We start from the raw sequence: 72089 nt of genomic DNA, 5'->3' as shown, positions 1-72089 counted from the left end.
GTGATCCCAAGCCCCGTTTTTAATGTTCTTTACGTTTTTGAGATCCCGGTAGCTTAATTTAGCTTATTCTAGCAATAATTTAACCTAGGGTTTATATTTGGAAAAATACCCATAGGTGAAAAGTGTTTATTTTGATGTTTTATGATAGAATATGAAGCTAGAAATTATGTTAAACAACTTTTGCTAACCGATTTTAAGTGAAAACGAGTAAAACGACATAATCCAGAAAATACCTAATGTTCATAAGTACATGTTAGAGTGGGAATTTGATGTTGCCATAGAAGGAAAAATGTTCATAATGTTATAAAACATAAGAATAAGAGATGAAGTTTAATTTCCGAGCCTTGGGGTAAAAATGTAATTATGTAAAGTTTAGGGCAAAATTGTAATTTTGAAAAGTTAGAGTCAAGGGCTGTTTTGTTGAATGTGAGTATTAAATAAGTTAAATTTACTATTTTAGATCAAGAAGTACGAAACTCGAGGTTAGACAAAGGGAAGAATAAAGTTGAAGACTAAGTTGGTGAATTTGGCTATAATTGGTACCGATGTAAGTTTACGGTAAATAAATGCAATATTTCCATATTTATTATCAATGCTGTTATTTTCCAGCAACTATGAATTTATTTTGTGAATTTATTTGATGATGATCTAAGCATGAAATGATAGAGAATTAAAATTTAAAAGTCCCGTTGATACATAAGGATGGTAATGGATACGAATGTCATGACATTTGGGTAAAGAGATCCCATGTAAGACCATGTCCGGGACATGGCATTGGCATCCTTAAGATCATAAGAGGTCCTCTGAAGACCATGTCCGGACATGGCATGGGCACCGAGACGAGAGGTCCCATGTAAGACCATGTCCGGGACATGGCGCTATATCAGATGAGAGGTCCCTATAAGACCATGTCCGGGACATGGCATGGGCACTAACATGAGAACATCCCATGTAAGACCATGTCTGGGACATGGCTTTGGCATGTTATTATCGAAGAGACCCGAGTATCCTTATTATTCCAATGTAGCTTAACGGGCTTGTAAATGAATCATGTTCATGAAAGTTCGCTTTAAAGCATAAATGGCAAGCTCGTAAGTTGTAAGACTTAAGAACTTATTATACTATCAATTGATGTTCAACGATGCAGCAAGGATTGAGTAAGTTATGCACACAAGTATTCTAAGTAAACAAGTACGAGAACTAGTATGAGATTAACTAAAGAGTAAACTAGAGATATAGACATTGAGTTTAATTATTTAAGTTAAATATTGTTATTTATTTGCTAGTAAACTTACTAAGCTTTATGCTTACTTCTTTTATTTCTCTTTCTCTTATAGTATTGCAAAGCTACTTCAAGGATCCTAAAGAAGTCGGAGATCATCCACACTATCAACCACAACCGCTTTCGGTATTTTATATCGAATCACGCTTGAGTTATGGCATGTATAGGGATTTAGTTTTTTGTATGTTTGTAATGATGATTTTGCTAATGAGTGATGTGTAAGTATTTGATGATGTATGGTCATTAAAATGGTTAAGGATGAAGGTGTTTGTTGTTATGAAAGATTAGGTGATAAATTATGCATGGAAATCATGAAAGGATAAAATTTTGCAAAGAAACAGAATTCAGGCAGCACAGTGACGTGAATTTGAAAAATCACCCAAGATAGTATAAAATGAATTATAGGGTGAATGATATATGGAATTGAAGCTTGTTGAGTCTATTTTCATAGAAAAATAACGGTGTAGAAAAGGAAATTTATATTTTAAGATATGTGAATTTTCGTGAGACAGGGTCAGAACAGTTTTGGAGTCCCTGTTCTGAGTTTAGAAAATAATTACAAATTTTAAAAAAATGGTTATGAGTTAAAATTTACATGCTTAGATTCCTTAATGAGTCTATTTTCTGTAGGAACAAGTGGGAATAGCATATGAAAATCCTATAACGAGAAAAGTTATTTTTAGTAACAAGAGGTCAGAATAGTCGAATGGTGAAACAGGGGAGACTTTAACTAATAAACTGTACTAATTGGCTGAACCAAAAATTCTAAAAATTTTATGGTGAGTAGATATATGAGTCTAGTTTCAGGGAAAATTTATAGAATTAAATTTCGAGTTCTGTAGCTCAAGTTATAATTAATTTAGTAACTGCTGCGCGATTGGACAGAGTTGCTGTAAATAGTGAAATAAATTTTCAAACCTAGTTTTTATGCTCCGAATTGGTAAGATAAGCTAAGTAATGCCTCGTGCTCGACTCCGGAAACGGTCTCGGGTAAGGGGTGTTACACTTTTTGGTCTCTTACACCATTCCCAGGGTGTTGTACCAAATGCTCATACACAAATGAAGAAATCTTCTCCAAGAACAACTTCTTCTTATTACTCGGTGATCATTGCCTGCTTGTTCATTGAAGCTTTGTCACCAACACGACATCTTGCCATTTTGTTCAATTAATACTTTAGACAAGAAAATTCAAAGGGATAGTCTTAATTTAGACTCTTCTTTGTCAGATTTCCAACCTGGTGCGTTCTAAATAATAGTCCTGTTTGAGGTTCCTATTCAGAAACTTCTAGAGTAATATGCAAAACTTCCCTTATGAAAGTTTTATTAGTCCATGCTTGCAAAAAGGATCATGGATAAGAATAGAGTTGGTTCTGAGCATAGCTCGAGATGAATAAATTGTCGAGGATAACAAAGATGGATAACAAAGAAATTGATTTAGGAATGCGTATCTTGGAAATGAATGAAGTGTTCCAAGAATAACAAAAATAGTATAAGGATTAGGTGCCCCAGATATCGCAGCTTGAACTTCCCTGTACAAACTTTCTGAAGACCATTCTGAGTTTAACATGTGTTTAGGAGATCTACATACTTTGTTGATGCCCCAAGATGCCGCGTACAATTTCCTATTGATTCAGGTATCGCAAGACCATTGCATGCCCCATGCTGATCAGTATTTGAGCTGCTCTGATTTCCTCATGCCCCATTCTGATCAATATTTAAGCCGCCCTTTTCGGGTTTTCAACTTAAATCCCCTTTGGTCTAAAGCGCCCTTTGCGGGTTTTCGCCTTAGCCTCTCCATTTTTACTTTTCATTTTTCATTTTTCATTTTCATCTTTTCATTTTTTCACATCACTTTTTTTTTTTGGACTCAAACTTCCCTTTGCGGGTTTTTACCTTGGTCCTCTCCTTCTTTAAGCGGAGTATTTCCTGGCTGAATCTGAGTTTACAGGACTTTGCAGGTTTATCATCCATCTCGCTCAAAATCAAAGCTCCTTTAGAAAAGACCTTCTCTGTAACATAAAGTTCTTCCCAATTTGGCATCCGTTATATTTCTTGTAGAGTGAGGATCTTCTTCAGTATTAAGTCACCATCGTAGAATTCTCTAAGACAAACCTTTTTCATAGGCTTGCATCATTCATTTCTTGGTACATCCGACCATGATGAATAGTTTCTAGCCTTTTTCTTCAATTAAGTTCAACTAATCGCATCGGGATTGAATCTTCATCCTACTTCAACTCAGCCAGAACCCGAAGAGAAAGAATTTCAAGTTTAATGAAAAAAAACGTGATAAACTGAAAAGAGTGGCATTGCCCCGGTAGAGTTTTCATTGCACCATTCATGATATTCACCTTGAACATACTGCAAATTTCTAATATCGTGCTGTTGTTCAGATTGCAATGACAACGCTTAAACCGGGCACATCCTGGTATGACCATACGAAGACATCTTTGAATACTTGAAGTAACTCAACAGCTTCTTGCTTTGTTTTTTCCGGTCATGCATGTTCCCTCAAGGTCACAGTTTCTATTGTCTCTTCATGAGGTAAAATATTCCTCCTGCTCTACCATCCTTAATAAGTCCAGAAATAGACTACAATCCATGTCATCTTCAAAGTCGTGAAATCTCTCTAACACATGTCTCGCTTAAAAGGAGATTCAGAGTCTGTAACAGTGTAAATCATGTCATTGATATCCAGGGACCTATTGTAGGTGCCAAAGAATACACAAAGAATAATATAAATGAATGAATGAATGGTTTGGCAGAAAAAATCCAAAAGAATGAAAGAAAAAGAATGAAAGAATATTTGCTCAAAGATGATTGCAATGATGCATTTTATTAAAATAATGTTCCAACATGAGCCTATTTCACAAAGAAGTTCTTATTGCTTCTAGGCTAAAAGCAACAAGTGTGTTCTGAACATTACTCTAACAAACTCTAAATACTACAGGGTTTCTTCCACAGTCCAATTATTTAGAACACTCCCAAGTTTACAAGGGCGAATATTTGACAAGGTCCCTTCTTCAGTTGTTTCTCCCAACACCTCTTCATATACTGCGTCCACCCTATTGTCAATCATGATTGGGAAACGGATTTTTTTGCACTAGATGAGTCATCAAGCTTAACAACACCCATGTTGATGAGTTTTTCAACTAGCTTTTTGAAGGTAATGCAATTCTCGATAGAGTGCCCCGTAATTCTTGCATGGTAGTCACATTGTGCGTTCGCATCATACCACTTGGGATACAGAGGTTGTGGGGGTTTTAAGTAGGAAGGGGAAACAACGTGTGCATCGAATAAGCTTTGGTACAGCTCCTTATACGACATCGAAATTGGCGTGAACTGGAGCTTCTCAATACCTGGTTTCACTCCATATTCCTGTCTCATTGAACTTTGTTGACTAGCAACCCCCTTTCCTGGATGACTTACAGCACCAAACGGATTTTTTTGCACTAGATGAGTCATCAAGCTTAACAACACCCATGTTGATGAGTTTTTCAACTAGCTTTTTGAAGGTAATGCAATTCTCGATTGAGTGCCCCGTAATTCTTGCATGGTAGTCACATTGTGCGTTCGCATCATACCACTTGGGATACGGAGGTTGTGGGGGTTTTAAGTAGGAAGGGGAAACAACGTGTGCATCGAATAAGCTTTGGTACAGCTCCTTATACGACATCGAAATTGGCGTGAACTGGAGCTTCTCAAGACTGGTTTCACCTGCATTCTGTCTCATTGAACTTTGTTGACTAGCAACCCCCTTTCCTGATGACTTACAGCAATTGATTTAGAATAACATGTGTTGTTCACCTCATTTTCTCTTCTCCTTGAGGCTGACCGCTTGTTACTCTCTTCCGCCTCAATTTTCCCGCTTCTTATAGCATTTTCAATCATTTCACCATTCATAATTATGTCAGAAAAGCTTTTTGTAGCATTTCCTAACATATGCGTAATGAATGGGGCTTTCAGTATGTTAATTAACAGCATGGTCATTTCTTTTTCTAAGAGCGATGGCTGAACTTGGACTGCGACTTCCCTCCATCTCTGTGCGTACTGCCTAAAGCTTTCGCTCGGCATCTTCTCCATGTTTTGAAGGGTGATTCTATCAAGAGCCATGTCCGTCACATGACTATACTGTTTCATGAATGCTTGGGCCAAATCCCTCCATGAACCAATCTTGGTGCGACTCAGTTGATTGTACCACTTAGATGCTGCCCCTGCAAGGCTATCCTGGAAACAATGTATCAAGAGCTGGTCATTGTTAACATATCCTGCCATTCGCCTGTAGAACATGGTGATATGAGCCTCTGGGCAACTTGTCCCATTGTACTTTTCGAACTCAGGCATCTTAAACTTATGAGGGAGTACTAAATCCGAAACTAAACTCAGCTCTTTAGCGTCCATGCCTCGATAACTCTCGGTGACCTCCAGAGCCTTGAACTTCTCCTCGAGCCACCTACACCTTTCCTCTAACTGTTTCGGTAACTCCTTCATTCTTTCCTTCTCAACCACTTCATCAAAGTCAGGAATGCAGAGTTAATAGGATTATTTTTGGGATTAAATCCCGGTCCAGCTTGAAAGCACGAAACACCAGCTCGAAATTGTTACGGTATGATGGTAACAGTAGATTTACGCGAGTATTCAGCTTGAGTTCGCATATGTGGAGGGGTGAAACTTGGAGGATAGAGAGGTTCATCACCATTTCCCTCATCGACATTTGCCATGGGGCCCTTTCCTTTATCACTTCCCTTAGTTATCAGTTGGGTTAACTTTGCCACTATATCTTCTTGGGATTCTCGCATCTTCTTAGACATCTCTTGTTTCATTTTGTCTAACCGCTCCTGCACCTGTAGATGAAGTCGGTCTTGCATCTCCTTCTGACACTGTTCGAGTTTTTCCAATCTCTGATCCATGTCCTTAATCTTTGCTCGAGTACCGTAATGGTGTTTGGTTGGTTGGTTGGTTTCCAGGTTAACTGAGCAATGATTTTAGTTAATTAGGATCTTCTAATAATCTTTTATGCATATGATGTAATGTAATGCAAATGCATGAAATGAATGCGAAAAGAGACGTTGATTCATGTTCAATTTTTTTACTAGAAAACTTTACTAGAAAACAAATCTCTTTACATAAAGCGGACATATATATACGGCTTTACCCTCATACTCCAAGTGAAGACATCGGCCCTACAGATATTAAGATACATCTCACGAATTTGATCTCCGTTTTGTTTGATCTAGGTCGTAAATCCTTGCTCATTCACGTTCATTAGCTTCTTTATGAGATTGGGACCTTTGATGACTTTTGAATAAACTTTGACAATGTGGATCCCTGTGTCATGCAAAGAAAGTCGATACTCCTCTTGTTAGGCTTTTCGTGCCATGTTTTTTCGGGCCACCGTATTATCTTCCACCTTATCAAGAAACCCGTATTCCATAATAAGCTTTCTAATCTAGTAATCGAACTCAAATCAACATCTCTTTTCTAAGATGCAAATGCAATGCAATCATGATGTCATGCAATCAAAACAAAATAAACCCAAGTCAGTATCATAGCAAGAACATTTATTCAGGAATCCACTAGGGTTTGGTATAGCTCTACCTAGGGCAAGTTCCTAAAGCGCACTATATGAGATTTAGTTTCTAGAGTAAGGGTACTCGAACCAGCAGATTCCTCGATCCTCACCCATTATAGGCTCATATGGACCGAGTTCAGTTCAGGGGAATACATTTCCCTATGGCTGTACGAAGATGAAAATCTCACGAAGACATAGGTACGGATGTATCCCGGAAGCGGTCCACTACCCTGCACGGAGGTGAAAACCTCACGAAGGACTAGTTTCTCGCTCCCACTTAAAGGGTAAAACTGACCATGTAATGTAAAATGCAAATGCAAAGTTGCCAAAATACCATGATAAAACATCAATGAGTGCGAAGGGAACTCATGAATTTTTTAAAAACTTTTGATTTTTGACACAAAGACAAATATAATCAGTTTATGGGTCGACTCTCTAAGGTCCCCAGCGGAGTCGCCAAGCTGTCGAAACCGTTTTTTGAAAACAAAAATTTAGTTGTCGACTTTAAAAACAAAACAGGAGTCGTCACCGATCCTTTATAAAGGTGTGATCGGCCCACCTTAAAAATAATTTTGGTCTGCGAAATTTGAGAAAATAGGTTCGGGAGTCAGTTACGCACGAGGAAGGATTAGCACCCTCGTAACGCCCAAAATTGGTACCAAATTGATTTTTTGAATGCCTTGGTGTCGAAAATTTGAAAAGATTTTAAAAGGAAACTTTTTATTTCATGAATGAATTAAAATGATAAGACATTCTTATTTCAAAGAAATAAAACACCACACCCAGTGAGTTAGGGCACAATATTTTTAAATCTTCAAAATATCCGAATATTGCCTTTTGCTTTTGAAAATTCTTATTTCGAGAAGAAAATGTCATGACCAGTAAGTTAGGACCCAACATTTTTGAATTCCCGAGAATAAGCTTTTATTTAAAATTTGCGAATTTATTGCAAAACAAATACTTGGCTTTCTAAATTCATCGAAAAATAACCGCAATCCTGTAAGTTAGGACACGATCTTTCTCAAGAATCATGAATGCCAAATATCTCGAAAATTTATGAAATATCATGATTTTAATACTTTGACAAAACCAAAATGCACATTTTTTTAAAAAAAGGGATATACTAAAAAGGGGTAATGCATAACATGAGATCAATATTCTAATTTCAAGCATATATGAATAAACATTTACAAATATATACAAGTAGGTATAATATACAAATAAATTTACAAATATGCGTAACCATATATTTAATGCATACATATAAGTGTACATATACATATTTACAAAAGTAAAAAAAAAGATTTTTGAAATTAAAATATAATATATATGTATATATAGAAGTTTTTTAAAAAAGAAAAGAATATATGTATAAAGTATAGGTAGACGTGTAACCTAAAACATGCATATATAAATATATATATATATATTATATAAGAAAACATTATGTGAATACTATAAATATATATATATATATTATATATTAAAACCATGCAAGTATACTAAAACGTGCATATGTATATGTATTATATAAACAATGCATGTATGTTATAAAATAATAATAATAATAATAATAAAATCATAGCACAACATAATTTGAAAAAAAATGAATAAAATAAAAAAAAGGTTAAATTGAACTAAAAAAAAGAAAAAGGGAAAAAAAACTAAATTCGAAGTAAATCTGAAAATAGGACCACATTGAATGCGCGCGCAAGAATGGAGGACCAAAAGAGAGATTATTCCCTCCCTCCAAAAACACTGCGCAGTAGTGGGCTAAATTGAAAAACAAATAAAAATTGCAGCTCAATTTAAAAAGAAACAAAGCAGGTTTAATTGCAACGCGCCACGAACAGGAGGGACTCAATGCGAAATTTACCCTTTAAAGCCCAACGCGCGGATCATCCCCTCTGGGTCGGGTCACTGCGCGGGTCACGGCCCAATACGGCGCCGTTTTGCAGCCGTTATAAAACCTAAAAATTTCTCTTCAAAATTCATTTTTCCCCTTTCAATTCTAAATAGCAGAGAAACCCTCTGTTAAGGTTTCATTATTCCATGCCGTCGCCGCCGCCAGTCCTGCGCCAAGGCTCCGATCGTGACGGAGGTGGCGCCGATTCGACGACTCGAGCGATTAGATAAGTTTCCCTTCTTCCTTTTTATATTTTAAGCGAAAAAAAATGAAAAACGAATCACCAAGAATGATGAACCAAAAAGAAATAAAAAAAGACCTTTTTATTCCAAAAATTTTCGGATCTGTTCTCTTCCCCCTATTTTCGTATGCTTTTTACACTGAAATCCCCCACCTCTTTACAGATTTAAAGCCCCCTTATATAGCCGAAAATCATAGAAAAAACAATCAACATCAAATCCCTATTTTTTCTATTATTCCCTATTATTTCTCTTGTTGCGTGGTAGTTTCCGTTGTGGTTGTTTGTTGCAGGAGCGTGCTTGGAGAAGAATGCGCGCGACACGCGTGTAGCGGTGGGCGCGACGTGCGGGAGCGAGGGGCGCGATATGCGGGGGGTGGTTGCAGCTTGCGGCGGCTGGAGAGGGAAGGCTACTTAGGGTTTCTGAATTTCTTGTTTGGGTTAATGTTTGGGCCATTTTAGGTTTAGTTGGGCCGATGTATATTTATTTGGGTTATTTTAAACCCAGGCCAAAAATTGGGCCTAACAATTAGTTTTTGCTAAATCGGTTGGGATAATTTATTCGCACAAGTTCCCTTTTAATGATAATTTTTTAAAAAGAAGTTGAAAAAAAGGAAGAAAAAGCAATAAAGTGTCATTTACTCCGTTAATTAAATCGTAGAGTTGTGATCGATTGAATAATTAGGGTCAAGTGCTTGAGTTTGTCATTTGCTTTCGTGTTAAAAGAACAAGTGGCATTCTAAAATATTTACTTACTCTGTTAATCATAATAGTTATGACTAGAATTAATAGCCATTTAAATTATGTAACACTCACTCTTCACCTGTCTCAATGAATGAGAGGTGCTATTAGAGCATTAACGTGACAGATACTTTGATTTATTCAAAAAATTAAACTTAAAAATATTTTTATAAAATTATACAAAATATTTAATTTCTTATCAAAATAAAGTTCAAAATCTTATAATGTTTATTTGTAATACCCCCTACCCGTATTCGTCGCCGAATTAGAGTATGAGGCATTACCAGATTTTACCAAATAATTTTTTAATTCAATATAACCCCTTTATAAATATCTAATCTTCCCTGCAAATTTTAAATCGAGACCAATCCGACACAACCAATCCATTTCAATATATTTTCAAGATAGATTTATCGTATTCATAAGATAATCTCATCACCTACCAAAACCAAAATTTATTAGTCATACCAATGGCTAACTATACATTCATTTCACATTAACATCTACTTTACTAGCTTATACATGCCATTGATTTCCAAAATAAAGTTTCTTTATATACCGAGATCTTGAGGTTGATAGTGTGATGCATCTCCAACCAAATCCGACCTCTGAGCTCTTAACACTACAAAACAGGGGAAAAGGAAACAGGGTAAGCACTTTGTGCTTAGGAAGCTCATGTAACAAGAATTATACTTACCTAATATTTTCAATACAATGCAATAAACATTCATACATCCGTTCAATACATTATTCCCCTATCATGCACAAACTCAACATTCAAATTAGCCCAATAATTTCCATGTATCAATAATATATATCATGATTGATGAGCTCATCAATTCCATGATTTCCATTTCCTTGTTATTTTTCCATATTTATCCCATTGAATTTCTCAGAATTTCGATGGATTTTCAGAGGTACACTTTAGTGTACAAATTCGGGTCCGTCAATTCATATTCATGTGCGCACATTTCCATTTCAGAGAGCACACTCCCACGAACCTCATCCTTATAGCGGGATTACCAGTCCAGGCTAAATCCCCTGTAATATAAACTCATAGAGTATTGTCGGGATTATCAGTCCAGGCTAAATCCCCTGCAACGACAATTACTCTAATGAGTTTGGATCTGAATTACCAGTCCAGGCTAAATTCAAACCCTAATTCGGATTACCCGTCCGGGCTAAATCCATTTTCTACATATTCTTCGGGAGGGCTATATCAGGATAGGATTACCCGTCCGGGCTAGATCCTTTTTACCGTCAATTCCTTTTCAGAGATCCATCGAATTTTCCTTCCATTCAACCGGGATTTCTTCCCCTTTTTATCAAATATATCAATGTTTCATCAATTTTCATATAATGAACATTCAAATCATATTCACATCAATAACAAACATTTCAGGCATTTAAGAATATAATTCAAGTTACACAAACTTACCTCGACACTTGTTCGTAACAAAAAATCTACTAATCCCGAACTTTTGAATTTTCGATCTAGCTTCGTATTTGAATTTTCTGGATCTAAATAAATAAATTTAATCATTAATCTAATACATTTCATGTTCATATGTAACATTCTCTATAATTCCATTATTATTTGTAGTGCATTCAAAGCTGTCTCACTGAGTCACTGTCACTAAATTATTTACATCTTGAGCTACGGAACTCAAAATTAAGATCTGCTAATTTTTCCCAAAACTATACTCACATATATTATTACCATAAAATTTTCAGAATTTTTGGTTTAGCCAATAAGTACAGTTTATTCTTTAAAGTTTTCCCTGTTTCATTGTTCGATAGTTCCGACCTCTCTTCACTAAAAATTAATTATCTCATTGTAAAGAATTTGGATGATGTTTCCATTTGTTTATTCTTAAAATAGACTCATTAAGGATTCTAACCATATAAATTATAACTCATAATCATTTTTGTACAATTTTTAATGATTTTCCAAATTCAGAACAGGGGAACCTGAATTCATTCTGACATTGTCTCACAAAATCTATTATATCTCATGATTTACAATTTCATTGCTTACACGTTTCTTTTATAAAAAACTAGACTCAATAAGATTTAATTTCATATTTTATTCATCCTATAATTAGATCTCTACAATTTTTCTGATTTTTCAAAGTTAGAGTACTGCTGCTGTCCAAAACTGTTTTAGTGTATGATGTTAATTACCATTTTTCCTAAACTTTCAATAAATGATAATTTCATCCCTGCTCAATTAGCCTCTCAATTGAGATGATTTTCTCAATTAACACTTTATCCCATCACTTTAAACTACTTTATAAGCTTTGGAAATTATAATTTTAGCACTAGACTTTAATTCCAAACTTTTTCACAATTAAGTCCTACAAATCAATTTCTATTGAAATTACCTAATAATATCATCTCATAAACAAATTAAAGCTTCAATTTCATCCTATTTCATCATTAAATTCCAGCACATATTCATAGCAACTTTCAAATTCATTCATAAAATCAAAAACTAATGAATTTAGTAATAGGACCTAGTTGTAAAAGTCTTAGAAACACAAAAATTACAAGGAAAAGGCAAGGATTAACTCACTTGGTGCAAAAATTGTGAAAAAGTAGCTTGAAGAAACCCTTAGGACGTTTTTTTAGCTGATGAGAATGCAGAAAAATAAAGAGAATTCTAGATATTCCACTTTAGTCCTAACTTTTAAAGTAAATTTTGCAATATTCCAATTTTACTCTTAATTCTTCAATTCTCCTGATTTTTCTTAGCGTATGCCGCCCAAAATATCTTATTTTGGGATTATTTTCAATTTATGTCCCTCTTCATTTAACAATTGAGCTATTTAATCCTTCTAGTAACTTTTACACATTTTTCAATTTAATCCTTTTCACTTAATTGATTACCCAAACATTAAAATTTTCTAATGAAATTTTAATACCATATTACTAACACTTAATAAATATTTATAAAATATTTTTGACTCGGTTTTACGAGATTGAGGTCTCGATACCTTATTTTTACCCAATTTCTTCAATAATTTCTTTTCTAACTAACCACTAAATCGGTAAAAATTTTCTATCGATATTTTCATATGATTTTCCTATCATATCAATATTCATGCAAAAATATTAAAATAAATTTCTCTTTAAATCAGATTTGTGGTTACGAAACCACTATTCCGATAACCTTGAATTTGGGCCATTACATTATTAACACGAAAAAAATTAAGTGATTTGTAAAGTATCAACGTTACTTCATTTATTAAAGGTTTATGAAATCATTTGAGAATTTATAAGAAATTAACTAAAATCTAAATAGAAAAGGTATGTTAGGTTGTCACCTAGGCAATACTACAATTACTATAAATTTGTACGTTAAGAAGCCGCCTAGGCAACCCAAGCTACTGCATAGGTGGTATTGTAAATATTTTTAACTTTCATACATCCATGAAAACATTGTCATATTATATCAATGGGTTCCAAAAAGTTATAAATCAATTTCTAATCTCATTTATACTCAAAAATAAAAAGCATACATGCATTTGAAATGAATAGTGGAATAAAACTACTTTCTATGAATTCAAGTTACAAATCAAATTTACAAATATTATTTCAAACTAAGTCCTTATGTACTGCCAAAGTTCTCATACTATACTAGACATTATGAATACATAGCAACCTCTAATGAAGGGTGATGTGAAGCTCCCTATTTGAAGTTGCAACTTCTTGACGAATCTAGCACCTAAACATTTTAAACTACTAATGTGTGAGTTTGATGAGCTCAATAAGTTTCAATAGATAAATCTACTTGTCCTATCTCATTATTAGTGTTGAGCCATTTTAATTTTATCTAATACAATATAGTCATATCAAATTTAAGGTTTCAAATAGACTCGTTTCGTATTACCAAATCCTTGAGGCTCAACTTACCTTTTTTTAACTTATTAGTCGATCACTTGGTAATTCATATTCAAGACTTCTATCAAGGATAACATTATTGATTAATCCAAAGTTCATTATCCTTTTTGGCCTTAGCTTACCATTATATTCACATATGAATTCAAATATTGCCTTAGGTACAATTTGCAAACCTTATTTTCCTTTGTTAAATTTTCTACCAAAGCCATGTGGAATCGTATACTTGCATCTCAATCTTATGACTTATGACTCATGGTTTAACCTTTTTGCTAGACACATATTCTTTTAATTTGTTAACCTTTTTCACTTTAGAATAAATTTTCACTTTATATTCATAATCACATATTATTATGTAATTTTTAGTTTGATTAGCCTATAGTAAACACTAAGAAATGACTCGAATACATAGGACTCCTCCACCACACCAAAGGGTACTGAAGTGCAAAATCATATAGTAGCACAACCCATCCCTCCACCACATTGACCACTGCTAGACGTGTGTACGTCTGGACTGGAAATACTACAACAAAATAGATAAATGATTAAACAGCGGTGTCTGCAAATATACGAGCCAAATTGTAATAGAGATTAGTGTTACAATAAAATACTTTGGGAAGCATTTCGAGGATCATACCTAAGGGAAGTTGAATTAAACCTAAACTATTTTTCTACACTAATAAGTCGAAATAGTACTGATTTAAAATTATATTACAAAAAACCAAATTAACATCAATTAATCAAATTAACCTAAAAATTATTTAAACTAAAAAAAGTAACCAATTAACAATCGAAATAAATACAATAAAACAAGCAGGAGATCAACTTACTTCAGTGATCCTAATTAACTTCATAAGTTGGGTTTTATCGAGTTAGCTAGTAATTAACTAGTTATTACCTCTTGACCTCTAACTAATTAACTAATTGATCAATACACGCTTATCTCTCGTCCTCACTTTCTTGACCGGGATATATTATGATTTACTCGGTAAACTTATCTCTCGATCTCATTTATCTTAAATTACTTCTTAGGGGCATCACTTCCTAGGGTTTAATCTCACATAATTTAAACCAACTAACTCGGATTTCAAACTCTAAATCATTCATTAATTATTCACACATTCGTTCGTTAATCTCCCTAAGGAAATTAACTATTCATGGATCTAAATCTTATAATCCCTAAACTCATATTTAACATGCAAAGCAGCAAATTAAATAAAAGTAAGGGGTAGAGAAATAAGTCTATTTTTTATATCAATTTGAGCTCGAAAGCGAAATCTCCTTTAATAGTCATGAAGATCACTTCGATTACAATTGGAATCAACAAAGAAATAACCAAAAACTACTATATTAAAGCCTTAGATCGAAATCTAATCCAAGTTGAAATAAGAAGGAAAGCATATAAAAGACTAAATTGAAAATAAAATAAAAACTAAGTAAAAACCCTAAAATAACTAAACGAATCACTTGTCCAAGCCTCCTCAAATGAGACTTAACATGCCTATTTATGGAGTTTATGCTCAAACTTAATTAGGGTTACTAAAAGGTCCAAAAATCTGATTAAGGTGCATTGTGTGGACTAAAATAACCTTAATTAGAATTCTAGCTTGTAACTTTGTGTCGCGACACCATAAGACCGGTGTCGCAACACTGCCTTAAAAAATCTAGGTATTTTGGCTTTGAAGTTAGGTGTTGTGACACCACTTCTTGATGTCGCGATGCTGTAATCGTCGTTCATCTTTTAAGCTCGAAAATAATGTCATATATACTAGATAGAGCCGTTAGATCATCCCTAAGCCCATAGTAGCCCACTAGGTCATGACATAACTCAAAATTGCATAAAAACGCTTATTTTCATAATTAAACACAAAGCAATAAAAACCAAAAATTAGATAAAAACATCAAAAAAAAACATGTTATAAAACAAGCTCGTTAAGTGCTGAAAATACCTTAATTTTCCACAACAAATTGTGACAGATCACACACCAATGAGCTTATAAGAGCATAAACTATACCACATCAATATGCACTAAAGTAGAGAGAGAGGGAGAGAGAGAGAAAGAGACAGAGATTGGAATCATGAATGTAAAGTTGTTTTTAAGCTTGATTTATAAAAGAATCATGCTAGGAAAATACTGGGATTAGTAGTAAGTGAGGCTTTATTTAGGGCTATTTGAGCATAAACTACACCACATCAATATGCACTAAAGTAGAGAGAGAGAGAGAGAGAGAGAGAAAGAGATTGGATTCATGAATGTAAAATTGTTTTTAAGCTTGATTTATGAAGGAATCATGTTGGGAAAATATTGGGTTTAATAGTAAGTGAGGCTTTATTTAGGGCTATTTGAGTAACCATTGGCAAGTTTAAGTAAGCTTGAGTGATATGATAAGAACTTTGGAAAATAATTGTATTTTTAGATAGCTTGACATCCCTATATCATAGTTCTATAGTTACAATTAGATTTGAATGAAAGAGTTGTGAGTAACGAGAATATTGGATATTGAAGCCCTAGTGGGTTAAATAAGAAAGAATGTATATTCATTGTTTTTATTTTAATGCCTTTTCTTGAATTCATAATTGATATTTTTTATGTATTTTAGTTTTTGTATGTAGCCAAAGACGATGACAGGACGTCGAAAGCAAAAGGAAAAGAGAGAGCGAATAAAAAGAGACACCTCCGGTTTGAACTTGCATAATTTATTTTCATGACGTAACTTAGTAAGTAACTAAGTTAATAAAGTAATAATAATAATAATGGAAGGTTTAACACCCCACATCCGACTCAATTGCCAGATTCGAATGTGTTATGTCACATTACATTGTCGAAGCAACTCAAGCTATTATAACACAAATACATTCAATTTAATCATCATATAATTCATATAAATGTATCTATAAATTCAATGACTTCATTACATCAATTTTTAGAATTATATGAGTTAGTATCAGAGTTAGAACTCGAACCCAAACTCAAATACCAATTTTTAAATTTATGTCTCGAGACAAAGATCTTTATGTTTCGAGACAGGTCATATATTATTTTGGGATTTTTAGCTCCAAAGTTAATATGTCTCAAGACACTAGTAATTGTGTCTTGAGACAAGGTCGTTTAGGTCTCCAACCTCCCCTGCTTTCTTATTTTTGCTTCGATGTTTGAATACCTCGAGACAAGGGTTTCTTATATTAAGACCTGAAGAAGGGCAAAACCTATTTAGCTTCAATGTTATTTGTCTCGAGACAAGACAAAAACCACTTGTCTCAAGATCTAAGATCAATTATCTCGAGAGTATACATTTATGTCTCAAGACACCATGCTCTTAAATGCAAATTAAATGAAATTTTTTCTAACGGTATCGATATATGTTCTTTTTCTCATGTCTCGAGACTAAATGGTCAAATGGCCTAAAATGCACATTTTCAAGCATACAAACCTTACCTAATTGTACCTAAAACATAATAAAATATTGCCCCAATATAAAATCACCAAATTAACACATGTAAACACAACCAAACGTCATTAAATCATAGCATCCAAAGCATTAAGGTTTAATATACTAATTAACACATTCAAACTTAACCTTTAAAAACTTTATAGGTCATAATACCAAAGTACCAAATATTGACTTAAAAGCATACTAATTAACTTAGGTACATGCTACAAGATTTAAAACACTCACACACATACACATGTACATACAAAAAAAAATCAAGATGTCTTCTTAGTTGAGTTTGGAGAAATTGGATGCTTGAGCTTAAGTCTACAAAAACTTTTGTTCGTGACTTACGCATAGAATGAAAAAATTGTAACACTCGAACATCCTTACTGACCTGAAAATTTAAGGATGGTTAGGATTAAATTGAAAGGGGTTAGTAAATTTTCGGGCTCCATTAGAAATTTAGAAAAACTCTGAGGCCGAATTGTGAATAGTTGGATCTCAATTTTTGGTTTAGTTAGGATGGAACTTGTTGGTTTCATAGTGAGAGACAAAATTATTAAGAACGTATGGTGGTGGCAATCGGTGGAAATCACGCCAAAAGAGTATATATATAGGTAGGTACGTGTGGAGACAGGATTTTTCAATTCTGTTTACACATTTTTCTTCATGTAGTATCATCTTCTTTAAGTTACTTTGAAGAAGAAGAGAATTTAACTACAGGAAGCTTTGTATGCCACAGTAGTTGTGCGAGTTAAAGTTTGACAGTAGAGAAATTGAGGAATTAGTAAGTTTTCTTACCCTTCTAGACTTATGGATTTAAGAAAGAGATAGGGTAAGAACTCTTAAAAGCCTTCTATAACGACAAATTCTGGGTTTCTAAAGTTTGAATACCTTCAAGATAATCGATAAGTGGTTGTTATGGTTAGCTACTAGGATAAAAGAGGCTCTGGCGTTTGGACAAAACAAAGTTGTTAAGACTAAGGAAGCAATATGAGTTTCTACACCCTATCCTTGTAATGTTAAGTAAGTTAAAGATTTCATAGGCACATGTATCCGCCATACTAGTTTAGTATACTCGATTGGATTATGAAACCATGATGTTTGATTATGAAAAGCATATGTCGCATGTTTTAATAATGGAACACGAAAGGGAATTATTAAAGGGTTTAAATGAAGTTAGGACCTAGAAAATGGGAATTTATGTTAGATACTGCCATACGGTGTTGCTATGTGTAAACTGTAATGGTGAAGCTCTGGGCATTATGGAGGGGACACTGTGATGTTTGAGGAACAAGGTTAGGACGACAAATGGAAGAATAGGGAAAAAGAAAAATTGGAATTCAATTTTAATTTTGCCATCCGGGATTGCTTGAAGCAAACCATGATGTGCGAAGCTCCGAGCCTTGCAAGGGTAGAGGGACACTTTTGTGATTGGGCATCAAGGTGGACATATGATAAGAAGATATTAACAGTTATTAGGTTCCATAGATCAACATCGCGACGACAGTTTACGGGCTCTATGGGGCGACACTACGACGGCAGTAAGGTCCTTCGTGGAAACACCTCTTAGAGGTATAAGGTGTAAAATCATAGCTCGACTATAGCAATTGGGGTAGTCTGTCGGGACAGTAAACATAGAGTAATCCGCCAAGACAATAAACATAGGGTTATACTAGAGGGTCCGCAGATCAGTATGCGAATGGAGAATCCATCCAAGGCAATGAAAAGAGTGGATCCAAGAACGTCTCAAACTAACAAGGATAAAAGGAGAAAGTAACTCCTTAGATAGAGAGGTATACGTATTATGTTTAGTTCGAGACCGCTGAGGGGGATGTGGATCCCACACTACTTAGGGGGATACAGAATTTTGGCAAAATAGTAGGTCAGCCACCAAGTAGATGTGAGTTAGGAAAAGCCTACCAGAGTCTTTAGGAAAGAAAGTGCCAACCCAAGGCTAAGGGACTAATGGAGTCCGCCAAGGCTAGTGACGGGTGAAAGTGCGTCAAAACCATGAAAAGAGATAATAATCTGAATAATCTACCCAGTCAGGAGCTGTAGAACCAATAAACCCTTCACTTTAAAAGGGAATGAAAGAGCGAGAATTGTAAAGATTACACTGTAAGCATTAGTGTTCCGAGGAGATGGGAATGTTATATAAAGATAGTGTTCTGGCAAGGACCCACATTTCAACAGTTATCGAAAAAAAATGATAAGTACCGTTAGTTCGGAGTATTAAGTATGAGCATCAAGGGTCATGTCCGTCAATGAATGGCCTAGAGTAATGGAGGCACAAGTCTTGTCAGCCAAGTTGGAAAATTCTACTATAAAAACAAGGGAGTTTGGTTTTTAGCTAGATGTTTTATTTTCACAGAACCCATGCATATATATAATCTATGGGCATATCTCACTAAGTTCGTTTGAACTCATGAAATTGTTGCTTGAATGTATGATTAGGTAAAGAAAAAGGAATCATGAGGGACCAAGTCTAATTTCGCCAAAACAGGTGGAGTTGTAGCTGTTCACATGTATAGAGGGGCACCCTATAGAAGCCTTGCCTCAAGGTTCAGGTTGAATATGTCCATATTCGAGTAAAAATCCAAATATTGTAAATAAATGTTGGGATTTGGGTCGTAAGGGCTATCCACCAGTTTTGAACAAGATTTGTATTTAGACTTCCAAAATTTTTGAGTTATGAAAGTAAGAAATTAAATTCAAAATGGAAGTATTGTTTAAGTTATTCGGTTTGGTGTAGCATCTGGTACCCGAATCTGGCAATCAGGTCAGGTATAGGTGTTACACAAATTGTGCACTTAGCAATAGGGCTCAATGGTGTTATCATGATTTAAAACAATAATCAATTATAAGAAATTTAATCAAATTCATTTAATTTAAAATTCGAGTACTATCTAAATCATGTTTGCATTTCTTGTCTCATGTATTTAATATATCATGCTTTGTGCTTATTACCATGTCATATACCAACATTTAATTCACCTATCATTATATCTCAATCATATGTAAATCACGAATCTATTTATTCATTTTATTACTATATCGGCCCTTAGGGCTTATAACAATCCGGTCGCATGGTCTTTCACATGCTATCTTTCATTGCTTTATCATTAATGTACATTTTCACAATTCACCTTTAACAATCAATATCCAATGTTAATAAGCAAAGTACATGTTTTATAGTCCTTATTAACTGGACACAAGCTCAAGACAGATACACGGATTATCCAACCATCACACCAATATATCCGAAACTCAGTGTCTCATTGTTACGTTCGAAGTAAAATCTCATACACTAGTCCCATGGCATCCCAATTGTACCCAACATTATTCGAGACCTTTAATAGGATAATCATCATCTCAACATATATATGTATTTTACATATAGCAACCATCATATAGCAAGTTCATATCAATCAAACCATTTACATATCAATACATAACATTGGTTAACACATCACATATCTGTAATTTAATCTTAATCATAACATGAATAATTATCAAATCAATAGACAAGTATCAACGTTACCTTAATTAAACCATATTTAAAACGAACCACATACATATTGAATTCAAAGTCATGAAAGCACAAATTAAAATAGGCTACTCATGTACAACCTTCGCCTTTCCTTTATCTATAGATGACTTACGTCGTCTTTAGCTACGTACGATAAATTCGATAATAGAAATAATATTAGTTTCAAACAAACACATGAAAAAAACACAATAATTTAACATAATTTGTATTTTATTCATTTTAGTCTCTATATTCGAAATAATCATATCTTTTGATATTTAGCATTGAATCAAGATCTTATATGTAATCACTATGAACCTCATACTTTTAATCTATAACATAATTTCTTAACAACGTTCAAATCATTCAATTTAATTCCTAATATTATAAATCAACCATAGCTTAAATGGATTTCTAAAAATTTCAACACTTTTCTACACCTTTTAACTTAATCCTAACATACTCAAAAATCATACTTCAAATCTCATCAAAATCAAACTTAATTTTATCAATATCCATTAATGGTAATTAGATTAAAATTCAACCATTAGAGAATCTAATACATGGGCATGAATATTATTAGTTAATATAATAAATTTAAAAGCTTTTCATAACTTTAATGAGAATTTTTGATCGCCAACAATTCTTCAAAACTTTATACGGAATTGGTTTGGGACCCAAAACTTTGATATTTTTTTTTAGGTATTTAAATAATTTAATTTTTGTTTTTTGAAGATGGGAAGAATCGGATTCAGTGTAAAGTGGGAGAATTAGATTCTTCAATCTGTACCGTCTGAAGTTAGTTTGATTGAACTGATTTTAGCTCCGATTAGTCTCTTCAATTGATGGAATCGGCCTGAAAACACCAAAAATGGGTCTGATGGAAGCAGTCAATTACTGGTAACATTTAATTTTTAGAACTGATTTGATTAATGAGCAGGGGTTGTCGAAATTGGGAAAAGAAATGAAAATCGGTTGATTGAAACAATTTTGGCTGACAAGAAGAAAGATTGTTCTATTTTGTTTATTAATATTTTTTATACTATTAAGGGAAAAAAGTTCTTGAGCTGCAAGGATTGAACCAAACATCACAATCACCTTGAATGTGAAAGAGATGATAACATCAGGGTATCAAAACAAAACAAACCAGCTGTCTTTGAATTTTCTGAAGATAGTTGTAGGAGGGACCGACTGTTTTCAACACCTTTACCGACTACATATTGAAAACGTTAAAATTCGATTTTTTTAAAGATAAATGCCTTTCGTTTTATGTCTGCAACACCCTTTTTTTTAATTTTGGATTTGGTCTTCATAATTTTTTTAATTTTATTTCAGCCTCTACTTTAGTTTGGTTCCCTGTGGGTTGCTTTCATTCCCATCTTACAGCTTGTTGATTGATTCCTGTTTTTGAGTTGCTCCAGCCCACTCAATTTTATTATTTAAAAATTAATAACAGCTAACTGCTAGCATCTTGACCGTCTGTATATTCTTTTTCTAACAAAGCATGTCTGACCCACACATTACACCTACAATATTTATTGAACAACTGCTCTAAATTTGGTTTATTTAATGAACTAGTTATATTCCTGACCGGATGAAAGAAATAAATATAGTCTAATAAAAGCTGTGAGTAAGATCAAGATTAAAAAAAATGGCGATAATGTCAATCAATATAAGAAAGGGTGAAAGCAGGGCATGGGAACAAAACTTGGTGCTGACCAATCACCATGCAAAATGAGGTAGTTGCCCTGTTTATTAAATGGGTTTTCTTAAACTGGTCTTTGTCTTGGGATTGTGTTTTTATTTATTAATAACTCATCACTCAACGAAATGAAAATCCTAAAGCATGAGTTATAAAATAGTTCCACTGGTTTGACTTGTAGGAAATATTTTGGAGCAACTACACCAAAATAAAACATGCATTCACAGCAATATGAAGCTAATTGCTCTTTCTTTCTCAAACTTTCATGTACAAAGTAATAAATAATAATACGAAAGGGTTGAAGAGTCTGATGGGAGATATGTTGTGCAAAGTTGAGTATATTGTACACATCGAGTGTGATAATGAAAATGCTCTTAAACTTCCTTCCAATTCTACCTTTTATGTTCTTAGTGTTTATTTATTTTTTAATTCAATATCTTAAATATTATATATATTAATATTTATTAAACGAAAAATTTATATGAAATCTATTAATAAAAAAAGGATTTAATGATTAAAATGCTAATTGTCCAAAAATATAGAGAAGAGTAAAAATGGTTTAATTTAATTTATTGTAAGTGGAAGATTTGATTTTCCACAGCTGCCGTGTAAAACTATGACTGTATTGTCACACGGTATTAAATATCGACTTCGGTGAATACAGAAACAAGCAAACAACGTTGATTGGTTTGTCCGAGAGACCAAACGGACCCATTGTGACGCCGTGACGTTTTCATTTTGCGGGTTGCGGTGCGGCATCCTATTTACAAGCTTTCGTTTTTCTTTTTTTTTTTTTTTCTTGTTCTGGGTATTTTACTATTATGGTCTGGAATGGTTTTGATAGACTCCCTCTTTTCTTCGGTTCTCCATCCCTTAATAAAAACAGTAGTAGCAGAAGAATAGAAAAAAACGTTTTTTTCTTTCTCTTGTTTTATTAGATCCTAGGTTCTTCTTCTGTGTTGTCTCAGGTATGGCTTAAACTTTAGTTTTCTGTTGGAATTTTAGACGGTATTGTTTCTTTTTTCTACATGGAGGGGGGGGGGGTTCCATGTCTGTGGATTCTTATTAGAGATTAGATAGAAAACGTGCTTTTGTGCTGAATTATGGTTTGTATTTAGGTTGTTAGTTTAGGCTGTAAATTATGGGTTCAGAGGTCAATTCCATAAACGGTTTCAAGTTCCACAATGGGTTTAGCATGCCTTATTCAAATGGATACCCTAAATCCGAGATTTCTAATGGGATTATATCAAATGACCCATCTTTAGATTTAAGCTCTGTAGGTGCCCCATTTTTACCTTCTCTTGGTTTGAATAATTCTAGCACTTATGCTTCATTTTTTAGCACAGACAAAGAGGGAGATTCTTCATCTCCTTCTGATGACGGTGACTTCTCCGACACTGTTCTCAAATACATAAGCCAGGTGCTTTTGGAAGAGGACATGGAAGAGAAGCCCTGTCTGTTCCATGATTCGTTGGCACTTCAAGCTGCCGAAAAATCGCTTTATGAAGTTCTTGGTGAGAGCTATCCTCCTCGCAATCGAGCCCCTCTTTGTAGTGGCCATAGTGTTGAGAGCAGCCCTGATGACTGTTCTTTCCGTACGTCCGGTGATCATAGCACTTATGCTGGTTCTAGTTCCAATACTAGCAAGTCTATTGATTCTCGGTGGAATGGTGATTTGGGGGAAAACAATGACAAGCCGTCTTTATTCGAAGCAAGTGTTCCTGATAACTTTGTTTTTCAGTCTTCTGTGAATTCCTTTTCACAGTCTTCAGCTCGTTTTCAAAAAGTTACTGCTAGTAATGGGAAAGGGTTGGTGGGATCTAATTCGAATGAGCTTGCTATTCCAAATTATTTTAGTGAGAGTGAATTGGCATTGCACTTCAAGAAGGGGGTTGAGGAAGCTAGTAAGTTCCTACCCAAAGGTAATCAGCTGACTTTCGATTTCAAGAGCAATGCATGGACTGCAGAGTTGAATCAGAAGGCTCCAGTGACGGTAGTCGAAATGGAGAGTGACTGGAAGGAGTATTCACCACATCGGTTGACAGGAAAGAAGAATCATGATCGAGAAGATGAAGATTTTGAAGAAGGGAGGAATAACAAACAGTCTGCGGTTTCTGGGGATGAAAGTGAGCTATCTGACATGTTTGATAAGGTGCTCATTTGTGCTGGAAGAAATGAAAAATCTCCTGCTTGTGGTGCTGATGAAACTCCACGCAATGGACCAAGCAAATTGCAGCCAAAGGAGCAAACAAATGGATCCGGGAAGGCTCGTGGCAAGAAACAGGGTAAGAAGAAAGAAGTAGTGGATTTGAGGACTCTCCTGATTTTATGTGCACAAGCAGTCTCAGGAGATGATGGTGCGACTGCTAAGGAACTGATAAAGCAGATTAGGCAGCATTCTTCACCCACTGGTGATGGCTCTCAGAGATTAGCTCAGTGCTTTGTCGATGCCCTTGAAGCACGCTTAGCTGGGACTGGAACTCATATTTATTCCTCTCTGGCTGTGAAAAGAACTTCAGCTGCTGATATGTTGAAAGCTTACCAAGTTTATTTATCTGCCTGCCCTTTCATGAAGATGGCAATATTTTTCGCAAACAACACTATTTTTAAGGTAGCAGAGAAAGCAACGACACTCCATGTGATAGACTTTGGTATTTTTTATGGTTTTCAGTGGCCAGCTCTAATCCACTGCCTTGCAAACAGACCTGGTGGTCCTCCAAAATTACGAATTACGGGAATAGAGTTTCCCAGGCCTGGCTTCAGGCCTGCTGAGGCTGTCCAAGAGACCGGCCATCGCTTGGCAAGGTATTGTGAGCGTTATAATGTTCCATTTGAGTTCAATGCTGTTGCACAGAAATGGGAGACAATCCAAACTGAAGACCTCAAGATTAATTCCAATGATGTTATTGCTGTGAATTGCCTGTTTCGATTTAAGAACCTACTAGATGAGACAGTAGTGTTGAACAGTCCAAGGGATATCGTTCTAAACTTGATCCGGAAGATAAATCCTGATATTTTCGTTCATAGCATTGTTAATGGGTCCTACAACGCCCCTTTTTTTGTGACACGGTTCCGGGAGGCACTCTTCCATTTCTCTGCACTATTTGACATGTCCGAGACAAATATCTCTCAAGAAGATAACTTGAGGTCCATGCTCGAGCAAAAGTTTTACGGGCAAGAAATAATGAATATTGTAGCATGCGAAGGCACAGAAAGAGTAGAAAGACCGGAGGCATACAAACAATGGCAGGTTCGTAGTGTGAGGGCTGGCTTTACACAGCTTCCATTAGACCCTGAACTCATGAAGAAAGTTAGAGGAAAGGTGAAGGAGTGCTACCACAGTGATTTTATGGTGGACGTGGATGGGCGGTGGATGTTGCAGGGATGGAAGGGTCGGATTATCTACGCGTCTTCTGCTTGGGTACCCGCATCTTATCCAGTTTAAAAGGCAAGCTATAACGAGAGCATCGTTCAAGCGAGGTATTGACATCAATCTTTAGGATGACCTATCAGAAAATTTTGTTTTTACCTCAGAATGAAGTAGCAGTGGCTTGTATTGATTACATTTAATGCTCCTTAACATGATGGTGTAACATGCTACATAGCTTTTGTAGATTGTGCCTTCGGCTCATTTGACCTACTCTTGTACTCTAATCTAGTTAGTTCAGTGCCACTTCATAGATTATGCAAGGACTACTGGTTTATCCATAATCCATGGCCTTGCTTCGTACAGCATTGAATACGTGCCAAATGGCTAACTTTTTTCTAGAACATCATAATTGAAAAGAAACGCGGTGGGGGTTCATTAATTTACATAAATATGAGGTTAAGCAAAGTCCAATACAGCTTTGACAAACCGCAGGGCAGGTGGTATCTTCTCCTTAATGTTGACAAAGGCAAAGTTAAATCAATCCATAGACTATGTTTCTTTCAATAACAAAGGCTTAGCTAATTTCTTGGGTTTTTTTATTTTATTTTTTTATTTACCAAATTTCACTATCAATACGCCACTAAGGTTAATTTATGTCACAATTTCTGCTGTAAGCAAAGACAACTAACCCAAAAACAAATACTAATTGAATAGATAATATAGCCATGTTAATACCCAATTTGTATGTAAGTTTGTATGATTTGACACCTTGAATACCAAACACTATTGCTAATCATGAATTATTTTGAAGTGCATGGAATGTTCAATGTACCAGGCGATATGGGGTGATTGGCATATAATTTAATCCAATATTTTATGTACTAATCAACCAAAGCTAGCATCTTTCCATAGTCACTATAATAATTGGTTACTAAAGCAAACAAAATGAATTTAATTTGATGAGTGAGGATTATCTTTAAAGCTTACCACCCATTTTTAAAGCTTAGCGCTCTCATTGAAATATTAAATTATATAAAAGGGTAAATTTGTCTAAAAAGTATTTAGTTAGTATTTGACTCTTTTTTTTACTTACTTGGTACTTAAATTTATATTTCGTCACATACATTGCTCCAATTTGTTAACAACATTAATTTTTTAAGGGTTAACATGTAGTTTGCCCTCTAAACTTGTCCAAAAGTATTTAGTTCGCACATGAACTTGTCTAAAAAATTATATTTTTTTTAAATTCATTGCTATTTTTTTAAAAGTTTTTAATTTTTTTTAATTTATGTCCGTCATGTGTCATTCTAAGAGGGTACCACATGTAACTATAGGATTGACCATCAATGTCATATCAGCACAAACTAACGGTGCTAGAATAGAGGTACCAACCTAGGTAATGGAATACAAGTTTAGGTATCAACTAGGTACAAAAGAAAATTCAGATATCAATTAGGTACTTTTGGACAAGTTCAGGGGTAAATTACATATTAACCCTCAACTGCGTGCACTGGGGTTGATAATCAACATAAAAAAAATCAATAATAGGGCGATATATTGCAAGTGTGACAGATCGAGTTGTAATATTTTTAGTGATACAATGGAACACTGGAATATTCCAAGAATCGAACCCAAGAGAGTTCGAGGACAAAGTGATTCCTAATTGACAAGTATGCAACAAAGAAGTCTAGCTAACTACTCATTAAGTTCTATATTACGACAATTCATTATCAGGGTTAATTAAGCTAAGTACCTACTTAACAGTAAGGAGGACCAAATTGTAAAACAAAAAAAATTAAACAAATAACAATTCAAAAAAAAAGTGGTCGGTTGACTTCCATATTGTTGATTAGTCTTTGGATTAGGGATCTAAAAAGTTTAAACTTCTAATCAGCTCAATTTTACCAAATTAGACTATTTAGTTTGGTTTATCTCTCAACCTCACCAAACTAACTCAGTATAAACGAATTGATGCTTAATAAGATCTCCTCTCGATCTCACCCATCTATATGTTCCCTTAGAGGCATCAATTCTAAGTTTTGAAAGTTATTCAATGTAGTCTAGTTTTTACAATTTAATCTTTATACCAAAAACTAACCAAACCATTAACCAGCCACCATAAACTTAGTCACCTAACATCATTTCCATACAAAAAATAGTCCAATAAACAATCAAAGCATACATTAGATTAAGCACAAAAGTAGGGTTTAAAAAGCTTAGTGATTTCTTGATGGTTGCTTAGAAGAGACAATGTTGACAACAGTGGAGGTCACAAATACTATCAAAGAACATGTTTTTCACTATAAAAAAGAAATAGAGCTGAGCTATATTAAATTTTATGGATTAAAATGATAATACAAAGAAGGTTTGAGTACTAAACAACAATTAAGACAAAACTACAATAAAACTAACAAACTACCAACTAACACAACTAAAAACCAGAAAAGTTTAGAACTAAACCCTAAAAATATGAAGAAGAAGACAATTAAAAAGCTAAAAAGATGAAAGAAAAGTAAAACTAAACAACCTCTTAGTTCTCAGCCAAAAGTAACTTTTAACTTCTTATTACAAGCTAATATTTTGGACCAAAATGCCTCTGGATGTATTTTGATTGGTGTTGGTGCTAGACAAAAACTACATTTGCAGTCAATTTTGCTCCTCGTTATGTAGCGACATCGTGATACACAGGCTCTAGTGTTGCAATACCCAAGACAATATTGAAATTGGAAGTCTTGGGGGTCTCGATGTCGTGATACCCACTCTTGGCATCGCAATATCACTATAGTTAGTTTCAATTTTCTTCACTTCAGCATTGTCAATGGTATCACGGCTTTCATGGCTCAGTGTCGTGATACCCCTCTAAATGATGATTTCTTCAAGTTTGGGCCCTTATCGACTTTCTACACCATTCAATCATATTGTTGGGTCTCCCATGGCACTATTTGGTCAATTTGGGTGTCAAAAGAGCATAAAACTAATAAAAATAATTTATTAACAACAAAAACTAAAAATCGACAAAAATAAATAAAAGACACCTAAATTGCTTGAGAATAAACTCCTCTTATGTAATGGAGAGCCTAATTTAACATATTAAATTACGACAAATTACTTATATAAAACTCATCGAAGAAAGAATGCAAGTTCAAAGGAATGAACATCTAGAAATCTTGAACATGAATTGACATGGAAGATATTAAAAGATTTAAATTAAATTATAAGTGAGATAGTAAAAGGTTTATATACAAAATTTCATTATTCATGGGTTCTATTGTTGGATATATGGTTTATTTTAGTAATAATTTTCTTCTTTTTTAGAAATTTTAAACGAAAATATTAAAGGTTAGAATATGCTCTAAATTTTATACTCTTCGTACATTTGAAATTTAGTCTTTTTATTTTTAGGTATTTAATCTTTTACTCTTCATATTTGAAATCCAAGCCCAATTGTTAACACCATTTGAACTATTCTATTAAATTAATTAACGTGACATTTTGAAATAAAAAATACTCATTTGATAGTGTCATGTAACAAGAAAAATGATGATGTAATTATAAACTTAAATTTAACAAAAGGTTTAAACGGTGTTAACAATTAGACTTACAATTTTAAATCGAGACTAAATTCTTAAAGTGGAGCATATTTTAGGCAAAGTTGTTAGGAAAAAATATCATCATAATAATATTTATTAAATTATTTTTAACAAAGTGGATATTGATACTACTTAATTAAAAACATGATAATAGAATTGGTATAATTTACAACATAATATTTGAATTAGGATTTTGGGAGATTCACCACATAAATTCATCAACATTTAACAAAAATGTCTCCTACGGAGAAATATTATAAATAATATGTACGCAGATTTGAAGAGAGAAAGCGAGAATCATGGAGACATGATCATGTGCTTTAAAGTGGATACATACAAATATAATTATGTGAATTCACTACATAAATTTTAAATTTAAACTTTACTATTAATATATTAAAAAAGTGTTCTTTGCTTTCTTCTAATATTTAAGATAAATTTTGTATATATTATATTTTTAAATATGATCGAAAATTTTATTAAATATTTTCATAGCATTTTTAAAAGCTTGCAATATGCTCAAAAATATGTTTTAATTTATCTAAACGTTTTTGGGTTAAAACCAAAGTGTTCTATGACGTTTAAAATATTTTTAAGTGATTTTGGTATGCAAGTCTCAAGATATATGTTCATATATCTCGAGACATGAAAACTTCGAAACAAAAATTTGCTTCAAGAGTTGTATGCCTAAAGACTAGCAGAATGTCTTGAAACATAAACTGCCAACCACTATTTTTCGAACTTGTCTCGAAACGTCTTGCCAGGTTTTGAGACATGACATGCAGGGACAATTTTTAAGCCTAAAATTAATGCTTCCAACAATTAGATTTCATCCCCAATGACCATAAACATCAACAGACTTGTTCCTTGGTATAAATACGCTTCAAAAACACTTCAAGGCTCAATAGAGAGAGATCAATGCATCAAGATCAAGAGAAAAATATTCAAATCTTTATTCTTTCATTTCTTTTGTAAATTTTCTCTAGAAACTTAATGTCAAATCTTTTTATCATTCACATATTTCTGTATTGAGAGCTTAATTTGTGTAAACACACACCTTGTAGAGGTCTCTTTGGTTACTCTCTTTCATTTCAACAAATGTAAATTGGGAGAGTTTTAGTTAAGCCATAAAAACTAAGATGAGTTCTAGTTAAGCCATAAAAACTAGAGGGGCGATTCTATCATGGCCTTGTGAAAAAAATAAGGATTGTAAAAGTTATACCTTCTCCTTTCATCAATTCTAGTAGTGTGAATTCAGAAATCCTTAGTGATGGAAGTTGAGGTGGTGGACGTAGGCAATTGGGATCAAACCACTATAAATTGAAGTGTCCAAACTTTTCTTTCATTTTCTTATCATTTAAAAAAAATTGTAGAGATTTTTAAAATACTAATTCACCACACTCTTAGTATTTTTGGGCCTAACAAGTATAAAGTTATTAAAGGTGCATTTGTTTCACAAAAAATGTTTTCTTCATTTGCAAGTGTTTGTTTCATAGAAAACAATTTGGTAAGTGGAAAATGGCTTACGATCAATGAAAAATAAGTCTCTTTTTTTCCTATAAAATAACTTATCATTTTAAGAAGAATAAATCATTTTTCGAAAAGAACTCCTTTATGATTAATTTTATTTTTGATATAAAAATTAGCTTCAATCAAACCTAATATTATTATATTAATAATAAATTTTTAATTTTAATATTTAAAATATTGATATCAAATATTATAATTTCAATATTATTTTTTTATGGAAAGAAGCATATATTAAGCCATGTAGTAGCATGAAACAAGGACCAACAACGAAAGAACACTAGAAACAATCCCAAGCCGACAGACTTAACCCATACTCCTAAACCTAGAACCCTTAACCTTATCAGTATTAACAGTAGCAATCATGATTATGCATCGATGCTAACCAACTAGGAGGAATGGTCCATTCACAATCGTTCAAGATGTTGGAAAATCGGGTTCGAAAAACGTAGTGAAAAATAGGTTTAAGCGAAAACCAGAGTTTTAAAAAAAATTTCAAAAATAAGAACTTGATTGTGTTATCTAAAGTAATAAACATTTAATCAAAATCGTACATTTTTTATTCGTTTAGGATGAACGCTTCAACCAAATAGTTTTCTCCGCTATCCTCAAGCTCACGTCTATTAAGTGTGAGCTAATTTTGAAACAGAATTTTTTTCACAAAATTATCAGTGGGGCAATCTCGTAATTTCTCTAAACTTCTAGGGTCAATTGTAAATAAAAAGATTTCTCTAGAAATTTTTTTGAATAATTTCTTCAGAGAATTTTCTCTCTACAACTTTTTTTGAATTCAAGTGTATGAGAATAATGACCCATGCTCTATTTATATAGGGAGAGTTATAGAGAGTTCAACTAAAATTAGAATTTATCATATTAATAAAATTTGAAATGGGTTGACTAACTATATGCAAAATTTGAAATTGAATATGTTATTGAAAGCATGTATGAATGCCAATGTTACTATTAAATGAAAATTATGCGAGGCATACACCGGCACTAATTATTGATACGCATGTTAAGCATGTCATTGTACCGAGATTGATTTTGGTAGCATGAAATTCTCACTAATTGTATGTCATTTTGCATCTACATCGGGTGGGTATTTGTGGTTGACGGAGGAGTTCCGTGGAGATCTGGTGACATTTAAAGTCCACAATAATGTTGTCAGTGCACTGCACCGGAGATTTGAGGAGATTAGGCGATTTATCACATTTTTACTGATAGTTGTTTTTTTATCGGTAGTTTTATCTGCATTACTGTACTGGCGGTTTATCCACATAGAGCTTCGACTTTTACTACTTTGGAGTTCGATAGATGGGTTCTAAAGAACTCGTGATGTGTAACGGACGGTTGGGTAGAAACCTTTTGCATTGCATCATTTGCATCATACCATGCCCATACTCCGTTCTGTTAATTGTTATGGTTTAATATGAACTCTTACTGATATGAACTCCATAAGATGGCCTATGGTCTTTTGGTTAATGCATATATGCACTATTGATAAATTGTCATATTTATTACGATCGTTGTGTTGATGTCCCTACGTCATGCTATATTGTTGTGTTTTTGTTTAAATAACTCTTAGACTTAAACTAAGTTTTCACAAGTTCATTCCCCCCATAGTGTTTAACTTTTTAGGTAAACCTCGAAGCTAGGACTGGACCTAACACGCGAAGTATCACCTCAGACACCGAACTATTTCTAAATAAGTATTTTTAATAAGTATTTTATTAGTTTTTTTAATTATAATTTTAAGTTTCTGGTCTGTGGCTTGATTATTTTATTTTGAAGATTTTTATGCATGTATTATTCATTCGAATGGTTCAAATTTAATAACTAGTAATTGTATGTTATTCGGCCTAAGTAAAATCTGACTCAATCAATGATTTTTCGCTGCATTAGATTACATTGAGTTTTTACAAAGTAAAGAGACAAACCAAATGATTTTCTAAAAATGTCATTAATAACAATAAAATGAAGTCTAAAGTAGATACAACCTAATAAATGAATGTTTAAGCTAATCAAAGAAACAAACACAGTTTTCCTAAAATAGGTTGGTTTAGCATTGTTAAAAGTATTAGTAAGATAACTTAGCCATTCCAGTGGCCAACGTAACTTTCTCAATCTAGCCATAATGTTTAGGCCGGGTTAGGGAGTTTACAATATTAAATATCAAATTTAAGCATATTAAAAGGATCGAAGGTGAAATTTAATCATTTTTGTAAAATGAAAAAAAAAAAGGAAAAAGGGAAGCATGGGTGAGAGAGTCGCGTAATGACTTTCCTTTGTATATAGTAAGCATATTAAAGGGACCAAAGGTGAAATTTAGCCATTTTTGTAAAGTGAAAAAAAAAAGGAAGCATTGTGAGAGAGTCACATGTGAACAAATGGAAGGTCCATCGTATTCATAGTGGGGTTCGATTTTGTTATTGATTCGATCAATACAAGGTGATTATACTTATGTGGGCCCTAATAGTGTCTAGGATGTATTCAAACTTGAAGGTGCCTAACCTTTTTGGGGAGACCGGAGGGTTAGTTCTCCTTTGATCACGACGGATGGTCTAGTGAAACATCTTCTTAGATAAAGTCAGTAAGAGGATCAACGTTATCTATACTATTGACACGCGTCCAAGTGTTGGAGGAATATATATTAATATTATATCATATTAAAAAATAATTAAAATCATATATATATATACCTAAAACAAAATAACATAAATAGCAATAAAAGATAAAAGGAACAAAATGAGAATTACAACTCTCATGAAAACTCTAGTAGATTTAACCCTTTTATCTCTAATTGAATAGTCGGGATCCAATAAGATAGAAATTTCTTAACCCAAGTTTCTCGAAGTGTGTGTGAGTGGCATAAAAGTCAAACAAATGCTTTTAGATTCAAAGTGGCCCCAAAACTTTGAAACAATCTATCAAACATCAATATATTCCACATGAGTTCACATGTAATACATATAATAATAACATTATTTATTGTTGTCTGTTTTTGGTGTTGGATATTCTTGTTTCCCAAGTTTTAACATATTACTAATATGAGTGCCATACTTTGTTTTGGGTTGTTTATTTGCTTGTATAAAATTATATAGTATAAATTTAAAGGTTAAAATATACTTTAAGTTTATTTTATTTTTAAGAATTTAGATTTTTATTTTATTTGGATTTAAAATTTTAGGTCTAATCGTAACCATAAAATTTTTCTATTAAATTCACTTGTGTGACATTTTAAAATTTAAAAAATCATTTGGTAGTCATGTAACAATAAAATTAATATTGAAAATGTTTATATAGATTTTTCTTAAAAATATTCATTCGAACTTGTCATGATAAAATGTATTTTTAGTTGAAACAATGTTCCTAAGAAAAATTGACGTCAACATTTTGATTAAAATAGTTAATAATGTTAAATATTTAGACTAACTAATGACATTATAAAAGTAGAAAGATCAAATTATGTAAAGAAAATAAGGTATATAGGTTAAATCTCAAATTTTAGCATAGTGTACGGGCTAAAATTGAAATTTGGTAATTTTCTTATAATATACAAAAAAGAAAAGAAAAGAATCAAGGCAAACCTACAAGAAATAAAAAGCCATGTATCATCAGAAAACCCTTAACGCATTCAAATTATATATAACAATCTAATATTTTAATAGAAAAATTAACTATTTTGACTAATTAATAACATCATAAAACTACAAGGATCAAATTACATTAAAAAATTAAATATAAAATTTAGGCATAATAGAAGGACCAAAATTTAAATGTAATAATTTTTCTAAATATGCAAGGAAAAGAGAAGAAGGTAAGCATCAACATAAATCTAAAGAAGTCATGTGTCAGTCTCTAAGATATTTAATATTTAAATAATATATAATCAGGTAATAATATTAACTATTTAGACTAATTAATAACATAACAAAATTATAAAGACCAAATTATGTTAAAAATTAAAGTATATATTAAATATTAAATTTAAGCATATTTAGAGGGAGCCAAGGTGAAATTTAACCATTTTGTAAAATGAAAAAGGCCCGAAAGGAAGCATGGGTGAGAGCCAGGTGATGGACCTTCCTTTGTATATAGTAAGCATATTGGATGGACCAAAGGTGAGATTTAACTAAAATTTCAAAAGAAGAAAGGTTTCTTTTTCTTCCAGAATTTGACTGGAAGGAAAAGTGTTTTAGTGGATTAGGTACCCCATTTCTTTTTCTTTCTTTCTTTTATTATTATTATTTGTACAACACCTTTTGGATGATGAATATTGAACTTTGTTGAAATAATCTTGAAGAAGCTAATAACAGAATAATCATTTCAACTTTTACTTCTACATATGTCTATTCTATTGGAAAGCCTATAATTTTTAGTTTTGATGATTTTACTTTTTTTTTCAATAAATGATTTACATGAATGAAATCCAACAATAGGAAGAAATTAGTAACAATCAACTACTAAAATAGTTGAAACAGTGATATAGGGAGGAGGGGGGGGGTTCAATCTTATACAGTACTTGCTTGTGTTGGATATACCCAGAAAAGATGAGATACGATGTCTCGAAGAAAACAAAAGAAGAAAAGACAACAAAGTAAAAGTAGATAAGCATTTTGACTAAACCAATAGAAGCAAAAATTACAGCGGGTCCCATCATCACTTTTCCCAACGTCTCCACCATACATTGAAATGTCTTTTAATCATTCCTCTATATATTAAAGTTTCTTTCTTTCACACTGAAGTTTTCTTTCGTTTCTGTTCAGGCTTTGGATCTCAGGGGTTCGGGTTCTCTCACCAACACACCATCACCTCTGCATCATCCATCTTAAAAGGCTTTTAAGGTGCCTTGTTAGTGCTTTACTTGTTTATCATTAGAGTTTTTATCTTCTTTTCTTGAATTCGGTCTGTCTCTGATACTTGTTTTATCTTTGTATGATTCGTTTGTTTATCTTATTTTGTTATCTGTTCCCTTTTCTACGGTGGTTTTGTGATCTTATCTGTTTAGATATCAGAAAGTTTGAATCTTCAATGGTTTTGGTCTTTGGGTCATCATAAAGGTTGCTTCTTTTATCTGTCGTGTCATCTGATTCTAGGGTTTCTTTTCTTTTCTTTTTTTCAAATTTTGATTCTCTGTTTTTGGGATTGTAGGATTGGGTTATTTTAGATGGTCGGTCATGGAGCCAAAGTTCACTGAATTCTCTGATTACATAAACGGCTTTAGTGTTGAAGATTTAGATGATACACTTCGGCTCAATTCTGTTCAGAACTCAAATGGCACAATCGGATTCGAGTTCAATGACCCTTCTCCAGATCTTAACTTTTTGAACATGAATGCTGCTGTTGCACCTTCTGAACCAGACCCTGTTACTTTTGTTCAACCGCTCACTGTAAGTACAGATGGGAGCTCGATTTCTACGTCCTCAGGGTGGAGTCCGGAAGGGGAGTCTTTGTCACCTTCGGATGACAATGATTCAACGGATCCAGTTCTCAAGTACATAACTCAGATGCTTATGGAAGAGAACATGGAGGAGCCTCATATGTTTAATAACTATTTGGCTCTTAAAGACACTGAGAAATCATTATATGAAGTCCTCGTTGAGCCGTATCCTCAAACTAGTGAACCACAACCTTTGCTCAATCAGAATATGGAGGCCCCTGAAAGTAATCTTTCTGGTAGTACTAATGGCTATTGGTCTGCTAGTATTGGCACCAATTATGGGACTGGTAATTATAATGATCATCAGGTGGTTGGTGAGGTTTGGGAGTCGCCTTCTTCCTTGTCACAACCTCCTCTTACTGGTGACTATGACTTCCAGCCTGCTTTGCAACAGCCAAATTCACAGGTTTCCGTCAACTCAACTAATAGCTTGAGTAACCCGGGTAATAGGACAATGGAATCTTCTATTAGCGAGCTTCTAGCTCAGAACATCTTCAACGATAAAGAATCTGTCTTGCAGTTCCAAAGAGGGTTTGAGGAAGCCAGTAAATTCCTCCCTAGTAGCAATCAACTGATGATTGGTCTAGAAAGCAATGTATTTCCTACGGGGCAAAAGGGGAAGGTTCCAAATGATGTTGTCAAGGTGGGTGAGGATGAGAGGGAGAAGCTGCATGAGGGGTTGAGGGGTAGGAAGAACCATGGACGGGATCTCGAGGATTTGGAAGAAGAGAGGAGTAACAAGCAATCTGCAACTTATACAGATGAGAGCGAATTGTCGGAGATGTTTGATAAGGTGTTACTTTATCCTGTAGGACAATTTATATGTTGCAATGACAATGAAAGTGTACAGCACACAGAAAACAAAGCCTTGCGGCAGAAAGAACAATCAAATGGATCCGGTGCTGGGAAACCTCGCTCCAAAAAACAAGGGAAGAAAGAAACAGTGGATTTGAGGACTCTTCTAATTCTCTGTGCACAGGCTGTTTCCTCCAATGATCATAGAACTGCTGGTGAACTGCTGAAGCAGATTAAAGAAAATTCTTCTCCTCTAGGTGACGGAACTCAGAGGTTGGCTCATTACTTTGCGAATGGCCTTGAGGCACGCATGGATGGCAGTGGAACTGTAATGCAAAACTTTTATATGTCTCTAGCTTCCAAGAAGACAACAGCTGCCGATATGTTGAAGTCTTACAAAGGCTTCCTTAGTGCTTGTCCTTTTAAGAAGCTACCGATTTTCTTTGCAAACAAAATGATTTACTACATGACTGAGAAAGCAAGTGCCCTTCATATCGTAGATTTCGGTATCCTGTATGGTTTCCAATGGCCGGTTCTTATCCAGCATCTCTCAAATAGACCTGGTGGGCCTCCTAAGCTACGCATAACAGGAATAGAGCTTCCCCAAAGTGGTTTTCGCCCAACGGAAAGGATTGAGGCAACAGGTCGTCGCCTGGCAAATTATTGCAAGCGCTTTAATGTTCCGTTTGAGTACAAGGCTATAGCAGCTCAAAACTGGGAAAATATTCGAATTGAGGATATCAAGATTAATAGCAATGAGGTGCTTGCTGTAAATTCTCTTTTTCGGTTTGAGAATCTGCTTGATGAGACTGCCGAAGTGGATTGCCCGAGGAATGCTGTGCTTAAATTGATCAGGAGAATGAACCCTGATATTTTTGTTCACTCTATAATTAATGGATCATACAACTCTCCCTTCTTTGTTACAAGGTTCAGGGAGGCTTTATTTCATCTTTCATCAGTATTCGATATGTTTGATAATACATCACCTCGTGATGAGCCTGGAAGATTGATGTTTGAGAGCGAGCTTTATGGGCAGGAAGCAGTGAATGTTGTAGCATGTGAGGGTCCAGCAAGGGTTCAGAGGCCAGAAACATACAAGCAATGGCAGATTCGGATGACAAGAGCAGGGTTCAAGCCACTTCCATTGAACCAGGAACTAATGACCAAACTTCGGCATAAGTTGAAGGCTTGGTACCACAAAGATTTTGTAATTGATGAAAACAATCACTGGTTGTTGCAGGGATGGAAAGGCAGGATTCTTTATGCTTCCTCCTGTTGGGTACCTGCAGAGGAGTCTTGACCAGAATATGGGCTGGAACCGATAAACATGACCAATATACTCTTTGAGGAACAAGATGACTTGAAAATACGGACATAGGTAACACTTCCTCACAAGATTCCTGTGACTGCAGGTTATGCATCGTGCATTGTGGTGTCATTTTGGAGGTGGAATGAGGGGCCGAATAAAGCTTTGGAGTTCCTGCTGGTTTTTTTAGAGACTGTACTACCTATTTACCTGCTAGCTTTCACATTGAGATGTTTTATGATCAAATCATGTTTTCCATTGTAAATATATTATGTATGAGTTTGATGTAGTGAATTAGATCAATGCTAGTTTATGAAAGTTCAAATTTTTGTGGAAACCCTTTCCTGGTACTTTGTTGCCATGCTAACTGATTTTTTTTTTTTTTTGGTGTGGTGAGTGGGAACTTGTTGAATGTATTAAGAGTACATAATTAATTAATGATTCTATTCCTGATTTCATGAGAGATACGTCAGTTTCATTGACTGCTGCAAATCACTAAAACTCTTTGTGAAGAAATAACAGAAGCATTAGGATTGCCATTGATATATCAGGCTGGGTGGGGTTTCTCCCAAGCGAGCAAGGGTGTTGGCGCTTCCATTTCCCTCCCTGTAACATTGCATACTAACAACAATCATGGGGGCATCCCTAATGTTGAGGGAGTAGGCAATGTTTAAACCTACCCCGGAGTGCTCATAATTCAGCTTCAATACTAATTGCAAGTGGGATGTGTCTGAAGCAATCAACCACCATACCGGGCTACCTATGGATCATCCATCAAAGTATAGTTTAAACCAGGTTGCTTCCAGTTAATACCATTAACATTTAAGGCGATGGCAAAAAACTCAACATCTTTTGCAATGGCTCTTTGAATGATTTCATTTCCAGTTTACTTGCTGAAGACGAGAGAATCTCGTGCAAGTCAGGTTTGTCGCAAGAAGTAAAGGAAGACGAGAAAGGTTGGGACTTTGTGAGTTTAAAACCAGCTTTTCTTTTTTTTTTTTTGTGTTAACATAACATTTAGTTTCAGCCAGTCCAACCAATAAAGGTTATGAGGGGGTTGTGGCATCTTATGCTTTTATTTATTCAATATACTGCTTGATGGCGGATTTGGTGTTCTTCCTTTGTATTTCGTCTTACCCATTGTTCTCAACGGCCATAGCTACTCCGCCAGCTTGTCCCAACCCTCCATGACAGGTGAAATGAACACATATAGTCCAGGCATAGGTCCTTTGCTCCATATTGATCATCTATCCTTGGCCTTAGGACGTTAACTTGGATGGAGTGTTAGGACATAAGCGTAGGCCACTCGTATGAGATATGGTCCTAAAGGCTTCTTTGAGGTACTAGACTCGGATTGCATTTTACTTTGTTTACTTAAAAAATAGATAAATTAATCATTATAAGTTATATCAAAAAATAAACTAATGTTAGTTTTTAATAGTATAAATGAATGAATTTAAAAAAAAAAATCAATTTGCTTATCTATTTAATGTACAGAGTCTAATTTATTTATTTTTTTAAATAAAAGAGATAAAATACAATCTGTCTCTTATTACAAGAATCTTCATATTACAACGAATTTCTAAATATACCATTATAAACAAACACCCAATGTCAGTTCTGCATCTTGATCACCACAAGGAATTGAATTCCTTCATTTTGAGTCCATAAGGATAACCAGTGAGAGAGATTATACTGGGACAATAAATGAAAATATACACCCAACGAGTTTTTTACCCAAATATATTAAAAACAATTAAATACTTAAATAGGTTGTCAGCTAGATTAATTACCGAAATGGTATGTTTTCTTTAATCGCGCCTATCTGAGAGGCGCGAATTAATTTTTTATATTAAAATATTTTTTTTCTCGTTCAATAAAATATTGTTAATTTTTTCCCGAATCAATATATAACTTGGGTATAGATAAGAAATACAGGTTGCGCCTATTTAATAGGCATGACTAGTTGAGCCTATCTGATATAGGGTTGCGCGCGGACCAAGATCGAGTTGCCAAGTCACGGGAAACTCCTACGAAAGCTCTAAACAATCAGATCTCAAAGGAGATTGCGATTCTGTCCAATTGAACACCAAGATAGTTTTCCCCAAATTTCGGCAATCTAATTTCACCCAAAAAGAGTATGGATGAATCGGCAAGAACCCTAGAAATTGGGGATTTTTGGCTGATTCTTTAAGATAGAAAAAGGTTGGAAACATAATAAGAACAGAAAATAAATTAGATAAAGATTCGGAACAAGCAGAAATAAAGAAAGAATTGACAGCAAGAAATTAAAAGATAAGTCTTAAGAAGCCTTGAAATCCCGAAAGATCTCACAACTTTCTTCAAACGGCTCTAATCTCCCCTCCAAAGAATATCAATGGCAAGAAGAAGGCTGAAGATGGCTCCCACAATCAAAAGATTGTTAAAACAACTTCTAAAGAAAACCCAAAAGAGAATTCTTGGAGAAAAAACTCAAAGAGAATTCTGCACTTAAACAAATCTGAGATTTTTGATATAATTGAGAAGTTCATAACAAGGTGGCCGGCCAAGCCTTTATATAGGCCTCTCAAGTGTTTTCCTAATCTAATTAGAAAACTAAAATAAAAAAAACTCCTAATTATTTTAATATGGAAATTCGACCAAGGGTCTTTATTTGGGACTCTTGGACTGAATATTTACATAAAAATTTAAACTAAGTAAAAATAAATAAATAAATAAATAAAAATAAAAATAAAACTTTACAACTTGGGCCACTTTGACAATTTGGCCTAATTTTCGACTAAGTATGTGTGGATTTCTTGATTGGGCCCATCACATTCTTGAGCTTGGGTTGGGCCTTTTGACTCGTATCACTATCTCAGAGGCGCGACTAGTTGTGCCTAACTCAGAGGCGCAAATGGTGGGGCCCACTGCTGCTTAATTTTTCCCCTATATATACCCCCGAAAATCAAATGAGCACAGACATAAAATTTAGCAGAGGAACAGACACAAAATTTAGTAGAACGGAAATAAGAAGATAGGGAGAAGAAAAAAAGAAAGGAAAACAAGAAGAAGGATAAGGTATTTTGGTTTATTTCTTTTTAAACAGAATGTAGAGTCTTGTTAGTAATTTTATTATTTGAAAGTTATTTTGTTAGGTTATTAATTTTGTTAGCTTTTGAATGAAAAATTTTGCATTAAAAATTTTATGTAATTTTTTTGCATTTCGAAACTGTTTTAAGAATTTTAAAATTTTTTATCAGATCTAGTATTGAATATGGAGAATCGATTTTTTGTATGCGTTTATTTTAATGGAGAAATTTTGACAACAACCGTGGGATGTATATTTGAATGTCGCAAACAAGTAGCAATGAGATTTAATAGAAATATCTCGTTTGATGATATGAAGGAAAAATTAGTGAAAAATATCTAGACGTTGTGGGAGAAGGATATCAAAATTTTTCTACAAGTTTCCAGTTTTGACGGATCCAATAAAATTTACAGAAATGGAACTTGTAGACGATGAAGGCGTGGAGACAATGGTTGCTCTTTGTTGTGGGACTCGGAGTTACCAAAATACACCGATTAAGTTATTTGCTGAGTTAGTTGGTATGGAGGCAACTAAAGATCCCACTCCATTAGGTGAAGAAGATGGAGTTCAAAAGCCGTGTATGGTGGTTCCAATATCGTATGCTGATAGTCAAACAACTATACACGAGATTGATAATGATCTTAATGCTGCACCCAAGACTGATATAGTTGGTGATGATGTATACTATAGTAGTGATCCTGCTGTTCACGAAGTCAATAGTGAGAATGATCTTGATGTGGACGAGGTCCCGGATGATATTGACGACGAAGGCATGAATGAGGATGAAACGTTAACGCGTCTTCAGTCGGAAACCAGATTCATCATAATGTGATACACAATAATCCTAGGGCACACATGTCTCGGATAAACCCCGAGTTTTTAGAGTACCCCGAAATACTACCTGCTCACCGGATGGCCGTATATTCTGATCCTGAGGAGTTGTTCATGGGCCAGAGATTCGAAAGTAAGGAAGAATGCGTATTTGTCATTAAGCGGTATAACATGAATATATCAGTAGACTATAAAGTCGTCGTGTCTAAACCAACATTATATATTGGAAAGTGTTGGAGGTCGGCAGAAGGCTGCAATTAGCGGATACGAGCTGCATTTATCCAAAAGTCGCAGATGTGGAAGATACGAAAATTTATTGGGCCTCACACATGCACTTTAACACGTATGACAGAAGATCATCGAAAACTTGACTTTAAAACTATTTGTACGTACATCATGCCAATGGTAAAAGACATGCCAACCATTAAAGTTTCGGTACTGATTGCCGAAATATAAGCACGATTCCAGTATCGAGTATCATACCGAAATGCATGGATAGCTAAACAAATGGCAATGGAGCAATTGTACGGAGATTTCGATGCATCATACAATGAGTCACAGAGATGGATAGCCACTGTGAAGGAACACATGCCGAGGACTGCCATTGAGTTACAGACATGACCTTATTACGGGTCAGATGACCAGTTACAATCGAGAAAAAAATTTTCCATCGGATGTTCTGGACGTTTGATCCATGTGTGCGCGTATTTCCCCACTACAAACCGTTTGTGCAAGTAGATGGAACCTAGCTATATGGATAATACACACAGATCCTACTTCTTGCGGTTGCTCTAGACGGCAATAGGAACATGCTCCCGATAGCATTTGCCATCGTCGATAAAGAGAACATGGAATCGTGAGAATTCTTCCTTACCAATCTGCGGAGGTATGTTATTAGCAATGATAATATTTGCATCATTTTCGATAGAGGGAAATGATTAATTGTAGCCATTAGGCGTTTCAGTGTACCGTGGAGATCTGTTTACTACATCCGGCACATCGCGGCTAACTTCCAGCGAGATTATAAGAATGTAGACTGGAAGAGACAAGTTGTGAGAATGGGTAAAGAATTACCTTATCTTTTCGATATAAGTTTTAATGTTTTAGAGCAATACTATAACTTATATTTTCTTAATACATATGCAATGCACGAGCTAGAGCCACACATTTTTCGCCAACAGTGGTTGGGTACCATGGAGCCGTGATAATGTGTTCAAAGTTTTGACGAGGGCTTTCATTATGGTCAAATGACCACAAACTTGGTGGAGGGGATCAACGCTGTATTGTTAAAAACACGACATCTTCTAATTTCACCTGTCTTCTCGGCTACGTTCTACAGGTTGGCTACCTTGATGTCAAGAATGGGTCAGCAACAAGTTAACTAGATGGAGGCAGAACACATGTTTGTTGAAGATGTTAGTGATGCAATGGTTGCAAACCGTCAGATAGCGAGGTCGATGACTGTAGAAGTATATTCACGACGTAATGAAACATTTTGAGTTACAGAGACCATCGGTCGTTGACCCGGTATACTACCTAGGTCCTACGGAGTTGATCTCTGAAACAGACGGTGTGATTGCTGGAGGTTTCAAACACTTCATTATCCATGTGCACATGTCGTGGCAGCTTGTGCTAAAGTCTCGCTCAATATAGAACAATTTATCGATGAAGTGTACACCCTCGAACGTACGTTGCGTGTATGGGAGAACGAGTTTCCCGTGCTTCCTGACTTATTTACTTGAGAGGTACCTCCGACGACCTTCGAGCTTGTCTCAAACAAAAGGGTTGTTTAGGAATCTGAAAGGTCGTCCGCAATCATCCAGAATTCATAACAAAATGGACATTAGGGAGAAATCTGACTGAAAGCTGTGTGGCGTATGCAGATTAGCCGGTCATAATCGGAGTAAATGCCCGCTCTGAAACTACCATGTTAGACAATCGTCTCAATCAGGTAGAAATTGAGATGTAGTTCATTACATGCTGAGAGGATTGAATCACAAATTTGTCTACAATTTGTTGCAGTTAAACTAATTTGACTTACATAGTTAGTATAAAGTTTATTTATTGAAATTGCAAAATAAAAAAAACCATAAAATTGATAAATAAGATGGCAAAAAAGTTATTATATAAATACAAAGTTGACTATTTAAATTACAAAAAAATTAATTAAATTGATAAATAAAATGCCAAAAAAATTCATTACATAAATATAAAGTTATTTATATTACAAAACCCCCTAAAATTGATGGTTTGATGGTGTGGTTCTAGGGGTATATTTTTGTGGAGCTCGACGTTCACGTTGCAGGCGATTACGGTGATCAACGTTCTCGTCATCCGTATGTAGGGGCATGTGAAACATAGATGAAAAATCATATGTCTCAAACGCCATCGATGAACTTGAGCCGGAAGGAGTGGAGTACAACAGTGGATACGAGCCGGACGGAGCGGAGTACTGAAGTGGATATGAGCTAGGATGATTGGAGTACTGAGGTGGTAGTGGGATGAAGATATCAAACTCTGAAAGATATTCGTGGCCTGACGAGCCCGGGAAATAGTCATCGTCCCCCAAATCTGGATGATAAGAACTATCCCCAGAATGTAGTTCCGTCTCTGCCTCCGGCTCTAGCTCTGGCTCTGGCTCTGGCTCTGGTGCATGATACGGATCTAGAAGGGGTTGCCCAATTTGTGTCGTATGCGGAAGGACTACCATTGACCTTCTACCAAACAAAAATCGTTTCCCTATCTCACAATACCACTGTATGTACTCTAATGAGGGCTGCAGATACAAAGCACGATTCATCTGATGTACCCTCCCTAATCGGTTGTTCCACATCATAATATATTCTTCATGCACTTCTCCCCAATCATTTCCATACCTCCCCCTCCTGCTCATCCCATGGATCTCTCCCAATCGTACTGGCAGTGTCGGGATATACTGGATGCAACCGAACTGTTGGAGTACTCGATCGCCATGATACTACTCTACTACCTGAAAATTGATAACGAGTGCGCTAATGCATCATAGGTTTAAATGGACATGGGCAGATATGAGAATAACCGCCATAATTTTTGAAACAGAATACGACATCCAAATGAACTGCACAGTTAATAACATTGTCTAGAGTGAAGCCCGAGCTGTAGTGCAACATCCTCTAGAGTGACGGTACACTCCTCGCACGACAAATGAAATGTGTGGGTCTCCGGACGCCATCACTAGACTTAAAAAACAAAAATCAAGTTGTATCGCAAATCAAAAGTCCGGATCAATGCTGCTGATCTGAACCCGGCTAACTTTAAGTATGGTATTAGGCGTTCATCTGGCAGATCCCTACACTATTAACATGACCCCTCAATATGCGGTACGGACCCTGACATCATTAAATTAGTAAAATAGTTAATACAATATAATTTAATTCAGCAAATAACATGAGTATCAAATAAAAATTTTATTACCATCTCATTAATAGTACTTGATATGTGATTATTATTAATCAAAAAACCCATTTGCTGCAAATCTGCAGTTAAAAAAATAAATTCATTTAATTTGTTTCAAAAAATACAATAATTATTTCAAATTTCAGAAACAAAACACGGTAAATATCTAATAATTTTCCATAATTTACCTACAATAAAAATTCCTAAAAGTGCATTAAATAGAATTCAAGATTCATATCCTACTTGTTATTGTAGATAAAATATCCATATCCCATATTTTTTCACACACCAAAACTCTACTCCATTGCTCAAAATAAGAATCTTAATTATGAGTTTTGAGAAACTCTTTTAATTGATACTATTAATGTATTATTATCAATTTTTAATTTTTTAAGTTGTCATTAAGTATTGGTATGTTAATAATTGATTTATATTCTTCAATATTTCTACAATTATTTTTTTATAAAAATATTTTTAAAGTATATAAATTTATGAAAAGAGTCGGTTATGATTAAACTTGGACAAATTGATATCCAAGTTGATATAAAAAATTAAATAAGTTAACAGCAACTATTAACATACCAATACTTAACAAGAACTTAAAAAATTAAATGAGCTTAAACATCATTTGTCCAAATTCATTTTCAAATGAAATGATTTTTAATTTATTTTATAAACTTATATGTTAAACTCACCAAACACTAAATTAAACACAACAATTTATTTTATAAACTTATATGTTAAACTCATTGAATCCTAAATTACTAATAAATTAATTTTAAAATAATTACAAACACAAAATTTATAACATAATCCTAAATTACTAACAAATTAATTTTAAAATAATTATAAAAAGCAAAAAATTACATTCATACAAAATATTAATCCAAAACTATAAACACTAAACATAAATAATTAATAATTAATAATTAATAACAAAAAAAATCACAATATCTTAATTAAACTCTTTAAATTATAAACAAAATTATTTATTAAAATAATACATTACCTTTTTCTTTCTTTGTTCTTCTTCTTCTCCTTTCTCTCTTTTCTTTCTCTCTTCCGATGGATGGGGTTTGGGGGACTATGCTTATAAGGTCCCCCATTTGCAACTTTTTCCCATTGAAAGGACTAGACACAGCAGCAGCATGATGCATCAACAATTGCTAGCAGATGGAGCGGGGCAGGGGGCATGCATGCAGCAACGGCTGCTGCAGGAGGGGTACTGTGCAGGCAGAGGGGGCAGTGGGGTGGGGGCATGCAGTAGCAGGTGCTGCAATAGGGGGACTGTGCGGGCAGACCATTCGCGCCTACCGTCAGGCTCGATTGGTCGTGCCTATCTGACAGACGCGACTTGTTTTTTACCCATATTTTGACCTATTGATTGTATTTTTATCTGTATATATATTTAAATATTTTTAATAAAAAATTATATTTTATTTAAAAAATATTTTTTAATATAAAAAATTAATTCGCGCCTGTCAAATAGGCGCGATTAAAGAAAACGTACCATTTCAGTAATTAATCTAGCTGACAACTCATTTAGGTATTTAATTTTTTTAAATATATTTAAGTAAAAAACCCTACACCCAACCCAAAGCCAAAAGATACTGCGCTGGCTAAGAAACACCCGACAAACAAATGAGTCAAGTTGCATTCGTTCTAAAACAATCATAATAATAGACAAAACTCTCTTATAATAAATAAATAAATAAATAGATCTAGTTAAATTGTTACTTGACTGCATAGTTTGGATTAGAGAAAATATTTTTCTGCTCAAAAAACTAAGCAGTTTGTTCATGTGATCTGTCTTTAATTTCTGCTCAGTTGGTGGGCTAAATGCCATGTCTACTGACATGTGCTGCAATTTGCCTGATGGAAGTGGGCACCATCCTTCCCATCTTTTAAGTACTTTAAGAACCTAACCTAAGAGAGGGCTGGCTACAAATCCCTCATCAAATGCATAGAACCAGCAAAGTTCAAATGTGGACTACTAGTTACCATCCAACAATAGGAACAGTCCAAACTCAAGACACATGATATCCACCTCAACAACACCGGTGAGGGGTATCAGAGTTTTTTTTTCCTTTTTCACGTTTTGATGGGACAATGTCAGGAACTTGTGTACTACAAACATGTTGTGAATGAAAGTAATTTGTTAAAAAGTCACAAGAGTTGGTTCAATGCCTTGTAATAAAAGATCACGGAACTTGATAAGAATTGGACCATCCCTTTCAAAATCTCTTTTTCTTGTTTTTTTTTTTTTTCAAAGTTATTATTACAAACACACACAAATACAGTAATTATAATGTAAAATCAAACCCAATACAAAACAATAAATAAAGAATTAAACAAAATTCACAAAACTGTTAGTACCCTCAACCTGTATGGAGTAAACTTGTGCTGAAACTCAGGGTGACGTGGGACACGGACGTGCAGGACCCACTAGTGCCACGTGCTAGGCAATCGGATACTTGGTGGTAACTTTCTATGGGCCAAAATCCGTTCTAGACAAAGGTTATGTCTGGGCTCTATTTGCACCAGCCTAAACCAGACCAATGCTGAGAGCAAAAAATCTGGGAATATTGATTGCTACTACTTTATCCACCTTCCAAGCCACACAGATTCCATCTTCAGCAACAAACCAACTTGCTTTCAAATGCACCATTGCACTCACTTTCTTTTTTTTCTCTTTTTCTTATTCTTTTGTTTTTATACACCATACATTTACTTTACCAGAATAAGCCATGACCAAAAACAAAATGAAAACCCATATCTAAATAAATCTTTTTAAGCAATTACGAAAGATTTTACAAAGACAAATTTTACAACAACAATAACAACAAAAAAGGTTCAAGGGGGGCTAACTCGCAACTGTGTTGGCTCCCATTGAAGGACTTTTCAATCTTGATAGAGTACAAATCCTAAAATCCTAGTGTTTATTTTTGCAGGGGGGTGACCTTTACAGGTAAGCCCCGTTTGGGCACTGGAAAGGGACCATATTGGATTCCATCTTCATCTCCCACAACTTGCCACCTGCAGTCAAAATTTGAAGGGCTAAATATTTCAATGAAAACGGCTGCAAGATCTCCGTATTTGTCAATAAGAAAAATATACTGAAAACAACATTGATGGCAACATTTGTTAAAAATTCGAACTTGCTAACTATTCATAGTTATCCTCATCATGCAGCTTTTCCTTTCTATAATCCCAAGTTTAGTAGATAACCATTTCAAAATAAACAAGCAATTCATACTGTGCAACATGTCCCAAAAAAATGCACTGAAATCATCTTGTTAGAAAACGACAAACTAACAAATGGTGTGGCGCAAAACTTGCAGATCAAAGCCGTGGTTTCAAATGAGAGAGGTTGCCACTGAATGCATACGTTCATAATAGCTTGCAAAACCCTACATGCATGTCTTATAGCCATTTAATCGAGACTTTCCAGCTGGCTAAAATCCGTCATTTTCTTCTTTTAACTCAAAAGTCAAGAGGGGAGTCCCCTCTTTTTTTATGTTCATCATATTACAAGATACGAGGAAGGACAAGACTACAAGGATTCACTGGCTTTGAATCCCTGATGTGGACTGCAAACAAACATATGTCTCAAAAACATGGACGGAGTCCCATTATGTTTTGCAATAAGCTGATGATTAATACAGGGTCCCACTCTTGTATTCTAGATTGTCGACAAACCAAACTTGGTTTTCATTTCTATGTCTTAATATCTTCCTGTAACTTCATTAAAAATTTAAAACTAGTTGATTTGTCTATTATTATACTTTCTTCACTATTATCTAATCCCAATTGTTTTCTATGTGAAGCATGACATGTTGACATACAACTGAATTTGGATAAACATAATGCCTTCGAAACATTGTTTTGGCTCAAACACGACACGAGGTTTTTGTTTTCCAAAGGTTTGGTAGTGTCTGGTCAAACAATGTTGCGCATGGTAGCCACCTGTAAGGCCAAATCTTTTGTTGGCTGGAAAGCTACCACAGCCACCTCCGAAAATATCCACGATATATTGGAGTGGAGTCGAGCTGAGCTCACTTTAGAATTCGGTGCTCAATTAAATGATTTATGAACATGTGTCTTACTTACAAGTACCACCGACTTGGTGTTCAAAAATTGGAATGAATAATATTAAATTTAGCTTAAATTTTTTCAATTTAATTTTTTAATTAAATTTTAATTTTAATTTTCTTTTAAAAATTGTTAAAATTAATTATCAACTTTTTAAAAAGAGTCAAGATGTTTTTAACGAAATCTTGATTAACATGTTAAATTTTAAACGTGAAAGTCATCATGATAATCTACATGTACTTTTTGGATTTTGAATTATTTGTTATTTTTATAAATTTTAAATTATTTATTAATATGGTATATAAGACAAAACATATTATGTTAGCATAAAACACACATGGATTGTCATGCAATTGTCGCACCAACGATATTAAAAATTAATGTTTTAAACAATATTTTGTTAAAAAAACACGATTTCTCTTTTTGAAAAATAATGATTAAATTTAAGTAAAAAATAGAACTAAATTAATAAAATAATTATAAATTTTAATAGCTAAATTTATCATCGTACTAAATTGGAAAAAAACAGAAGCTTTAGATGCTCTAAAAGTACTAATCAATTAGGACCATTTCTAGAGCCTAAGGAAGCAAGAGGACCACTTTAACTATGTAATCGCCGTTTTAGTCAACTATGAGTAGACCTGAAAAACAATAAAATACGTGGCTTTATTTTTCATCTTATGTTTTCAGAGAGAGAGAGAGAGAGAGAGAGAGAGAGAGAGAATGATTATGCTCTTCAATTGGAGGGTTAAACAAAAAATTCAGGGTGAAAAAGAGAGAATAAATGGGTACCTGTAACTAGTGGTGAGGTGGTGAAGAAGAACAAGCATCTCAAGCTTAGCCAGTTCACTGCCTGGACAAGAGTGAACTCCATTGCCAAAAGGAATAAACGTGTTGGGTCTCAGTGGCACCTGCAAACATCACAACAAAACATTAACATATGATGACAATGTAATAATCTAGTTTAGGTTCAAATTGCACTGTTACTAGCCAACGAAATCAACTCACGTGTCTCGGAATCTTTTAAATTTCATCAAGAACACACTAAAAACACGAAAAAGGACAGAACCAAAAGCAGGAAAAATTAGATAATTCATTGATAACCTTATATTTCTGTCTAAACCGGATATTGGATGTCCCACTTCACGAATCTTGGTCAGGGATTCCAAATTTATTTAAACATGGCAATGATATATGTAAAGTCAACAAATATTGGAGTTGAATGCGGGTCACTCACTCACCTCGAATCTTGAAGGGTCGAATTTTTCGGGTTGAGGAAAGAAATCAGCGCAATGGTGAATGGTTCTGAAGAGGGGAAGAACTTTCCAACCTTTTGGGATATAATACCCTTCAAACTCAACATCTTCCACTGCTTCTCTAAACGTGAATGATAGAATACTTGATCTTCTTAGTGTCTCTTGAATCACCTGAAATCCAGTTTATTTAATTAAGATCCTTCTTAAAATGGAGTTTCTTTTAATTTAATGTGAAAATGATTATGTACCCTGGTAGTCAATGGCATGTGCCTTGTATCATCCCACGTAAGCCTGCGGTTTTCTTCAATTATTTTACGTTGAATACCATCTTGTTCCCTCTGCGATATAGATTGACATTGAATGTGTATATTTATTGGGATATACAAACAAGATTTGACTGCTCCTCTTTTTTTATTTAAAACTTGAATATCATATACGAGGAAGGAAAAGAAAATTTACGGTGACAGCTTCTAGTAAATCTCGATTGTCATGCAAGTACTTTAAAACCCATGTTAAGACACTTGCAGTGGTGTCATGAGCAGCAAAGATGACTCCAATTACATTATCAGCAATCTGGGAATCACTGAGTTGATCAACCTTGTGGTTTTTGGCCCCCAACAAATTTCCCAGCAACCCTCCTCCTCCTGCTTTCTCATTTCCTCTTCTCTCTTGTATCAATCTTCTCAGGGTCTCATTCAACTGCTTCCTAGCCTTTTTTTTAGAACAGACGAGGTGATTGAAGTCGTTAGAATGGAGAGGTAGTTCAACTTGAAAGAATCTGAATGGAAAAAAGAAATTACCTTCATTGCTTTGTGGAAAGGAGTTCCTGGAAGATCTAGTGGCATAGAATTGTAACCCTTTTCCAGGCATTGATACAGTTGCTTGATCCCTTTCATTTCTGAATCTCGTTTATGGCCGAAGGCAGAAATCATTGCTACATCAAAAGCGTACTGAGCATGCCAACGAATAAGAACCAAAATAAAAAATAAAAATGGTGATAATTAAAAATGGTTACTAGTTAGAAGAAACCGACATACTCTCTTCATTTCTTGTAAAGTGTTAATTGTGGTATTCTCCCAAGTTGGTAGAAATTTCAAAACAATTTGTTCAATCTCTGAAACTGAACCTCTAATTACAGAAGGTAAAAAGGCTGCCAGTACCAATTTCTTCAGCCTTGAATGATAGGCACCTTGGTGAAAGAATAGAGCCTCAGGCCCTATCATCTTCTCTTTGCTTGGTGGATATGTTGGTTTGAAAAGATGAGCCTTTGTCACTAGAACTATCCTTGCTGCCTCAGGGCTTGAAATCATCACACAGGGACACCCCAATATGTGAGTTTTGAATGTATCCCCATACCTATAAAAAAAGAAAAGAAAAAAAAAAGAGGTAGAGTTTTCTATCATTAGCTTGTGTGTTCCATTTTTCATAGGTGGTATTTGTTTCTATGTGCACCTTCTTCGTCGGTTGGCAAAGAAGGAATCTGGATTCTGGGTGTAAAACTTGAGAGTCTCTCCAATATAAGGCCAACCCATCGAACCAGGTGGCAGAATTTTACCCTTGGGTTGTCGCCTTTGATGACTAGAGAACAGCACCAGCACCAGCACCACCAAGAAGAAGAAGAAGAAAGAAGAGAACAGAGTTGATGTAATAATAAGGGTGGGAGTTTGGGGTAGTGGTGGTGGTGATGGAAATGGGAAGAAAAGTTGGAGTTGCATGGTTACAGAATGAGAATGGAATGAAGAAAGAGATGGGAGAGGCTATGAATGGGGGAGTAGGTGGTGGGATTTATATAATAGCTGTTGAAGGATGAAGTGGTCTTTTCAAACGAGGGGCACTTGTTTGACACGCGTCACCACATTTTTGGGAACACTTCAATTTAGCTTCTTTCAATTCTCATTTACTTTTCCCCTTCACTAAAAAGAATTTTCAGTGTTTTTTTATTTACGAAGATGAGATCAATGCCCCCACTTCTTGGACTTCTTTTCAATTTTGCTATTTTAGGAATATCTATGACTTCCCCTAATTTTGGCTTAATTTATTTGTTTCAAGGGATTCAATTATGTAGGCTCTTTTTTTTCTTTTAAATGATGTATTTCATGTCTTGTGTGTGTGTTTAGCAATTTTATACAATTAATCATAATTTTATGTCATGTTATTTTTATAATTTTATGCTCATAATTTTTATTCACAGGAGGTGACAGATGGTTGTCTTTGCAAATGCCTCTACTTATTTGGGATTTTAATTTTAAGTTTTCTTTTCTATCCAAATAATGACTTTCATAAATCAAAATTGATTCAAATACAAGTATTTGGATGATTATTGAATTCTGTTTTCATTTAATATATAATTAATTTAATTTTTGTGATATTAAAATAAATCATTTTATTTAAAATAGTGAAATAATTTAAAATTTATTTTAAAAAAATATTTTGAAAAAGATCTTGACAGTTTATCAAAATATTCAAAAACTATAAAACAAAACTCATTTTATTAAACTAAAACCAAACCCAATCATAATTAGTTATTCAGAAAATTTAAAAATTCCAACAAAATCTAAAGACAACTGTAACAAAATTCTTCACACACTTTTTTAGGTGATAGCAGGAAATATTTTTCTAGGTTTTTGGTAATTTTTCTTTCAATGAAAATTTCCAAGTTTAAGAAAATTATGTAACTTTGAATTTATTGGTTTTATTTGATCTGCTGGTTTGGACCAATATAATTTTAAAGTACTTTACTACTTTTAATATTGAATTTCAATAAATTATATAGTCAATGACCGATAGAAATAATATTTTGATAGTGATGTCATATTTAATATAAATACAAAAATTATGAATTTCAATTTTATCATTAATAAATTTTAAAAATAAAAAATTTATTTATTTATTCAATCAGTTTTTTAATATTTATTTAATAAGTTTTAAAATAATTCAAGTTATATTTTTTTTAAGTAAGGGACAAGGTAGGAATTGTTTAGAGATCAAATTTGTTATATCTCGTTACCACAAAGCACGTACAGTACCACAGAGCATGTGACAGATCTACAAACAGTTTGTGTTTGACCCTTCGCAATGACCCCTTGCAAGGTACCCCTACCCCATCTCTCACGAGGTACCACTAGCCCAAATTTGATCACCCAAGACTTCTGTTCAAAGACAAATAACCTTAACTATCATCTAGCCTTAAGGACAATAGTGTTAAGGCAAAATAAGCTAAAACACAGAACAAGGACCATACAGTATGTACCATGAAAATAACCAACATGTAACAATAGTGCTCGTATGACCTCTGACCTCTAACTCATCCCCACAACTCTCACTACAACAAAATATGTCAAAGGTAACAAATGACTTGAGACACGTCAGGATTGCGTCTTCTTAAATTGACTCGCATCAATATGTAGAGATGCACATAAGTAGCATCTCCTTAGGTAGGCACTAAAGAGACATCACTGCGGCACGTGTCCTTATGTCTAACTTAAGGAGACGCTTTTATCGCGTCTCCTTGGAACAAACCAATGGAGACACTAGGATGTGTCTATCTACATTACTTATGGAGACGCTATCTCGCGTCTCCTAAGTTGTTGATTTTAGAGACGTCTGTCATCATTTCCATAGGTCTCTAAATTGTTTTCCACAACTTAAACACCAAAATGTTATGTTCTTGCTTTCTTCGTAGGTCTCTTGAATCTTGCTTTCTTTCTTCTAACGCCAATCTCTCAATCTCCCTAATTTTTGCTTCCTTACAAATTCACGATCTTGGAATAGAGACAATGGTATGTCCATATTCACTATCTTGAAAATTTATCAATCCATATGATTTCAAATTCACTTATATCAAGTTTAATGGGGGGTTTTGTTTACGTTTATGTATATTATCCCAAATATCCATTGCATGAATAAATTTATGATATAAGTATTTCATCTGTACGTATGCAAATAATGAATAACTTTGTTACTGAACATGTACCTTATATATTCGCTGAAATGACTAAGTCACTATATTGTTTATGATGTAGACATTGGACAAAAGTTGGGTTGATGCTCTTAGATTTAGCATGGTTTACATGAATGGAATAGCTTCATTCATTGAATATGCCATCGAGAACTGCACAAACAACTATAACGTATATGGTCCGTGCAAGAAGTGTTCTAATAAAGTTCTCTGTCTTGAAGATGTACATGATCATCTTTGTCTATATGGTTTTGTGAAGGGGTATAAGAGATGGACTTTTCATGGAGAAATTTTTGCGCCAATTTTACCACCAAATTCCCCTAATATGGCAAGTCATACGAAAAGTTTGAATAATACTAATGTTTATTTAAGAACTAGGGACTTGATAAATTAGGCTATTGGATTAAATGTGACAGTACATGACAGGGATGAATTTAGTCACGGTGATCATGTTAATGGTGGAGGTGGTATTGATTCCACTTTGCTTCCTTCTGAGGATGTTAGACGAACCACCGATGAAGTTATCAATCTTATGGATGATTGTGAAGTATCTCTTTATCCCAATTGTCAAAAATACTCTACCATATCTGTAACATCCTATGTTTTAAATTTAAATTTTGTAGAATTATTTCAAGAATGAATAATTGACTTGATGGTAAAGCATTAGTGAATTAGACTTTGAAACTTGTGTTCAAACCCTTCCCTTGCGAATTATTAATTTTGCTATTTTTATTCCCACTCTCCTATGTTGTGCCACCCAACCTAGTTAAACCTAGGTATATATGTTTTATTTCTTTCATTTATTTTTTAGTTTTTCTCTCTTTTGCTTCTACACTTGTAGTCCTTTTCATCCCCTCCTTATTCTTCTATATTTTTTCTTATTCATTAATTCTTTTCCCCCCTTTTGTCGTCCATTTGCTCTCTTTTTTCCTACGATTTTGCTGCCATTTTCCTAGACATTATATTGTTAACTTGGTCACCAAAAATCGTCTCTTTTTGTTGTCTATTACTGCCCCTCTCCTCCACTTGTGGTGGTGTCGGTTAGATTTCCTTTTCTCCTCTTTTCCTTTCCCTTTTGTGTCTATTTTTGTTGCTATTTTACTGTTGTTTTCCACCCTAAAATCATCCCTTCCGCTGCCCAAAAATCTCCATTTGTGCCGCTCAAGCCAGCCCCCTTTGTTGTTGTATGTAGTGGTGTTATTGCCCTTTGAGCATTACATTTGGTTGTTGAAATTTGTTGCTTTTGTTTCCCTTTTAAACATAATTTCTCTTCATTTTTCCACTAGTAAAAAAGCCTTTTACTTGGCTAATTTGAGTGCATTCAAGTTCGCTTAAATCATTATCTCAGATCTAGTAACCAATGAAAGCGTAAGTGCGAATTTAAACGAGATATTGTGTCGATATTATTTTATTGATTTTGTTGTTCTTGGTCTAATGTCTTCAGGCCTTAAATTGATTTTTGGTTGCTGATTTTGTGTATTATTTCTGATTTAGGAACTGATTTTAACGTCCCAGATCAATAATGATAACATATCTCGTTCACACTCACGTTTCGTATCAGTACAGTGTAAGTTTGCTTGTTAGATTGAGTTTGAAAATGCAAAAGTATGGTGCCATCTAGACCGAACCCTTTAGGGGTGTTTCAAGGATGTCTTAAATCATATTTAATTGTATTAAGTGCAATTCGCATCTAGGCTCATCTAAATATTAAGTGCTGACTTTACAGATTAGTGTTGCTAAATTTGCTTGTTGGTTTTGGAATGACCGAATGGCCTAAGTGCTAGTAGATAAGGAGCCGAGCGAGGTACGTATTTAAATAGATAGCTTGATTTTTAAATATCCTATTGAGACCGAATGAATTGTGTATGTAACACCCCTAACCCTTATCCGTTGCCGGAACTTGGTTACGGAACATTACCGGAACTTTTCAGATCAAATACGAACATTTCATAACATTTAATATACATTTCAGAAACCAATCATAAATTACTCATATTGTCCATTGCATGAGCCCTCGAGGCCCAAAATACACAATAAAAGTAAGTTGAGACTAAACCGGAAACTTAAAGAATTTCTCCCAAAATTTCAAATTTTTTCCTTAGGTACAGGGGTCGCACGCCCGTGTGGCTCACATGGCCAAGAGACACGCCTGTGTCTTAGGCCGTGTGGGCATTCGAAATGAGGTACACGGTCGTGTCCCAACCCGTGTTCATGCTCGTGTAACTCTCTGACTTGGGTCACATAGCCAAGCCATACGCTCGTGTGCTAGGCCGTGTGAGCATACTAATTTATGAAATTAAGGTGCAGAGGTCAAATGGCCAAGCTTCACACCCGTGTGCTAGGTCGTGTGCGAAAACCTAGGTATTCTATTTCTAAATTTTAAAGATATAGGGGACACACAGCCCAACCAGATGCCCATGTGTCACACACAACTGAGACATACACCCGTGTCTCTGCCCGTGTGGACAAAAATAGGTCATTTTAATGCCACATTTCTCACCCATTTAGATACCAACCTATATACAACATTTTAACACATCAAAATACCACAACCAAACATTCAAAACAAGCCAAAATAATGTATTATATACAAAATAATATCACTTATATCTTAAATACTCAAACTTACCTATTTAGTCTATTTAACAAATTTTACTAAGGGATTACTACTAAATAAATACCTATAAGCATATATCTATCATAACCATGTCATAATTTACTTTATTCCTAAATTAAAAAATATATATATTTAGGTTGATTATGTAAACAAAACATCATTCATAACATCTAAACATGTCAACTTAAATCTAATCCACATCAATCCCTATAAATGCCATATAAACTATGTTGAACCCTTTAAAACCTACCAGAATAAGCTGGATAGTGTGACTTGATGTGCTGATCCGATCTTCCGACCTTACTAAAATCTACAAAAACATTAAATAACACAAGTAAGCTTAATGAAGCTTAGTAAGTTCGATGGGTTAAACATAGATATTACCGAACCTATTATAATAAATCAATTAAATAAATTCATTCAATTAAAACTCCCTGTCAACCACAAATTTAATCAATGAATATGCTTATTTCAAACCAATATCAATAATATCAATAAGTCTCCCAATTTTAATTACATAAGTCACTTACCAAATCTTACCAAATCGAAGAACGGCTTACGAATATGAGTACATTGTTTTCAGAAGCCCGAAGGCTGAACAAAAGCACATAAGCGCTAAACAGAAACCCATAAGGGTTGAACGGAAGCTTATTAGAGCTGAACAGAAACCTATAAGGGTTAAACAAAAGCTCAATAGAGCTGAATGGAAACCCATTAAGGTTGAACAGAAACTCATATGAGTTAAATAGAAGCTCGTGAGAGCTAAACAGAAAATAAACATGAAAGTTCGCAATAAATGCTGAACCTCGATTTACTTGGGTAATTTTCCGTCAATTCTTCCTTTGCTGTCTTTTGCCACATAACGATTGTAGTCAATCTCGCGTTCCATTTAAACCGGATATTCATTTCAAATTTATAATTTAACAATATTTCATTTTCAACAATATACTAAATACATAATATCATTCATAAATTCAATATAATTATTAAAGTTTAACTATACGAACTTACCTTGGTTAAATTGTAAGATTTGTAGAAGTTCAGGGACTATTCTGCTAATTTCTCTTTTTCACGAGTATCTACGGGCTCTTTATCTAAAATATAAAATTACGCGTTCATTAGCATATATTTCAATTCCAATTCACTTCACCATTAATATCTTTCAATTTTCAAAATTACACAATTACCCCAACTTTTACAACTTTTGCAATTTAGTCCCTTTACTAATTAGTCTATCAAATGAACTAATTTTTCTTAATTGATAATTTATCTAAATATTCTAAGCTATCATACAGCCCTTGATAAACAAAATTTAATACCAAACCCTAATATTTAATCTTTTTACAATTTCGTCCTAAAATCAATATCTAACAAAATAACCTTATAAAATCATCATATAACAAAATTAAAGATCTAAATTCATGTTATTTCATCAAAAGCATCAAGTATTCATCAACGAAAACGTTCAAAATTTTCAATAAAATCAAAAAATAATGAAATAGCTAGTTGGATCTAATTGTAAAAGTCTTAAAAAGATAAAATTACAAGAAAAGGGCAAGAATTAGACTCACATGCAGTAAAAATATGCAAAACTAGCTTAAAATCTCTTTCCCATGGTTTTTGGCCGAAATTATGAAGAAGAATGGCCTAGAAAACTTTAGAATCCAATTTATTTAATTATAATTTCATAAAATTTACAATTTTTCCCTTGATTCACTTTATTTTTATTTATTTCTCTGCTTATGCCGCCTCATGCCTTTACTTGAGGCTTAATTGCTCCTTAAGTCCTCCCTTATTTATTTATCAAGATATTTAATCACTTATTTCCTATAATTCACAAGTTTTGTACCTTTTTCAATTTAGTTCTTTTTAATTAATTTTATAACTATTAAAACGTTAAAATTTTCTAGTGAAACGTTACTACCACCTTAATGACACTCCATAAATATTTATAAAAATATTTACGGCTCGGTTTATAGAAACGAGGTCTCGATACCTCATTTTCTAAAACTACTTGACCTAATAAATTCTTATAAAACATAAATTACTAATTCAAAAATCTTTCTAAAATCACATTTGGCTCGTAAATACTAAATAATAAAATTTACAAGCTTATTCGTTGGATTTAGTGGCCTCGAACCATTGTTTTCGACATCACTGAAAATTAGGCTGTTATAGTGTTTAAGTTGTGTGTGATGTGTGACTTTATGCTGTAATTGGTTGATCGTATATTAGTATGTCAAATCTTTGATTGCTAAGTCCTAATGAAATTGTATGTACTGTATACATGTATAGCATGCTGAATTTTGAAACGTTGATTGATATGCATGTAATATGCCATGAATGACATTGAGCGTGTATGTATTTAAATTACATACCATATGTGAAAATGACTGTATGGAAAGCATGTACGCATGCCACTGTTATTGTAAAATGAAAAGTATGCAAGGCATACATCGATTCTGTTTACTGAAACGCATGTTGTAGTGTTGAAACCGTAATATTAAACATGATATGCTCATTGATTGTATGACATATTGCATCTGCATGATAAGTGGTGTGTCCCTACTTCGAATATCCACACGGTCTGAGCCATGTCACACGGTCTAGCCACACGGCCGTGTGACCTCTGCTTTCTCAATTTTTCAGGTTTTTCTTAAAAAATTTTTATTTATTAAAAATTATCCCCGATCATTTTTAAATTATTTTTAGGGTCCCGAAAGCTCGATTTAAGGCCCAAATGTGTATGTTTGCTATAATTGGAATGAGTTATTGAAAATTTATACTTAAGTTGAATTATTGTTTTATTTTGAAGTTTAAGGTTCTGTTTTGTACAATAATGCTTCGTAACCCTAATTCGGTCAAAGAAACGGGTTAGGGGTGTTACAATGACTTACAAGTATATGCTCAATGTTGACAAAGATTAAATGTCTAGTTGAATTTTTTGTAATGATTTGCAAGTAGAGGCTGAATATGACAGAGATTAAATGACAGAGATTAAGTATAGCCTGAATGTTGACAGGCTGAATTTTATTGAGATGTTCATTACCTAGTTAGCAACATGTTTGTGCATTAAATGCATATTTGTGTACTTACGCATATATATATATATATATATACATTATTTCCTACTTTGAATGTTGACAGAGATTGTCGAATATTGAAGTAGCATCACATGCCCATATGAAATTTGTTCATACTACGGGGCCAATGACTTTTGTTGAACGAAACTGGTTATGTGTAAGTTTTTTTAACTTCTTAATCAATAATTATGTATTTCTTTACGATAAACTTATATTTATACATTATTGTTTTGGTAATGATTTTCTAGGAGGAAGAAAAGCATAGAAAAATTTCTCGACTTAAACATTTTCATTATCAACACTACAAGGATGATGGCACATTCTTAAATGAGCATGCCGAGAAACTCTAGGTATGTATAAGTGACCTAGACACATTGCATTGTGCGAATTATGCTACTTGTTTATGACCATATAATAATTTGATATAATATGTTGGTTTATACTGCTTGATAGCAAGAGGCATTGACTGAACTAGAGAAAATTGTTTCAGAAATAGAGGAACCCATGACGTAGGAGGAGAGGATAGCCTCTGAAAATGAAGTTTATGAAATTGTTATGGGTCCTGACTTGCATGAAAGGACTAGAGGATATGGCCTTGGTGTAACCCCGGTGATTTTGCAAAACTCACAAAACACAAAAACAACGGGGACAACATCAAGGGACTAAGTGATTAATGAATTGCAGAAAAAGCATGTGGAGGAATTAGCTGCAGTACGAGCTAAGAATGATGAGTTAAAACGAAAATATGAAGATATGCAGACTAAATATGAAAAGAGATATGCTCATCTTCAAGCTGAACTTCGAGCTCGAGACGCGAAGATCAATTCAATCTTTGATTCTATGCAACAAATTAATGGAAGTACTATTTTATATAATTTTACATATTAATTCATGTGGTTTCTGACATTCAATGTGATTACTATTATTTGATCACAATTTTCTCTCATCTGATAATCCTTTGATGCAATGCTTAGATGATATTGGAACAAATCGTGGAGATAAGATGTGACACTTGGCGACTACTATAGGTTGGTAAAGACAACATGGACTTCCTAGTGCTTTTGGATATGCTTGAGTTGGAATGGAGCTAAAAATAATAATCACCTACTTTCTTTTTGTTCTTTTTTGTTGCTATGGTTGACATTTTCTGGACATGTAATGTTAGATTTTGGTGCTCGACTTGTAAACAAGCTACATTTGGAAACTTGATATATCAAGTTAATTTAGTCATCTGGTTCTTATATTTTTTAGTGATTTATTTGTATTATTAATAACTGCTTAGTAATACGGACTTAAGCCCCACCGAGGCAATAGAAATGCAAACTACGTCTCTCTGCAAACTGTGCTATAGAGGCGCATTGTGTCTCCATTGACTAGAGGTAGAGACACAAAGAATGTGTCTTCTCTAAAAAGGTTATAGAGACACAAATGACACGTCCCTACAGACTAAATTATAGAGACACACATCTACGTTTCTGCTGACTAGAAGTAGAGACACAATTAATGCGTCTCCTCTGACAATGCTATCAAGACGCAGATAGTGTGTCTCTATAGACTGAGCTATAACATCGCGCACATACATCTCCACTAACTAGAGGTAGAGGAACAATGGATATGTCTCCACTGACATGCTAACATGTTGAAATGCCTATGGAGATACATAGACTGAGCTATAGTGTCGCGCACATGCATCTCCACTAACTAAAGGTAGAGACACAATGGATGTATCTCCACTGATTAAGTGCGTGAGTTTTTGCATTGCCAACCCAAAGTACAATTTTACGATTACTAATTTAAAAGTTTATAATTTATAAAGGGTCTAAATTAAAAATTTATCATATTAAGGGGTGCTTACTAAGTCTGCCACTGTATATAAGCTAAGACATGCAAGAGAATGAGGACTTTTTGATTTTTCCTTGGACTCCAACTCTCTCTTTCTTTACTTGGGTAAATCGGACCTTGTATCTTTCTCTTCCCCCTTGTAATCACCCTATATCAACAAAACTCGAAACTAATGTTAATTGAAATCTACTCCATCTACTATTCAGTGACTCTGATTTTACATATATGTGAGACCAACTATTACTTCTTATATATAAATGTTTAAAAAGTAACATTTAACCATAAAGTACACACATTTATTGTGATTTAATATAAGTATATAAAAGAATTTGATTATGTATTTTAAAAACATACAACATATTCAAATATTCAAATATCTCTTGGATAAGTACAATATTGACTTATGTCCCCATTTCGAATGTGAGAAATTAATTTTGAAACATTCCATGTGAATTCACATATAATATGGTCAAAATGCTGGCAATAAAATAAACTGAAAAGTTATTAATGTTTAAAAAAAACACAAAAAGTTAGGTCTGAATTTATTTTATTTTTAATTTACAGAATATTTTAAAACAATCACTTTATTTTAATTTATTAAATTTTAATTATGGTACTTTACAAAATTAAAATATCGATTATGTAATTGATAAATACCTAAATCTGAATTATTGTTTTTGTTAATTAGTTGCAAATAAATTGTTAATCAATTATTTTTCCCTAATTTCTTATATATAAATCGCTAAAACATTGATTTTTACCTCATTGATTTAACAAAATATTTAATAGTATTACCCAAATTTTCTTTTAAATACCAAGATAAAATTTTAACGAATTAAAATAAAGAATAATTTCTTAATTTTCATAAAAAATGAAATTCATAACTAGACTTGGAATGTTACTATTACTTCTTGAACTTTTACATGAATATTTATACTTAAATATTTAATTGAGTTAGTGTCATGAGTCAACCGAAAATTAACTTAATTAAAAATTATTAAAATACACATTTATATATAAAATGAAAAATATTAATACAAAAATATTTTTACCTTTTCATTGAATTTGAATTTAAGACCTATGAATTTGACAAAATCAAAAAATAAAAACTTCATTTAGTTTTAATATAAATTTTTATAAACATACTTTTTATATAAAAATTTTCATCCACGTAGTAAATGTGACATAATTAATATAATACCAAATTTTCAAATTGAAATCCAATAACAAAATATTAAAATTAATAATTTTAGCTCTTGAACTTAGTCCTTGATATTTCTTTGAAAATTCTAAAGGTGTCTAATCTTAGTGTGGAAAAATGGTCAAGTTAAGGATTAATATAAAACAATTATTAAGCTTAAGGATTAATTTTAAAAAATTAAATAAGAAAATAATTATCTAATTTAAGTCCCAATATTACATCTAACTTAAAAAAAAAAAAAATCAACCATGATTTATGCATAACAAAATAACACCTACATTGCTCGATGAAAAAAAACACGTGAAAGTAAAGGGAAGCAACCCCACAGGCGCGTGTTACTAGCTGTCCGACTTTTCAATCTGGACTCCCTCTACTGCCACCTTGTCTCAATCACCCCTCGACGCCCTTTTCCTTAATTCTATCTACCCATCCGCGCGTGTCGTCCACATCCACCGTGGGCCCAACCCTACTTAGCACTTTCTACTGTACACGTGTGCACTTGTGATTTCACAATTAAAAAGATAGAGTGAAAATGGGCAGGAATTAAATGCGGGCGGCCGCAACGAAATTCCCAACACGTCATGCCTCCGAGGTGGACTTTCGGAGGAGTAGATAAGCCATGTGATTGATTCTGATTGGATCTTGTACCAAGATGACGGTCAGCACTTTGAATTTTGACTACGGGGGAGCCCATTGCTCTTTTCTTATGTAAGTGAGACGTCATTCCCTGTAAGGTCGACATTAAAAATGAAGTTTTTTCCTGTAGAAAATCTTGTGATGAGATGATATGGAGGATCTTTACGTGATCATTATCGGGATGTGCAAGTCTAAAACTCTGGTTGGAAACTCGATGTAGTATGCTTTGTTGATTAATTTATACTAATATTTAACTTTTAATTTACTTTCCACAGAAATTATTGAAATAATTAATACAAATTTTACATATTTTAAAATTTAAAATCTTTTCATTACTACTTCAACTAAAGTTTTATTTTAATATTTTTATACATTTCAATGTGATTACATAAATTATTTTATCCACATTATTTGTATATCTTGATAATATCATTAATTGAGTTAACTCGATATCAACTTTGAAAAATTGCAATACCATGATAAACACTTAAAGCGCATTTAATATTCTAAATATGATGTATTTACTTATTCAAATATCCTTTTACTCACTATTTAAAGTTAATTTTATTTTAATTTTGTATATTCTGCTTATGTGTTGTTGTTAGTTTCAAACATTACATTTCATTATTTATTATATGTTATTTTTAAAAGCAAACTTATATTTTAAATATGTGATTCCTATACGTGTGCGGGTGTGACAAAATTTATATGTACCACCCCAAAATATAGGGGTTTAATTGTAAAAAAAATGATTGAGTAAATGGTTAAATGTTTAGTGTACTTTCAAAAGGTCTTAGATTCAAGCCACACTTTAACTAATTTTTTTTTTTGTTTTTTCAGTAACCTATGATCAAATCATATTTGAATATATATTAAATGGAGTAGAAAATAACCAAGTGTGGGCAGTACCCCGATGGTTAAGTATCACTCCATCCTCCCTTATAATCTAAGTTTAAATCACACAATTCCCGTCCATATTTTTTTAATTTTTGTAGAAAAGGGGAAATTACCATACAACCTCCTAGGATTTCCAAACTCTAAGTATTTACTCCAATCTCTTCTAATTAGACATGGATTTTAATTTCTTTCCAATCCTAAATAGGATTTTCCCTCTATTCTCTATATATTTTGCTTTTCTCTTATTTTCCCTTTTCTTTTATCAAAATTTACATCTTTTTTTAGAATTATTTTACTATTTCGATTCAAAATCGATTTACATTAACTCGCTTTCTTTATCGATTTTGTAATTTTTGACAATCACATCCTGTATTTTCACCAAAAGTTAGGTAAGTATTCTTGTTTCGATTTGTAAGAACTTGTAAGTTCTGAAATCGCTAGTCTTTCAATTCGATTACGATCAATTGTGAATTTTGTCAAAACTATTAATAATCTTGTTTAATCTTGGAATTTGTTATTGATTCATGTGTAAATCCCGTTTGGAGAACCTGTTTTAGGTACCCCAGACCAGATTTAAGCACAAAGAATGTCGACTGAGATCCCGGAAATAGGTGCGTTTTCTTTTACAAGCGAATCGGGACAAATCATGCCTCAAAATAGGGCCACGCAACCAACCACATGGGCATGTGGACCACACGGCCACTCACACGATCATGTCCCCCTGAAACCCCAAGTTTTTTTATTCTCACACGGCTAGAACCCTCCACTCGATCATGTCTCATTTGCACCTCGATTTTTTCTATTTCCACACGGCCACAGCTTGTCACACGGCCTAGCCACACGGTCGTGTAAGGCCATGTTGGAAAACAGGTTTGAAAAATGCAGCGGCAAATAAATTTAAGGAAAAATCATAGTTTTAATTTTTTTCCAACATAGGATATTGGTTGTGATATCTAAAGTAATAAACACTTCGTCAAAATTGTACCTTTTCGATTCGTCTAAGATGAGGGCTTCGACTAAGTAGTCTTCTCCACTATCTTCAAGCTCACGTTTGCCAAGTGTGGTCTCGCTTTTAATTAGAAAATTTTCACAAAAACTACTAGAAGAGTAATTTTGCAATTTCTCTAAACTTTTGGGTCAAGTTGTAAATCAGAAAAATATCTCTAGAAATTTTCTAAAAATAATCTCTTTAGATAATTTTCTCTCTACAACTTTCTCTTAAATTCAAGTGTGTGTAAATAATGACCCAATGCTCTTTTTATATAAGGAGAGTTTAGAGAGTTCAACTATGATTAAACTTAATCATCGTAATATTAAATTAATATAACATTTATCAATATAAATATTAGATTAAATTTAATATTAAATCTTATTAAAATAATAGAATGTTTCTCTTGTATATAAACATTAAATTAAAATTAATATTAAGATAATCATTTTAATATAAAATTAATAAAATACAATTAAGATAAGTATTAATTAAATTTAATATTAAACTATTAAAATAATATTATTTTTAGAATAATGAAATTGAAATCAAATTCATTGGTAGAGTCTTAGTAGGAGTGTAACACTACAACTGCTCAACCACCGTTGACTAGCTGTCACGACCACTGGGACGCCATCGTGTTCGATGATGCAAGTACGACATCCTTACGGCACCCCTAGGCGGTTCGGTTGTTGCCGGTACGGTCTGGACCAGTGACGACCCGACCGGTCCGGTCTAACCACCGTTTGGACTGTTAGCCCAGTTTCATATATCGAGCTTGGTTCGACTAACTTTTCGGTCTTGGTCTTGGTTTTGGGCTCCCGAGCCCAAATTACGATCTCAGGTTCAATTTTAAATTTCAATTATCTATTGGGCCAATTGTCTGACTTGAAAATTAACTTTCAAAAATATCATATTAATTTTAATTGATTTGATTAATTTAATTTTACTTGATCAAAATTAATTTTTCTAAAAATCACTTAGATTTCCCAAATTAATTTTTTAAGAAAATTCTTTAATCAAATTCTCTAGTTGAACAATTCTCACGACCACTTAATTTAATTCCACATCGAATAAATCGACTCAATTAAATTATTCCTAAAGTCGTAAAATTTTCTTTTGATTCAAATGTAGTCCGATCAAGCTTTTATTAAGCTAGCGGAGGGACCAATTGGACATATACAATTAGGCTCTAGTGATTGTAATTATGTCTATAAGCATCGTTCCAATAATTCAGAATTACTTAATCAAAGGGTCAGTCTACAAGAAGTACCATGATTGAAAACTCCTTATTGTATACTATTTACGGAAGCAATTCATCCAACTGCTTTGTCCAATGACCTCGTCATGTGTGCTATCCTCATATGATATCCTTGATTTATTTGAGTTAAATTCGTTCACTCAATACAATCTTATTTTATCTCATTGTCACAATTGTGTCTTTTTAATGATTAATATGATCACCGTCAACAAATGACTGTGATAAATTGCTCATTCGAGAGTAAGCAACCTATGGTCACGTTCCATATTTATCAATCTACACAATGCCAATGAGAGGATATCATTAACTCTTTAATTGATCTGTGAATTCAACTGTTGCTAGTAAAGCCATGCCATACACAAGTCATGTACCCAACATACCAGCTTTGGGCTCGATCATCTTTAGAGCATAAACCTCCACTTATATCAAAGTATATGAGTTGCATATGCATGGTCAGTGACTAATTCAGGATTTAGGAAAATCACACCATGAACATTACAAGTGAACTAATTCATAAACAGATTCAAAATTAATTCATCTTGGGTCCAGTCCAATATATCATTCTACCAATGAATACATCTATGTCTCTACTCATGGAGTCAACAGCTCTGGTAGCCAAAACTAGCCATCTCCCCAATTGGAATTGTAGACGACATAATATTCCTTCTCAGTATTTGAATCAAATGCTCAAGTTGATTCTTTTACAAGATTACAAACTCATTTAGATTATCTACTGAAGTAAGTTGTCTTTCTCGCAATGTAAACGCTCTTTACAATGCCACTTATCTTCAGTTTGAACTTTAGACAATCAATGAGCTAATATTTGCTTGTCACAATTTCGCTATGCATGCAAAATATAAAAGACATAAATACAAAAAACATAATAGTGAAATATGAAATTAACTTTATTATTTATTCATCGTTCAAATAAATAGAAAACAGTTATATATTTACTACAATATGGGCACATTTCCCAATACTCCACAGGGTCCAAGGCTTGCCACACGGTCCAGTCACATGGCCGTGTGTCCACTGTTTTCAAATTTTATAGTTTTGCCCCTATTTTTCAGATTTTATAGTTTTACCTCTATTTTTGAGATTTTACAGTTTTACCCCTAATTTTTAGATTTTCCAGTTTTGCCTCTATTTTTCAGATTTTACAGTTTTCCCTTGTTATTCATATTTTATAGTTTGGACCTAGAATTTTATGTTGTGACCAGTCTAGTCCCTGTTTGATTTTTGAATTATTTGTAGTGTTTTACTTTATCCAATTAAGTCCATGATAATATAAATAATGTTAGAATCCATGATTCAGATTGACTAGATTATTAATATTATGTATATGTATGATATGTTCAATTTAGTCCTTGTATATGCCTAGAATTGTCTTTAGAGTTTTTATGTGTTCAATTTAGTCCCTAATATTGTGTTATCCTGGAAGTTATGATTTAATGACTAAAGTGTAATGGTTATATCGTATGTGAAGTGTATATTACATGTTATCAACATAATGAAACAGATAATATGTTAGTGTTAATATTGACACTACCCTATTGAAATACCTGTTAAAGCCAACATAATGAAACATATAATATGTTAGTGTTAATATTGACACTACCCTATTGAAATACATGTTAAAGCATGTTAAGTGCTAGTGATGAATTGAATGCATGTTAAGCATAAGTACTGGTAGTGTTGATTTATTTTATTACAAATCGTGTCGTATTGCATTGCATGGGGTGGAATGATATGTACGGAGGAAAAGTGACAGTTTAATCTGCAAACAGTGTGATTCGATTATGAACCAAGTGGCAATTTGTTTAATCTGCAAATATGTTGTGCACTCACAACAAGTGGTAGTAACTGAAAATATCTGGTTCAATCATGAACCAAGTGGTAGTTTGTTTAATTATTAAATACGTTGTGCACCCACAACAAGTGGCAGTAACTGCATATCAATGGTGGTTTATCCACAACCCAGATATATAAGGTTGGATGAGTTTTGGGAAACTCATAGTGTGATGTGTAGCGAAGAGGTATGATATTTTTTGTTAAACTGAAACTGTATGACATTCATAAAGCATGTGCATACGAACTGAATTTTATGTGATGACATATTTATACTTATGTATAAATTGCTGAGTGAACTGAAATACCAATATTCTAAAATTGCTATTATGAATTCTGAGATACTATTGATGGTTAATCTGAAAAATCGATACTCTAATTTGTGAGTTATTCGCAATTATTCAATGTGTTATTATTTAGTAAAACTTATTGACTGTTTGCATTGGTTTTGCTTGTGATTGAACTCACACTAAGCTTTATAGCTTACTCCTTTTTAAATTTCCATCTTTTCAGATACCCACCAGGTTAGAACGCAGACACAGCATTTAGAGGGGCCCAACTCGGATCTGTTTTTCTATATAAATATTTTTTTATTTATTATTTAGAGATTGTATGGATTTACTTTTTTGAAACTGTGGCGTGAGACTTAGGTTTTGGTTTTATTTAGCATGCATGACATTTAACTTAATTTAGGACATGATTTTTAATTAATTAACATGAAATATAGTTTTATTTTGTTAACTCGCTAGTTTTTCTGAAAATAGACTAAATTTTCTTCTAAAATAAATAAATATTTTAAATTTAATGTTTTATAAGCTCCGATTGTACTAGATCATCTCGATGAGCGATGTAATCTCCCGAATTCGGACCTAACGTCTAGGCCGGGTTGAAGAAATTACATTCTAAGTGTATTTAAATTTATTCCTTTCCAATTAAATTTTTTAATTACAGGTAAATTAATAATTATAAATATTTAACATAAAACTTATTCAAATCTAATGAATTAACTAGTCAAACATAATTTTTTAAAGGTGTGATTAAATTTTAAATACTTAAAATCCTATAACCTCAATCTTACCAACACAATTACGATGCTATTACTATCATAATTCATAGGAATAAAGCCAAAAGTTTTATATTATGAGATAAAACTGAAGTATGAATTTTGAAGTAATGCAATATTATTATTATATTAATTTAAAATTTATAATTTTTAAAACATTAAAATACCAATTTATCACTTTTGGGAAGCTAAGGCATCTGCATGTTCCTATTGCGACCTCTATTTGTTAATGGTGATATGTATGCAATTTGAAATACATGATTTGATATTTTGATTTTGCTTATATGATGGAAAATTAATCTTCTAAAGAATATTATGACTAAGTTGAAACATCTGTCCAAATAAAAATGAAAAGATATATTTGTTGAAGATTCGATCCCATGAGCTTAAGAAACTAGTTTGATCATCTCAAAAAAGTTTTATATATAAATGCATTTATCAATCAAATTATAATATTTACCCAATTGAAGATCTTTTTGTAAATATTTTTTTAGATATTTTATAAAAGATCTTACTGTAGAGATAGATGGGAAGAGGCAACCAATGGGACCATTGCCTCATTCACATCAATGCTTAGATTATCCCCATTTAACAAATTGACCATTCAATGAAAGTCTTTCAATTAAAGCAATATATGGACGTTTGGAAGCAAAGAAAATCAATTTTGATCTTTTTATTATTGGCTCATTCGAGATGGTCCTTGATGGAACTCATTATTAACTAATAATTTATTTTGTTTTTTTTTTGGTTTATGAATCCAACTAGAGCTGAATGTCAGTATGATGAAAATAATTAAGTGGAAGCAAAATTACATTGATACAAAGGCCCTCTCTCTCTCTCTCAAAGAAATGTAGAAATGGATAGAAATGACTGAGCAAAGTGGGGAACGCATTGAATGTGGATGTTGATTAAGAATGATTGGATAAGTTGATGGATCTTAACATTGTCCCTAGCCACCAGCATCAACATGTGCCCTCCCGACTTCCATCCCTTACACTCAACAAAGACTGAACTTTCTCTCACTCTATACATATTTATATTTCCCGATCTTTCACTTACGTTGTCTGGAAGCAAGGTTTCATTGATGAGTCCTCATGGTTTTTGCATCGTTCAAATCCCCGACTTTCTATGCATGCAACGACAAATATATATGAATTTGGCTACATATTTCTTGTGGGGTTTGCCCTTAATTATAACAAAATAAACCCACATTTCACGTTCCAAGTTGAGGAGGAAAAAAATATCCAAAGTAGCCAACCCTACGAATACAAATTAAACTAAACATAAAAATAGAGTTGTCCTCGCATACCTGTATAGATTTAAAACTCTAATATATTTGTTTGATTACTAATGTATTAACTCGGAAAAGTTTATTTATTACATGAGTATTACAATAGTTACACAAAGTAAAGAATAATTAATATTAATTTAAACTTGAAACTAAAAGATAGAAAATAAGACATCTCCAAAATAAGCGAATTTTTCCTTCTCTTTACTAAAAATAAGTCATGAAATGACTAAATATTACCAATTGAGCTAATTTATTACTAATCCAAATACTAAAACATATGTAGAAAATACTACTCCTACCAAGAGTAACATATAAGGTTTACAGAAACGAAGATGTCTCAAGAACAACACAAATGAAATTAAATGTTAGTTTAGCTTTTGTTGTTGA

General features: G+C 33.6%; 3 protein-coding genes across 4 annotated transcripts; 2 read left to right on the top strand and 1 right to left on the bottom strand.

The window, feature by feature from the left end:
- The first annotated feature begins 22998 nt into the window (after window positions 1–22998).
- Window positions 22999–26037, top strand: LOC105791430 (scarecrow-like protein 33). Its single transcript, XM_012619499.2, has one exon. The coding sequence runs from the start codon at window positions 23447–23449 to the stop codon at window positions 25748–25750; it is 2304 nt and encodes a 767-aa protein (XP_012474953.1). The 5' UTR covers window positions 22999–23446; the 3' UTR covers window positions 25751–26037.
- A 9448-nt stretch (window positions 26038–35485) lies between these two features.
- On the top strand, window positions 35486–38670 carry LOC105791440 (scarecrow-like protein 34). The gene is made up of 2 exons (XM_012619508.2): window positions 35486–35636; window positions 35944–38670. Exon 2 carries the CDS (start codon window positions 35970–35972, stop codon window positions 38325–38327), a length of 2358 nt encoding a protein of 785 aa, XP_012474962.1. The 5' UTR covers window positions 35486–35636; window positions 35944–35969; the 3' UTR covers window positions 38328–38670.
- A 9774-nt stretch (window positions 38671–48444) lies between these two features.
- LOC105791455 (abscisic acid 8'-hydroxylase 2) lies at window positions 48445–52790 on the bottom strand. Of its 2 annotated transcripts, none has more exons than XM_012619526.2 (8): window positions 52470–52790; window positions 52055–52373; window positions 51818–51967; window positions 51477–51728; window positions 51266–51355; window positions 51003–51188; window positions 50554–50672; window positions 48445–48705 (listed from the first exon to the last, which is right to left on the bottom strand). In XM_012619526.2, exons 1-8 carry the CDS (start codon window positions 52730–52732, stop codon window positions 48609–48611), a joined length of 1476 nt encoding a protein of 491 aa, XP_012474980.1. In that variant the 5' UTR covers window positions 52733–52790; the 3' UTR covers window positions 48445–48608. The 2 variants fall into 2 exon arrangements, with proteins under 2 accessions (XP_012474980.1, XP_052489144.1); XM_052633184.1 differs by lacking the exon at window positions 48445–48705 and adding an exon at window positions 50227–50402.
- Between the last annotated feature and the right edge of the window lie 19299 nt (window positions 52791–72089).

Source organism: Gossypium raimondii, chromosome 7 (assembly GCF_025698545.1).
Source record: "Gossypium raimondii isolate GPD5lz chromosome 7, ASM2569854v1, whole genome shotgun sequence".
NCBI lineage: Eukaryota > Viridiplantae > Streptophyta > Magnoliopsida > Malvales > Malvaceae > Gossypium > Gossypium raimondii.
The sequence above is the reverse complement of the archived record's forward strand: the minus strand, read 5'-3'. Positions and strand labels throughout refer to the sequence as shown.

Excerpts from the sequence above, each read along its gene's own strand:
- LOC105791455 (XM_012619526.2), bottom strand. The coding sequence starts at position 52,732 with ATGCAACTCCAACTTTTCTTCCCATTTCCATCACCACCACCACTACCC. Across the intron at positions 51,729-51,817 it reads CTTTCCACAAAGCAATGAAG|GCTAGGAAGCAGTTGAATGA; the intron begins GTAATTTCTTTT and ends TCTAAAAAAAAG. Across the intron at positions 48,706-50,553 it reads CACCTCACCACTAGTTACAG|GTGGCAAGTTGTGGGAGATG; the intron begins GTACCCATTTAT and ends TTTTGACTGCAG.
- LOC105791440 (XM_012619508.2), top strand. The coding sequence starts at position 35,970 with ATGGAGCCAAAGTTCACTGAATTCTCTGATTACATAAACGGCTTTAGT.
- LOC105791430 (XM_012619499.2), top strand. The coding sequence starts at position 23,447 with ATGGGTTCAGAGGTCAATTCCATAAACGGTTTCAAGTTCCACAATGGG.